This window comes from Phaethon lepturus, unplaced genomic scaffold, assembly GCF_000687285.1.
Source record: "Phaethon lepturus isolate BGI_N335 unplaced genomic scaffold, ASM68728v1 scaffold13397, whole genome shotgun sequence".
Taxonomy (NCBI): Eukaryota; Metazoa; Chordata; class Aves; order Phaethontiformes; family Phaethontidae; genus Phaethon; species Phaethon lepturus.
In genome coordinates this window covers 1-60,915 of record NW_010552587.1, presented here as the reverse complement: position 1 = coordinate 60,915, position 60,915 = coordinate 1, and the positions used below count along the sequence as shown (strand labels likewise).

The window sequence follows — 60,915 nt, the reverse complement described above, 5'->3', positions numbered from 1 at the left end:
AACCACGCCTTTTTTTTTCAGAGTATTTTTTAAAATTTATTATTAATTGCACTAGTCTTCATCAGGATGACATTTGGGCGTAGCCACCTTCCAGGTATACCTGAAAAGCATACTTTTAACCACCGCAACCAAAACAGAAGAGTTAATATGCAGGAAGGTTTAAACCTACCTACCCAGATATTTCATTTTCATATATAATGGGGATTTTTTTTTTTTCAAGATGGGTTCCAGCTATATTATTTACTGCAAGCTAAATTTAACATTTTTCAATTTGGCACAAAGTCTGTTGCTATGCATCACACACACAAACGGACACACACAGGAGGACACACATATAGAAGAAGCAGTAGCAATACTGTGACTGTGACAATGAATTTGTTATTAAATGATAATTTGCTGTTTTTTTTTTTTATTATTTTGTTGTTGTTGTTGTTGTTAATGAAGATGAGAAATACCCATGCAGGAAAAGATACTGACCTTGCATTGCATTTTCTTTTTTCTTTTTCATTATTAAATTGTCTTAATTCTCCTTTCCAGAGACAAAGAATGATCTCAAAGCTTCAGATACTCAGGTGTCAATAGAAGTACATACCCTGAACACATAGGAAGCAGGCGGTTTGAGGCTCTTTACCCATCACTAATTCATGACAAGTTTAGTTTCATTTGAGTCATTTCACCAGGAGATTCTGTACTAGCTTTTGTCTCTACTTGTGTCATCATCTCTCTCTCACCAGAAAATTAGATGAGCCTGAAAAAGACAGCAAGCTTTAACACCAGGGGCTTATAGACCCTATTGTGTTATTTAGGTGGAATGGCAGAGTCGCTGCAGCCCTTCCTTGCTCTCTTCCCCAGCCTGGTCCCTCCCAGTAGTCAGGTTTCATGCTCCACGCTGAATTCTGTGAAAGGAGCAAACAGTGTCACTGTGACAATCGATCAATTAAGGTATCAGAGGAAAGCTCGCATTCAGGTAGTCCTCACTGTGCCCTGGACAATGAGTTGTACAGGCATTTCCTTTTAATAAATACTTCTCTGTAATATTGCCAATTTTTAACAGGAGCACAGATAAACCGTACTTTTTTCACCCAGGTCTGAAGAATCCCCTTGTGTGTATCAAATGAGGTTAAAATGCAGCAAAGATCTCAGTTTGAAGGTGTATTTTAATACTTTATAATAAAACAAAAAATCCCATTTGCCAATATAAATTACAGCTGCATAATTAAATATAAAAAGGATTAAGATGATGCAAAATATAAAAATAAAATCTAGAAGAGTCACACTTTTTGAACTAGTTGCCTTTACAGTTCGGGCGAGGATTTAAATCTCTAAGCAGCTTGGTTTGGTTGGGTTGGTGTTTTTTTGTGTAATAGAGAACAGTGCTATTCCACGTGCACATCAAGACCTTTGTCAGATACAGTAAGAATAATTCATGGTGATGCAAGTTTTATCCGGTTAGATAGTAAAATGCTGGTTTACTGTTTATACTAAACCATGCATAAATGCTAAACTAAGTTTGGATCCTGCTGTAGTGGGCACGGCACAACGAACAACCTTACCTGAGCCACAGAGTTTGCAGATGAAGATCCCGAACCTGCCTTCTGTCATGACAGCGACCTTGCTACACCCTTCACACTAAAGACCTACAGAACACAGCGTAGGTGAAATAAAAGTGACCCGAGTAAGAAGTTAATTACCGATTACAACTGGGGGGGTTTGTACCGATTCTTTGTGAGGAGTTAATGACAACTGCCATGGCAATCACCACCAGTGCCACCCCGGCTGTTGCATATTTTTCCATTACAGAATTGTGAGTATGTTTATGTCTACATCATGTACAATGTGCGTTATGTACGTGCAGGTAATATTCCGGATTTGTAGCATCATGTCAGAACAAGCAGAAAAAATCATCAAATTCTGTGGCCATATTCTACTGTTGGTGTGCCAGAGAAAAATAAAAGACTTCAACTGAGATGAGTACGTACAAGAAGACGGCATGGGCTAGTGAATCGGCAAGAAAACAGTTTAATCAGAATTTAATAACAGGGAAAAATGCTGATAATAAAATAAGGCCTTCTTCAACTCTCTATTTTTTCATAACAGTCCTATGCTAATCGAAAAGATGCAAGCAGGCAAAGGAGGAAAAAGAAATTTATAGGTGATAGTAATTTATGACCGTGTAACTAAGAATAGACATACTCATTAACACTGTGCATAGAAAAAATCAGACTACATTTCTGGGAATTACATTCAATACTTTTTGCACAAGAAAAGGAAAAGAATCTTGCAGGAGGTAAGTAAGGTTTGCAATCTTAAAACCAGAAGATTATATTCTTACACGCGTTCTTCTAAATCCATGATAAAAGCTCATATAAAAATGCATTAGTTCAGAATCTGAACAAAGCGTCAGCAGGGGCACTGTTAATAATAAGCATCAATCACTTGTTGAAAGGAACATAGCAGTGCAATAATAATGAAAACAATGACAGATGACAGAAGGCCAGATATCAAATAATAGATATCAAACCCCTAAAAAGGCTAAGTGCTTAATCCCGATTCTATAGAAGTCCAGAAGGGATTTGCTATTAATTGCAAAGAATGCAGGATTCGATCATGGCTACGTTAGATTTAATAGGTTCTAATGGATGATATTCTGAACGTAAGGTAGAAGTTGGTGAGGAAGCTAGGAAGGGCTAATATACGTGCTAATCAGAAATAAATACGAGTTTATCAGGAATACATTTCCTCAGCCATTCATCCTGGCACGACCCTGGTTGAGACAGTGGCTGCAATTCATCCAAATGTTCATATGTTTCAGCAGGTGCCCAGGAGACATGGGAAGAAACTTGGAAATGACTGAAGAACTGGAAATTTTTGCCTCGCGCTCAGAAACACTTAGTGATCACTCCATATATTTGTCAAAAAGGTAGTTCAGGAATGACTTGACGACATGGAGTACATGCTTCAGGAAAGTAATTTTGATAATATAAAGCATTTGAGGAGATGGATGCAGTAAAAATGCAGTATTTGAAGGCTGATAGTAATCATATTCAGATTAGAAATAAAGTTTAACTTTTGTGTTGCTGTTTCAGTAGTGTGTCATTGACCGTGGAAATCACATGTTGAGCGTTGTAGTGAATTCCTCGGCTGTGGAAAATGCTCAGTTAAAATCAGATTCTTTTCTAAAAATCCTTGTTGAAAAAGTTAAATTCTGAGAAGGCCCTTGGCGAGAGCTCAGACTAAATGGCTATAGGGGTCCCTTCTGGCCTTGCATGGAATCAATATTTGGTTTTGTATTCAGAATTATTTGCATTTTTTTTATTAGAAAATTATAATATGCAGATTTTGTAGGATACAAGAATGTTGTACCAATGTATGTATCCTTTGATTCTATGGCCAGCCAAGAAATTCTTCCCTTCAAAAAAGATCATTGTCTCTGGATTTTTGAAATCCGCATAACTTTTGCAAATACCAATAAAGGTAAATAAAGAGAAAATACAAATGAAAGTTTCAAGTTTGAAAGATTTCTTAAATTGTTTAGTCCCATATGTTCATTCTGGATCTCAAGAGTCTTTTTAAAAATGAAAAGTACATCCTGATCTCCCGAGCTCATTCTGCTTCCTCTTCTGATTAGCAACCACATAGGGTTCCCATTAATAGTACATATACCCAGGGATGCTATGCACCAAGGAATAGCTTATGCTGCCTTCTGTTCTGTGAGTCTGATGGTGAAAAAAGCAACATTACTACCCTGTGGTATACCTAATGTAAAATAATCAGCGATAATCGTACATCTTTAAGTTCTTTTTGCTGTATAGTAGCTGTGACAGTGCAGTTTGTTACTAGCTTAGCTAACAGTTGTGAGAAATTTATAGTGAATTGGGATTTACTATATTTATGTGAGCTACTTGCATTCTTGCTATTTGCAAGAATTGTCATATTTGTTTTGCTGATAAAATCACTTAGGTATATGCTGTTACAGATTACTTCAATTTTTTCTACTGAGATTATAGCAAGTTACTTCATTAAGGCTCCAGAATGAGATAAAAGCAACACTTTCAAATTAGACTATGCATGCTAAATCAGTGATTCTTGTCTGGCAATGTTATATTCTTCCATGCATTCTTCTAAACTCTTTTCTTCCAACAGCATACACAACTTGCATTGCTTTGTCTCAGTCCCAACGAATACGTTTCTTATCCCTGTCCTAATTTTTTCCTGCCTACCTGCTACCTCTTTTCTTCTTTGCTGTCTCCTTCCTTGCCTGATTTCCATCTGCTTTTCCAAAGCATCGCCATCAGAATCTCCCTTTTCTGTCCTCTTATTCTGATTTTACCATCCCCATTCCCCCTGCAGAGCACAGATAATTCAAATGTGTTGGTTTTTTGCTTTAGACTGTAACAGCCAGCCTTGATCCTCTCTCTTTTCATCTGCCACCTCTCCCATCTGTTCCACGAGCAATGCCAGCCTTGACTCCAGCGTTGGTTTTTATTCTCATCATAGTCTTATTCCTTTTTCCATGCCGACGTCTATGTTTGAAATATGAGCCCTACACTCATTTTTCAGGTCAGTTCTTATTCATTGAAATTCCTCCTTAGCCTTGCATCTTTTCCGTCACCTGTGAGAAATGTGTTACTCGTTATTCGTAACGAAAAGCCCTTTGGAGATGATGAAGGCGTCGGATTTCATATACTGTTGGACTGTACTCCGCTGAGGTACGGCATGTGTCGGATCGCCTCTCCACCTCGGTCCCCTGCCTTCATAAACAACACGCTAAAACGTTGAAAGGCAAATGCAAGCTGAAAAGAATGATATAGTCCGCGCTCTGTTGACGTATCTGGGGTTCACTTTCATTGTTACTCATTCTCCCTTGTGACTCTGCACAACAGAAGCCATTTCCCGAGGGCGAGGCACTTTCTCCCCCAGCAGCCACAGCACCATGAGGCGATCTCGCACCTCCAGGATCCCAAGCGACAACACTGAGGGACAGCTCTAGATCCACAAATTACAGATAGATTGAAACCCAAGGCCGACATGTGCCAATGACCATAAAAACGTTGTATGTGCTTGCTCAGACATTCCTTATTGCTGCACTTAACTTTACGAACAGTAGGAAGTTGTTTCCGTCATTGCAGTGAGCGAGCTGAGACAGTATTTTGAACAAGGGCACTGGACAAATACCAGCTCGTGGGAAATGGACCGTGTAATGATCATTCTTGGCATGGAGAAGGCATGTTCTGGGCTCAATGTTTCATTCATAAAAACTATCCATAAAATACATGCCTACTCCACCTACCTTAGAAGCCTGGAGAAATCAGCTGATCTTTTCCGAATTTGAACCTGTTGCAAATCCGGTACCTTGACAAGGCCAAAGAGCATCAGAGAGTTGACTTCTTTTTGTATCCCAACAAGGTAAAATTAGTTCATGAACACTGAGCTCCTATGGAGAATGGAAGTTCTGACAGCAGCATTGCACTGCTAGTCAATACTGTAAGTCGTTTCGTGACCTCGCACAGGACTGAGGATAGCGTTCACGTGGGCTTTGCAAAGATGCTTTCCACCACAGCATAGCTAATGGATCCCTAACTTTTACGCTAAATTCCTTGATCCAAGCCAGACAGCTTCTCATAACACCCCACCGCGCAGGACTGAGTCTCTCCTACTTAGCTTCTTCTCTGAAACCATATCAGTACCATCTTGTCCACATCCTTCACACAAGGCTTCGAGGCCAAGAGCCCTTTGAACACGCAGGACAGCTGCAGTGACAACCGCCAGCGTTGTCCCTGCTTTTGCCCTGGAGACCCAACTGGCCAGGAGCCAACCCAGGGGAGGGGGGCAAGGGCGGTGTGTCACCTCCGTCCCTCGGGGCTGGGACGCCCCGTTCCAGGCTGCTCACCGCAGCACGGGCAGCTTGGCTGGCTGTCAACCTGGTGAGATATGTGATGGCGACAGACTGCTTTGCTGCTCCCTCTACAGTAAAGTGGAACAAAATTCGCTGCCGTCACCAAGGGAGTGAATGAAACCTCCATTTTTCTTCTTCTGTAGGGGTGTTCCCCTTCTGAACCCCACAGAAGTGCCACGGGCATCAGGTCCCACTCACACCAGCATCACTGGTCACAGCCGGAACCACTTCACGCTGAACTGGCAGCGTAACGCGGTTTCCTGTGTCTGCAGGTAACTGAGAATTAGGTCATAGATTCATTTATAAGAAAATTGCATAAAGGTGCATTTTAAATTTTATTTATTTATTTATTTCAGAAAGTAAAAAGCCACAACCGAACAACCCTTCTTTTAACAAGACAGATGTTCACGTTATGGATTTAGTTTAAAAAATGGTTATGTTATTACATGCATTTTATTTAGATCGCTTTCATAGTTTTATAATTTTGTCAGGGCTTCTGCCACTAGGAAAATAAAGGGAAATTTAAGCTATAGTGAGATTAAACATCGATCAGTCAAATGTTCCCTGTTAAGTTTGTCATTAAAATAATAGAAAAATTATATCAATCGTGGAAAAAACGCTTGAGCAAATGTTAAAATAATGTATTTTATGACACAAATAAGTAAGAGACAAATTGTGCTGTTGCAGAAATTATACTATGAAGCTCAAGCAGTTAGCAACATTAAAAATAAATTAAGTTGGAGGAATAGATAGAATTGCACGAGACAAGATAATAATTCCTTTCTTCAGGAAATAACCAAAAGATATAAAGTTTTGTTTTGTTTTGTTCAATTACCCACTGCAGGCATTTTACACTATGCTTTGTAAAATCCTATCAAAAATAGGGTATAAGATTAAAAGGCCTGTTGTGATTTGAAAGATCAGCTCTGTTATCATTATGATCTTTCAGCAAGAGAAATATATTTTGGGTTCATTGTTTACTTGTTTGGCATCAATAATTTTTATTTTGAGAAAATCATCTTGTCAAGAAGCAGCTCACTCGAGTTATTATGGAAATGTACAGAGCTGTGCTCAACAGAAGTTTATTTTTACTCCTGAAAAAACCACTTCAGTGCTTCAGTCCCAGAACTAGTTCACAGCACAGATTAAGAGATATTTTTACTTTCACCTCTGCATATGCATATCTTGCCAGAGATTAATTGTGATAAAGTGTGGTGTTAATGGCAAGCTTTTACAGAAGAAAAAACGACAAACCAGAAATGTCAGAAAAAAGAAACAATTCTTACGAGGCACTTAATTACATACTTTGGAATAGAAATGCATCTACATCATAGTAAATGCACAGAAAATAATGTTCTTCTAATCACATAATTGCTTTAAATATAGGCTTTAATTGCAGAGTTTATAGTAGGAAAAATTCTGCTTATGGTATTTGTGACAACCTAAATGATGCTGCTTGTCTTTATTGAAACGTCGTTCGTGTTACAACGGAAAGTTACCTTATACAAATTAACTGCCAGCCATTATTAGAATTGATGGAGCTGCCATATAACCTGAGACTTACCTTATTCCTTGCTAATTGCATTGCCCTGATATGACGTACGCACAGAGATGATGCGCGCAGGTAGCTGCCTTCAGAACAACTTTAAATTTACGGTTTCCTTTCATCACAGGTCAGCCTCCACAGCGCAATACCTCCAGGGCTTAGAACAAAGAGTCAAGCTGATGGGGTCCCAAGGGTGGTTCAAAGACGGTAGCTGAGAGTGCACACAACAACAACCCAACCTTGAACTTGGAAACATCACTGTCCTGAGGCTAAAACAACCATAAAGAAAAACAACCTACGGATGGAGAAAGGATTCATGCCACAGCAAGGAATACATGGACCGACGAGAGGCACCCTCCTACAGGGATCCACCCTCTCTCCCAAAGCCTGGTTGTCCCCAACTTGTCACTACCAGCCGTAGCTGCTGTGAATACAGCATCTATGCCCCTTAAATCAAACAGATCTGCTAATGGCATCTAATGAACTCGCTCTCTACAACTAGAACTATAAAAAGTCTTCACTGATGATATTGGTGAGATCTGAAGTAAGTATGAGTACTGAAAGGCAATTGCTGGAGGAGAACCCTCCTGGTGGTTGCCTGTATTCTGCTGGGCTCCCTGTGGTTTTCGTAGTACTAACAAAATAGGACCGAAATTTTAGAGGTTTGTCAGCTGTAGCAAATAAATGTCAAAGTCAATGTAATGAGCTTACCCAAACCACACACGAGCTCCTTTAGAAAAAACAAAGGAAATAGAAATAGATCAGAAATTTCTAGCCTCAAACGTGTATCCAGAATCATCCGGTTCTTACTGATGTTTTCATACCAGAATAGTAGCAATAGTTCAGATTTTCACAGAATCATAGAATCACTGAGGTTGGAAAGGAGCTGTAAGATCGTCAGGTCCAATCGTCAACCTAACAGCACCATGCCCAATTTTCTTTACAGCGAGAAGAGTTCAGTTTTCTGAGGCAGTTAGGGAAAAATCACAAATCTCGCAAGCAGCCTGAGTGCTGCTGCAGAATGCAACATTACTTCTTCTCAGCTATTGCAGCGCTGCACATAAAAATACATCTGTAGTATAGATGGTATGCTTCGGAGTGGAATTTTCTCCATTCATCATCTGATTATTTTATAATTTTATTAATTATAACTCATCTCAATACAGTGCCAGATTAGAAGAACAGACAGTCTGGGGTTATTGACAAATGACTGTGTGATACACAGGGATAATCAATTACAGTAACGTTCCATGAAATGACAGTGAAGTTAAATGGATTGAAAATACCACCCTTCATGGGCTCCCGCAACCTCTTGCTTTTGAATGCCAACCATGAAAGGAAACCCTGCTTTCTGACGAGAGCGGTGCTGGAGGAGGCGGTGAGCCATCCGCGAGTCAGACAGATGGGTGGCATTCACTTTGACCTTTCTGTGTATAAACCAGCCCCCGGGTGATTATATCCAGACTGCTGTTGGGTTATTGTCCTATAAATGAGAGACTCTGTTGCCTAATGTGAGTTTCCCACCACAAGGACTTAGCTAACAAACCTCAGGAAACTTACCCATACTTTTCAGTATCCCTTTTATTAATTTATTTACTAGCAATTAACTTAATATACTGATTAGTTACTATATAGCGTTACTAATATCAGCAATCTAGAAAAAAAATTAGATACCAATTAATCACAGTTTTTCTTAAAAAAAAAGTACTTATTGATTACATTATATGTGACAAAACTTGTTCTGAGCTTGCAGTTGAAGGCGCCACTCCAGCATGTGATTTAATATCCCACGGCCCACACAGCTCACTCTGTGCTATGGCAGAGGATGATTTATTTCACAGGGAACTGAAAAAATACAGGGTATGATACTGATGTACTTTGAAAATACCTGCAAAACAAAATAATAATAATGGAAGGGGAAAATACCAGTAAGTTATTAAATCCTGACCAGCTGTTTTCATGAAGGCTTAGTCCTAAGAATGCCGTTGTATTAAATATGAATATTTATGCATATGTACATTACATTATAAATGAACCATTTAAAAAGATACGACTTCTTCCTTTCTTATTCTGCAGATCCTCCTGCGGAATTGGGATCCAGAGAAGGAACTGTGAGGTTATTTTAAGAATCCTTTTTAGAGATCAGAAAGGAGTAATATTAAAGGGAAGAATGTATACCTGTAGTGGGTTTGATCCTCCTCGGAGAGTAAATCAGAAAGAACCACTGCGTAAAGCCAATGCAAATGAGGGGGAATATCAGGCACTTGAAACCAGAGCCGGATGCCTTCCAGAAATGTTGAGACCGGGGGAAGACAAATACAGACATCACTGCTGTATGCCACTGAATCTTTTATTAATAACGACTGCAGTGATTTTTATTATTTGTGTGCATTACAGTGGTGCCGTAAGGCAGCATACAACAGACAGCAACAGATTATTGTTCGCCCCAGCCACGTCCGATCTAAACAAAAGGCCCGTAGCGCAACGGCAAGTAGCGTTGGCATCGTCTGTCATTCCATGCAGAGGAACATAAGAAAACAGAGGAAATCGTTCGCCGGGCTTGCACAGGAGATCTGGGGAAGGGACCCCTGGTCCTCTTCAGTTCCCGCGCGCTGTGCTCGGCTGCAGACCACCACTTAGTGTGATGCTCGAGCTTACGCTGTGTCCGGGGCCGTGCCTTCAGCCATGCGCCGTGCGCCAGTCAGCCAACAGCAGTCGTTTTACTGCTTGGTCAGGGAAGAAATAATTTCATCGATTAAATTCTTGCATCATGAACTGGCAGAAAGACCTTATTGCAGGAGAGCATGCTGGCCGAGCGCAGATATGAGGTCAGCATGGGCAAGACTACCTGGTCTTTTCTATAAGCTGTATTTTTCTTTTCAGCTGGGAATGAAAACTCCTGAAAGATTCAATGTTGTCCTGTCTTTTAAGGCTGGAATGTCCTTTCAGCCAAAATCATTTATTCCAATTGTCAAAGCTCATCAGACTCTCAGCGTGAGTCTTGCATAAATGGATTTATTCCTGGCTGTTTCATTTGCACACCCCATGAAATTTTTTTCCACCTATTTAATTTCATCAAGACTTTCTTCATAGAGACTAGTAAAGTTGCAGCAAGAGCACTGTAATGTAAAAGAAGCTATCTTTTTCTTATATTCCCATGCAAAAACAATAGGATAAATCACAATACGCTTTAATAATTCATATATTTAGAAAAGTTCCCATTTTAAGATGCCGTTCCTAAAATGGAAACAATATGGAAGCATATGATGAATAAAGCAATAAAGCCATGCTTATGGGTAACAGATAATAAAGTGCTGCCAACTCGGATACGCATTTTCTGTTTAAAATCTCCCATGGTGAAATTCATAATATTCCGTATTCTGCGGTAGTGGTGTAAAATCCTCCCATGAAACCTCAGTGTCTGGGAATATTACTGTGGCATCGTCGTTACTTTTCTAAATAAAGTGCCTCTCTGCTGCAAGAAAACTCATCAGGAGGAGAATGTGATGAACACGTTCCTGCACAGGCACAGGGCTTGGGAAACCCAGCCGTGTTTTCCTTTCCTAGTTTCCGCTGAACGCAGCCGCATGGGGCAGGTCCTTGGCAGGGGTCTTGTCTTCGTCCACGCTTCTGTAGGGCGGCCACAACAGCTCACGCAGCCGCAGATTCTCCGAGGCCTTCCTGGCTTTAAGGCCACAGCAGGGGAAGAGCTTTAAGTCCAGAGAACACAAGCAGGGCCGATGCGATCCTCTCCTGCAGTTACGCACGTTTGTTTAGTCATTTAAGAAATTTATTTATTTGAGAAGTTTTCACCTCGGGGAAGCAACCAGCTAGAAAATATGACGAATTAATAAAGACTAACGCTTAAGTCCACGGAGTAGATTATAACTCACGGTGGATCCTGTATACCGTCTGTATTTGCTTGAAAAAAGAAGATTGTTCCAGTAATAGCCCGATCCCGAAGCACATCCAGGAGGGAAATGGAAGCAGAGCTGCCTCAAAAGCTGACACAATCAGACAGATATTTTAAAAAGCCTGCGAAGACGCAGACCCTCCAGTAGGCTGAAGCTAAACAAGATTTGTCAGGAGCGGGAGCAGGTGGCAAGACAGGCTTTGTCAAAAGCAGAAACTGATGCTGGAGTGGTATTGGTCAAAAACATTAGTCTTTACAGTCAGTTCCTGTCAGTATTGCACCTTTGAAATAGCCAGTCTTCAAATTAATGTTCTCCAATGAGCTGGCCTTTGGGAGTCAAAGAAACAAACAAATTAATCTGGAAGAACGAGCCTGCCTGAGACACTGATAAATCTGTTATGACAGTGTAAGGCTTATTAAACACTGGGAAATTTATTTCCCTAGCCTCTGGGTCAAATGCAAGTTTTAAGGTTAATAGAGAAAATCAACATTTAAAAAAATGTCACATGAAGCACTCTCTTCATATTCTGCCTTCGACAATAAATTAATGATTCAGTACACTTAACTAAACGATTTGATGCATGTAGTGAGGTGTTGTCCAAATAACACGATATTCTGAGTTATAGGGACGTAACTGAAATGGGACAACATAGATGACGTTAAAATTTGAGAAACAAGGGAGTCCCAGGTCTTCTCATATATTACCGTTCACCTGTTCTTGAGCATCGGCACTGTCTTGCCTTCATGAACGCCGTCAGTCACACGCACGATCTTTGCTCTGACTGTCGGGAGATGAAAGGTAGGAGAGCTGAAGCGTACTGCCGAGGAAATAACTCAGTCTTGATAAAAGGGGTGCTTTGCAGAACAGAAAAACTAAACAGTGCGATTGATTATCATGACGTATGCCACAGCAGAAGAAGGTAGAAGCACCGGGGCTGCCTACACACAGCTTTTCCTCTCAGCGGCAGTCGCAGTTTCAGCAGGGATTTTTCTTGCAATTTGTGGCATTAGAGAAGGATTCCTCTGAGTTGAAAGGTTTTTGCAGGGCGCAGTGGTACAGCAACTTGACCTGCTATACTCAGGAGGGTTTCTTGGGCCCAAAAAGCTCTTCAGTTCACTTCCTCAAGTGAAAAATGCCTCCCACTGTGGCTATTCATAGAAAGAAACAGACATAGATACATATGAAAAAACTCACGCTATCCACCGCCACAGCCTGAAGAACTCCTCAGGTGGAGAACAGTTAGCCAAAACTTTATCCTTTCTACTCCACGGTCCCCATACTTCTTCCTTTCAAAGCACATTATGTGGCTTAAGCAACTGCATGGTGGGATAGAAACTCTTAGTAACCCACATTGCCTTACTGGTTGTTTTTTGTCACTGTAAACCATACTTTCCGGCAGTAAGGGGAAAGACCGTTGATTTTCTCGTATGTGCTTGTATCTTGACACGTGCTTAATGTACCTGCTGTCTCTGCGTGATAACTAATCGTGTCAGGCAGAATTTAGATTTACCTCAACACTCCAAAGAAGAATTGACTGAAGAGCTTCAAGGCCCTTCAAATACATTCCCTGTATGGAGGGAGTCGGTCAACGCCCTTCTCCAGACTTGTGATAGGCGCTGACATGTTGAGAAACACCACGCTGGAAAGCAATCGGTGCCACCCAAAACCGGGGTTGACCTCCATAGATAACCTAGAAGCCAACCTAGAAACAAAAGAATACTTCTATAGACTTAGTCTCATTAGTCTCACTAGCATGTTTAGCCTCCTTATTCATTTAAAAGGTTACGACCCAGTATCCGCTGTTAGAGCTAGGGACTCTGAACAGAATGGGCTCTTTAACGTGTACAAGGGATAGTCTTATGACCTAGACTCAGTAGGCAACCTCATTCATGCTCAGGTGGGCGAACCCAGCTCATTCTTTTACACGTGCATCAGTTTGCGAAAATTAGTTTCATTTTTGTCACTACCGATGAACGCTCTTGTCAGTACACAAAACTAAACAAGGCATAAATCCTGTATGTCATCAAGACCCATGGAAAGAATATTTTACAGTGGCCCCTTTCACATCACCAGTGGGGAAAAAGAATCCCGTTCTAGCACACAGTGCGTCATACAGCGTACATCTACATCTCGCAGACGCGGGCTGAGAAACACCCACGCGAGCTAACTTTAAACCAACCGTTCGAGCGTAATAGCCACGGCAGCACAAAGCTTGGTGGGGGTTAACACCAAAGCGTTATTTTTTCATCCCCTACCCCAGCAGGTAGACTTCCCAGCCGGAGCTCACCGTTACCATGGCTACGTTGCCAGCCGTCCCCAAGCCAGCTAGTTTAAAGCTAATTTGGATGATCCTGCATTAGCTGCAGACATTTCAGTGACTGCGGTGTTGACATATTCACAGCAGTGGAGGGTTTGCAGTCAGATTTCAAAACAGCCATGTAATTCTTTTTTAAAATGTCTGCGGGCACTGTCACCACCGATGGAATGAGGACGGGTGCTGGGAGCTGGCGGGGTGGGCAACTTTCCTCGGTAAGTCAAAATGCAAGGGAGTGCTGCAAGCCGCCCAGACTGATTGTGGTTCATTTGATACAATGGTATAGACAAAACCACGACAACGAGAATTTTGTGTCTTTAAAACTGCATTTTGTTTTCTGTATGTTCCATTGTTTATTCGAGTCTAGAGCTTCCTGTGAAAAGAACTAGTTTCTGTATCTTTCCGGCAACACATATGAGCTTAATTTTTCTTTTCTTTAGTAATTCTTTACATCTATATAAAAAGAAGGTAACTGCGATAGCATATTATTACCATACAGAGCAATTAAACTGTTAGACACAATTACATTGAATAGACACAAACAAAACTATTATTCAATCCCTCTGTAGCTGAATTTCTTTTTCTTTTCACATTATCTTCCCTAATCCCAGAATTAGTACACCAAAGCATCAAGTAATCGTGTCCTATCATTCCCTTATCTGCTACACACCACGTTTATACTCACTTCAGCGCTAAGCTACCTCTATAACCTGTAAAATCACTCGACGTTGCATATATTCAGGCTGCACTCCCTTGGAAATAAATAATTTATTGTTATCTATCCTACGGATATCAGCACAAGTCATACCATAACCATCATGGTAAGCTGCTTTAATTGAAGAAGAGACCAATGGTCTCAGCTGTATTCTCTCTTAATAGGTTACCTTAACAGCTATGACAGGCTGCTTAAGTAAATTACTGTCTCTCTTCAGAGTGAAATATTTTGAAATAAAAATTACTTGCAAGTGCATTTCCTTCAAAATGATTATACAGCCAGATCAGTCTCTGTGGGTCATGCTCACTGAAACCACCCCAAAAGGCAGCGTTACTACTTTCTCTTTAATAGGTAATAAGGCACTGAAGATGCTCTCCTTTTGCCCACACATTTCCTGTTACCAAGTCCAAATTAAGTTGAAGACTTTGAAGAATGAAAGCTGCTTGGCAATGTTTCCAAGGGGCCAATCTTCTGCACATTGCGCTTGCACAGAAATAAACTCCCTTCCTCGTGCAAAAGCCAGACTGCTCACGTGCGCCATCTCAGCTAGAATTAGCGTGAGACTGAAAAAAGGTGCCAAGAAACACTACAGAGCTGCTCCTAAAAACCGAGTGTCAAATATGAGTCGGACCCGCACCAGAAAGTAAGGCGTGGATTCCTCCACAGGGTCCATTTCGCACACCCGAAGAGGGAATTAGCGCATAGCAGCTGTTACACATTTCGAGTCACATCCTTTCTTATTGTGTAGCTTAAATTTGTGGGTGCAGTTAAGCAATGAATTAATTCATCTCTATGGAAATTCCTGATGCAGTGTCTGAATGTGTTCTAAAACCCTGAAATAGAAAGATATCTAAGGGGCCGTAACACTTTGAAAGAAAGGAATGAACTACTTGGATGCTACCCCTCGATGCTCAAGGGCCAAGAAAATGCTGAGGGTTTTTTGAGGGTAGAATAAAAATTTGTAACCCTCCTACCAGTAAACAGGAGGACTTAATGCCAGCTAAAACACTGATGGTCTCCCCCTCAAAAACAGATTTTGCTGTCATGCAGTTTGTTCAGACATCATGACTAGTTAATCTAGTTACTAATGTGGACTTCATGAGCCTCACCTTTGCTACTACTTGAATGTCTTAATTTCTACAGTTTTAAATTCATACTGCATGACAGGCTTTGATAGCTGTCCATTAATTTTTATGTCCATTTATTTTTAATTTATTAATATTTTTTCCCCTTCATGTTATCACTATCAAGTAACATCATATACTGCCTATACAGCTTTATATTTGCACCTTGTTCGGGAAATAAGTCAACAGGCAGAATTTTACAACTAGAGGGTGCTGGAGGACCATAATGTGATACGGTATGCAAAACTCTCAATGACCTTTAGTGGAAAGAAGAAAAATAAAATAAATCAATTATTACTGCTCTGTAGGACAAGTTAATATATTCCGAGGTAATACAAATATTGCAATATTATCTAGTGTAAATAAAAAGAAAATTAATACTTTATAGCTGATACCGTTTCATTTTAAAATTGTTTCCAATTTGCTGTTAAACTTTGCTTCTGTCCTTAGTTTTTGTGCTGTAATGAATGAAAAGCCTTTATCTTAACAATACACATTCTTTTTGCTTCCTTCTGTGTGAGTTGGAAAGCAATTACAGTGTATTATTGATTACATGTTTTATGATAAAGCACAAAAGCCATCAAGTAAGCAGCAAAGCAAGAAGGAACAAAGATTAATTTAACAATAAAATCTATAATTGAGATTATACAGATAGAATGTGGACATTAATTACAGATAAATCATTTAATAAGAGTTCTAACAAGAAAATTATCTTCCAAAATTCATATAAATTCCAACATGGTAATTATTTTCTTGCCTTCCAGTACCATAAGAAAAAATACAAGTATGAGAATAAATAATGTCTATAAATACAGCACTCTGATTGTATGTAGAAAAATCACCCCTCCCTTCCTTCCTTCCTCTCTTTGACTTATCCGTATTGCTTCTTGGCGTCTCTGACAATACTGTAAATAACTTCAACAGACAGAAATACCAAAACTTTGAACTCGACCTTAAAGGTATCATTTTCCGCCCCCTCGGTTCAACACGGTTCAGTAACATCCGGGATTTCCCTTCCATTTCCTCGGATCAGAAAGGAATCCAACGGACAAGCTGCGGCCACCTGGTAAAGTGGGTCCTTGAAATCCCCGCAAGAAAGAGGCCAGGAAGCCGGCGGAAAGCGCGTGACCGTATTCTGAAGAACATGGTCATGAATATGGCTCCGAATATGGTCAGAATATGGTGCTCTCCAACCCCAACGGGTATTGTAGCAACCAGGCTGTCGATCGCAAAGTGGCAGGGGTCAGAAAGCAAGCCCTGGGCGTACTGCAGATTGGCGAGATGCCCAGCGAAGCCAGCGTGGCAGGCTTCGGGGGTTTGGTTTTTTTTATATTCCCATTTTTCACCTTCTGGTTGTTCAGGCTGGACGTACGTGGACAACATTCATGTGGTGGGCAATACCCAAGTGATCTGACAGTCCACTTGTGGCCTGCATTGGCCCAACGTATTCTGGATGAGCTAGACATGTAGCACAAGCGGGATTGTGTCTGTGTCCACGCTACAGAATTTTCACATATTTAATTCAGTCCCTACCTAGCCTATGAGGAGCCAATAATTCATATTTTTATGAATTTTATGAATTGCCACGTTAGCGAGAACTGTCTTGTTTTCCTATTTTAACTAACTGTGGTGCCCCAGCTTTACAAGCGGAGACATGTTTCTCCACGGCACGCTCTCAAGGGCCGAGGCCCAGTCCCTATGCGTTCCCAGGGAACACACTACTCGGATGCCTACGTACGGGCAGCTTTCTTTTGGCTGCGTTTCACCTCATGACTTGCCCTTACGAAGGGACGTACCCTGGCACCCACAGGAGACTACAGGTCCTGCCCTGGGCACCCCGAGGAGATGTTTAGGTAGTCTCCACGTCATAGGGTTTCCTCTGGAAAATGGAGAGCAGTTTCCTATCAGAACTGTTTCACGCATAGGACCTTACTCTCTAAAAAGTGACAGCCAAATTAACGAGTTGGTGAGGGCAGCCATTAATGAACACATAGGCAACAAGGGCTCATGATATATTTAAGACTCTCAGCCCCTTAGACCTTTGGACATGTCTACACTTCTACTGGTGGCTGTGTGCTAGCTTTGGTCATCTGTGCTACAACAGGCAAACAAAAAAAGTATAACTAGTGGTGAAAATGGGATTTCATCTTGCCAACAACTGGTTTGTTTAAACTGAAAGCTTTCAAGGGGATAACAAATCAAGTAAGATATATTTGATGCAAAAACAAAAAAATTGTGACTTATGTACTGCAGTCTTGCCAAACGCTACAGAAGGTGAGCCAGAGGACAGAGAAATGGAAAAAAGTATAACACAACCTGATACTGAACTGCACCTTGTGCTGTTTCTCCAAAAACCCTGGTAATTTTAATCTAGAAAGTGACCTGTTTGTTTTTGTCATATTGTATCTAGATTGTGCCTAAGGAAACAGCAGTCAAAATTTGGCCCAATGTTTTATTGTCAGCATATTCTCACACACTTAAGTGTGCCTGCTTGATGGATACAATTGTTATTTTTCTAAATGAGCTGATTTTACAAAATTAGTAGTTCTCTGATCTTTATTGTTCCACATAGACAAGATCAGCTTATTCAATGCTGCCTTCACTTACAACGTCTAAATAATATGAATTACATCTTACGTTTTTCTTCGACAGTGCCATCTAAGATGATACAAGAACAAGATGTTTGGGTTTCTTTTCCCCTCTGGAAGTCAGCAGAAAAGCTGTTAAATACTACATATACTAGAATATTGATTTTAATAATACTCAACGTGCACATCAGTTTCATTGTCAGAAACACTTTAAATCTCTGTATGTTACTACTAACTGAAGAGCGTTATTCAGCTTTATAATGTAGTATGCATTGTCCTTCATATATATTCCTGAAGCAGGATGTATGCTGTACATTTATATACAACGTTGGTCAGAGCACAGACATTGCAGTGTCATGCTTTCATTCAAATTTCAGATGCCATATGTTCAGTACAATCGCATGGCATCAAAATGCAACATATTGCTTTGCAAATGCAAATAATTTCACACAGTGGCCTTCATGACTGGGAAGGGGTAATGAAATGGGATATATTTTACACATATGAAAAAAATAAATAAAAGATGTATCATAAATATATGGACCAGTATATGACGTTGAAGAACAAGAAGCAAAAAGGGAACAGTGCTCTTGCATAAAGATCGATTCTCTTTGCTGCTGATGGAATGACAGGCTTGGGAGGAGGAGGCTTCTTGTTGTTCTTGGCTTGAGATTTCCCGAGCCCATTGTTGACTTCAATGGGCTTCCCATAACAGTCATAATTCGATAATTCAAAATCCCTTGGCAAGCTTCCAACGATGCTGAAATCGTTGGATCTCAGATCAGATTTCGAAGTGCAAACTTTTTTGCATCTGGTCTCACCAACCTATGAAATAAAGAGTGAGGGGAATCATGATCTACTCACCGTATTTCATTAACAAACTTAATGCAGCTGCTAGAGAACACCGCAAACAAACATATAGGAAATTACTTGTTGATAGGGATACATTACATTAGCCTAATTTGCTGAATGGTTGCATTATAAAGTACTTAAGGATGATCAGTCAATCATATAAACTAATCCAAACATTCGTAATTGTGTAATTTTTCATGCACAAGGTGCCTCACGCTGTGCAACCTGCTATAGTTAGACTCCTTCATTTTGAGATGATAGAAGGGGAAAGAATATTTCTGTAGAGGGTATCATGGCTCGGATCAGACCCAATGACACGGGTAGTAAAAATGTAAAGCAGACCCTTGTGCAATGAATGAGTAACTTGCAGGACTGGGGTGCATGTTAACTGAAGAGTTAGGAATATTAAATATCAGGAATATTAATCTTTTTCCATGGTCCAAACTAGTAAGATTTAGTAAGGCTATTACAAGAAATAGAAGCATGTATGAAATTATAAGCCTCCCTTTGGATTTGCAAACTTGTAGTCCATTCCTCATACTACCAGTGATATATTGTAAAGCTCATTGACACTAGTTGTAGCCTAAGCGCTCTCATTGACAGTACAGAATATTCCAACTGCAGTATCTAGAGAGCGCTCCCCTAAAGGCTGTTACAAGTCAGTTCTCATTCACTTGTGGGACAGAGAACTGAGGGAACGGCCTCTAGGTCACCTCTCCCTTACAAGCAGAAGACTGTTCGCAGCATCTTCACACAGAGCTCTGCCTAGTTTACTGTCAGCTGGCGTACTGATTTATCAGGGTGACACAATTTCCCTTGTAAGAGCAACCTGGCCCAAATTTTTCTTTAGTAAGTATATGTTACTTTTAAAAATAGGTTTCTTCATTTCCCTGGGTTTACAAATCTAACATGCTTCTATTTTCTATATTCAGTCACTGCCTAGAACTGTTTTTAAATTTCTTCTCATACGTCTCTCTATTTCTCCAGTATTTCTGTGGTTTTAATCTAAATTAGCTTCAGTTGAGCTACAGCTTTCCTGAAACAAAGTGAGATAATATATATCAAAAGTAGTTTATCTGCTTTTTATCCACCCTGTCTTGGTTTGTGCTAGAAGCGTAACGATATTCCTGACACTAACTAAAGGCTACAGGAACCATTTCTGTGGAAAAGGATACCGCAGGACTGGATTTGAGAGCACTACACTGAAGACTTGTAAAGAAAGTAAAATATTGTTTAAATGTCATATCCTTTTGACTTCATCCTGACACACAGGTTGGCCCTGGAAAATATTTTATATCATTTGCCTTGTCCTGCCCCAGCATCATGACCCGTGGGCCAGACCCAGCCCGCCAGGGTGCTTCCACCAGAGCTATGGCTTTTCCCCTGCAGGGGATGGGGAGCAGCTGTTTGGGAAGGGAAGGCTGCTGGAAGAGGGCAGGGCCTCCCCACATCCCCGATGGAACTGGGCAGCTGCCCCTTGTCCCTCTGGCGCGGAGCAGGGGGGCTGAGGAGAGCACAGGACGGCGACGTGGCTCTGAGGGCTTGGCCCACAACACAGACCTAGTTCCTGCTTCTCCAGGACTGGGCCAGCTTGTCTAGCTTTGGCGTGTTGGGCAGGACACCTGCCTTCTGATGAACAGCTCAGAAATACCTAAAAATGACTCCCAGAAGGCAGACGGCCCCTTGCGATGATCCTTTCTCACCTTTTACAAAATTCAGGCGGAGTGGTGCTTGCTGCCAAGCTCAGCACCTGCTGCTGCCGCCGCTGCAGCGGGGCCCGACCCGGCTCAGAAAGCCTTTGTTTGCAGCGTTAGGGGAATAACGTGATGAGAAAATGGGGAAAGGGAAGAAGAAAGACGCGCTGCCTGAGCATGCAGACTGGCAGAGCGGGGGAAATAACTCCCCATCACTGCCGCTGCCGCTTCTGGTGCTCCTCATCAACTCTCCACATTCACTACCCCAACGAGTTACACTAGATTTAACTTTAAAAACATCCAGGATGCAGAATTTTCTTCCATGACCTTGTTCCCCACAAACACACGTACCTTATTTCTAACCTGAGTTTATTTGGCTTCAATCTTCAGTCATGAGGCATGACTACAGTTAGTCTAACTAACTGCTGGTACTTACAGACGGTAACGAATCTAACCTTCATTTTGCATAATTCAGATGACGTAACCAGACTGACATATAAAGCCAAGTCAAATGTTCTTAAGAGTTTCTTACCTCCACATCATTACCTCTGTCAACTTAATTGATAATCTTTTAAAAAATTATATATAGTTTGACTAAATCAATAACCACACAGATCAGCTTTGATTTCACTGACCCATTTAAATTTATTAGCTAATATGGGGCTGAATTATGAATAATGATAATGATAATTAATACTTATGAATAATAATTACTAGTCAGCCCCCTGCTAGCTATGCAGTATTTTCCACCAACTGATGTCAGGCTTATCATTATTCATGTTATGCCACTTAAAAGCCTTTAAAAGTATTGGCACAAAGTTAGCTTCTTGCTGTCTTTTGGAACCCTCCCAGTTTTAACGGATTTATTAACAAATCAACATTAATGTTCCACAGCACTCATGGACCAGCTCTTTAAAAAATCCTAGATGCAACTTAAGCTGAAATCTCAATTGCAAAATGTCTAACTTTAATAGCTACTGTTTAACATCCTTGTTAGCTACTGACAATGAAAGCTATTTCTTCATCTGATTGAATGTATCTGGCTTTTCCCCAAACACAGAGCAGACTATTTGTTCAACTTGCCAATTCTTGATACTTACAGCATCTCTATCTAGTATTGAACAAATAGTCTCATTACTGGGTTTTGTATTCTTGCTGTACGTGCAAAGTAACTTCCTATTGCCCTCAATTACACTAACCATATATCCTTTTTGTTACCTACACATATTATCTACACCTATTTTCTGGATTTCAACTTATATTAATTGCTATCAACCCCTCCATTTGCCAGTGAGAAGAAAACAGAAATGCTTAAATCTGAGCTAGTTTTCAATCTTTGGGAAGTTTGTTTTCAATTGTGCTGTTTGTTGGGTTTTTTAAAATTAGTATAGCTGCCCTTCTGGTCTGTAGCTGTTTTGAACATTGTTAGATAGCTCACCAGCATCATTCATTTTTTTTATTTAACTTCTTCCACCCAGGTGAGAAAAAATAGTTTTCACATTTGTGAAATGTCCTTTCACAGCACCAAAAATACCAGGACCCGACTAAATTTGTTTTGTGCAAATAGAATAAAGATCCTTTTCAATTGACTGTTCATCCTGTGATCAAGTCCTCTTTATCCATCAGGATGAAGTGTAATATAAAATGTCATCATTTTGGAGCAGAAATGCATTACCTGTAATTTCTAGTGAAGTTTCAAACATGCTATAGCACTGGCAGCCTCTCAAACTCAGCACGGGTCCCTCAGGCTGAAGTGCCTCCCTACTGTAGTGCAGCATTCTCTGCCCTACACAGCACCTCTTCTCTGCCATAAAATCATCTCTTCCATTGCACCCAACCTCTTTTTGGCACGCAGAGCTGTCACAAGTGCTGCCAGTTGTGTAAGAGCCTTCTATATAAGATGGAGTGTTCTAACAAATTCTGTCATTAATCTTTCTTGCACTCGTTTTGTGCTCTTCTCTTGCTATAATGATGGATGTAGATCATTAATAAAGTAATGATGGTTCAGCATTAGTGTGCATTCAGACTGAGTATATTTTCTGGTGCAGCTCAGCAGGAACTTGCTATCACATTCCAAATATTCTTTGCAAAAAAATATTTCTACATAAAATATCACAGAATCACAGCATAACTGAGGTTGGCAGGGACCTCTGGAGATCATCTAGTCCAAACCCCTGCTCAAAGCAGATTGCTTGGGGCCTTTTTACAGTCATGTTCTGAATTATCTCTAAGGATGGTCACGTGAGTCACTAGAGCAGAAAGTACCTACTCTGTACCTGAAATGCTGTCAGAAACTATTAAAATAGACTGCAGCCTGTGGTTTTGTGTACAAGATAAAATGTAAACTGGGTTTCTGGTAGTTCTACAAGAAAGATCCGAGTCTGAAGTGCCACTCGAGGCGAAAAGACAATATGGGAAGATCAGGTGACCACAGGTCACCACCAGTGGTCAGGTATATTATAACCCAGTAGAGGTGAGCATAACCCTTATCAGGTTTCAGAGCCTAGATGTGTCTCTGACAAGGTAAGGCAAGCTATAGCACTACTTCTTTTTAAAAATAACTGGGTTTACAGCTATTACCACCACTTGCATAGCACTATTCATCATCTGCCAGAGCCATTCTTTTAGCAAATGTTCTCTCCAGTCATCAGCACATTATCTGTGGGGGACAGTTTCTATAAATGGGCTTGATGAAAATGTGACTTTTCAAATTGAGGGGTGTTGTTATAGTTAACAGTGCAATCTCTCCCTGTAATAACGCCACCAGTGAAAGCAAAAAGAAACTGATTCATCTTCATAACATTTCCCTTTTTGCTTGTTAATCTCGTTGTATGATGCTGTATTGCTAGGAAACACACACAGACTCCTACTGAGGATTCCCAATAAAAAGCCAGGACCAGCAGTTGCCACCAGGTTGCATAATTTTCTCCTCTGCTTAGAACAGCATCTACTTGTAGCCACTATGAGCTAAGGGAGCCAAACTGTACCTTCTCATGGCTTTTCGCTTGTAAACACATAGCCATTGCTGCTCCTAGAAAAACACATCAGAAGAGCTTATGTTGAATTTTCTCTTTTTTTCTACAGATTCAGGGTGATCTTGCCAGATGGCCCACTTTATTCAGACAGTCACACTGATAAACCTCTGGGCTTAAAATGGCACTTGACATTTCAAGGGTTTTTCTTGGAGGGGGCATGAGTCATAAAGCATGGACTCAGGGGTTTGGCGTACACTGGCAACATACAGCTTTTACGTCAGCCAGTACCCAGGATTTGGTGGAGAGGAGAAGCAGCTGTGCATCCATGGAAGTTTGTCTCCATCTTAGGGTGATTGTCAAATTGTGAGCACTGTTTTCATCCTGCCATCTTCACTGTCACTGTTGGTGACCATCGGTCACAATCACTGACTCTACTGACACAGTGACAAAAGTGCTTTCTGCTGAAGACTTCCAGGTGGACCCTTACAGGTTCTGTTACAGGAGATCCCTCCTCCTCACCTTCAATTATGAATGGCATGAAGCTTTTAATGTTTAGGATAAGCTGAAAAGTTTATGCCTTCACTCAATTTCTTGTCATAAAATAGGAACAATAGCTGCTTGTATTTTTAAGCATGATCATGTGTTTTTGTTATGGCTTGTTTTTTACTAATATCAAACATGCCAAGTCTCCAGACCAGATACTGTTTTTATCTTTCACAAATGGAGCAAGCACATGAAAACAAGTTGTTCCATGAGGGTTGGAACCAGGGACATCTGACTGCCCCACTTGTTCCCCTCTGCTCCCTCTGATCCTTCCCACGCCTGGGACCTTCCCACTCCAACAATCTCCCCGTACCTTACATACCAGTCCCTTCCCCAGTTCTCCTGCAGAGACATCACTGATGCAATGCTGCACGGATGCAAGAGGCAGCAAGAGCGCAACTTGCTGCTTGGGGAATGCTGGCAAACTGGCCTGGCATCGAGATCAGGGGCATTTTAAAGTGAAATAATTTATCTTTTTAAACTTGATTCCCCTCTAATCACTTACAGATATGTATCAGCACCATTCAGTTAATGTCTCATAATAAATATGTACTTCATTTAAGCTGGAGAAACACCTATAAATGCAATTATTCATGCTCTCCATTTTTCCCTGCTTGGAGTTTTCTGCTTCTAGGTCTTTCCTGTTGGCTTTACCTTCGAGGCCCATCTGGTCTATTCGCTGTTTCAAGCCTAGCTATGGTGAGATTTCCAGCTACACCTGCAGTCACTTCTGCCTTAGTATCACCTCCTATGTGGAAAGAGAACATCCTCAAACATTTCTACAGGATGCACACTCGTTTCAGGGATGCAGTTCCAAGTTGTCCTTTTCTCCTAAATCTATCCTTTGGTTTGCCTAAGTCTTTCCAGACATTTAGCACAGTATTTGCTCTCTCCTCACACACAAACCTACACAACCCTGATGAGAAACAGCTCCTGAAGTTCTGGGACAGCACTCTGGCCTCTTTTTGTTTCATATTCTTTATGCCTTTCAACATACATTTTTTTTCCATTACTGTTTCTTTAATGTTTCCCTCCCTTGCATATTTGCCCTATGACAAATGCATTCTCTACTTGATCATTACTAGGTCTGTATGGGAGCAATCCAAGTTTTGTGGAGCAGGCCTAGTTTTGGATTAGGAGTCAGAGCTACCGACAGATTTAGACCTGTTCTGATTTAGGAGTTTAGTACAGGCTTCTCCAAGGTTGAGAACTTTAAAAGTACTCCTACGCAGTAGCTGGTTCAGAGAGGGAGTTTTCAGCTAGGCAGATTTATAGCATTCAAATATATAATATCTAGCATCACTGTCCTACCATATGCTGATGTCAAATGCTTCATAGGTCTGGGACCTTTTTCTATCTCAGCCTGGTGATATTCCCAGAAATTACCAGCCCAGGACATCCTTTCTCAGGTAGGCTGTATTTCAAAGCAGGTGGCTGGACACAAGCTGGATCACTAGCCATAAGAGGAGGAGACCACTCAGCCGTATGTCCAGCTTTTACAGCAGTGAATACGTATTTCCAATATGTCTCAGTAAACAAATGTACTGTAACTCTCTGTATAAAGATCATCAGAAGCTACGCATGCCCAAGACTCCATATAAATCCAACACAGATTATTGTTGCAGAGATTAAAGGTATTGGAGTGTTAAAGGTCTCTGATAACAAATTGGGAAGACCCTGAAAAGTGCAGGTCAAACATGAGATGCTGGAGCCAACATTGCAAGATTGTGGAGGGGAGACACTGCAAGATCTTGGAGGGCACACTGAGGTCTGAATCCTAAAAACCTTCAGCCTACTGCTAGACACCATTCATGAGGAATGTTGCTTAATTTTTGTGGACAATGACTCCCTTCCTCTAAGTCTTAAAATGCACTGTACATCCAACCGCACCTTCTTGGCAAAATTATTAAAACATGAAAGGATAGCATAGGTAATAAAAGGTGCCATTTGATTCTCCTCATGGCTAAGACAATGGCAAGCACTTTAAAGGGTGTACACACTGAGGACAGTCAGTAACTTAGCAATTTGGGTTTTTTGTTAATCTTGTCATTGATGAAGCTGAACACTTACACTTAAGTACTTGAAATAGGAATAAACAGAATTTATGCTGCTCTGCTGGACTGTTGCAACTATTTTGTCACAAGAAACAGCTGAATTTGGGACCTGCAAGCTGCTAAACACAAAAATATCACATTCAGTTCAGAGGAAGCAAAACTGTAGCGGAGCCATCTTTCTTTCTATCCAGTTCCCATGTTGCCTGGGCTTGGGGAATTCCTTGTGACACAAGTCAAAGCAGTCACGGGGTTGCTCTAAGCTGAGCCTAGTTACCTGCCAAAACAGTTCCGAGGAGACTCTCCTACCAGATGAGAATTATGGTAGTTAAGTGCACTGCTCTGCGATATCTGCAGCTCCTCTGATTATGGGGCAATGCCAGCCTCATACTAGGACAGGGCTTCCATCATTCTGGCATAAACTACTCCCTCCTTAAAGAAATGTTAAAGTCATATTGTATGCTACCAATATTATCACTTGGATGTGGCCCAAGAGCTTTATTTTGTACATCAAAATTGATGAGTCATTTAAAACTATAAGCCAAATCCATATTCCACATATGCATAAAAAAATTTCTTCTGTAGAACAAATGTCAACTAAATACCACTCCGGACTGAGGACAGTTGGCCTGAGATGTCTGATAACTCTTGGAGCACAAACAGATTTTTACGACACCAGGAATTTAGCAACATGATGGAAAACTTTGGCCTGAGTGAAGATGTACATCTCGCCTTTATCCGTATCATGAGATTGGACTGATTTACCCATGAACTCTACCTGCCAACACAAGAAATGCAGGAACTGTTTGACAGACAAACAGACCTGTCTTTTGTTTACAAATGCCAAGACTTCTGGATCCCTGGCTCCAGAGACGCTTGACATGCAATGCAGTGCAGCTGTGGCCATCCCCGGGAAAGCAATGAGACGGGTGTTATTTGAGTACGCTCTCAGCAAATACTGACTGAAAGTCCTGTCCTCTGATTAGTTACTGTTTGACAGCTGCTATTTATTATGAGAAAAATAGCAACTATAAAGCTGCTTGCTACTTTATTTTCCTGAAGCTCAGCAGCAACCATGGCGCTAGGATATTAAAAGACAAATTTTTCACTTAGTACATCTGACCCCAAATCACTAGGGACCAACTGGTCAGATTGCTAGCCATTAATTACCAGCATGTTTTTAATGTCTCGACCACTTCTAAGATTAAGCACTATCCAAAACTATTATGACAGTATATTCCTAGAATTGTGTTAATAGAGGATAATGCTGATTTTGCATACACAACTTTGCAGCTCCTACCTGTAAAGTGCTGATGTGGACAGGAGTCCCTGTGCCATTCACAGTGTTCTTCTTGGCAGCATTTCCACCCTTCCCCTCTGCTTGCTCTGCCTTGGCAATCTTTGCTTTTTCAGCTTCAATTCTTTTTGGATTGTTTAGCATTACCTGAACCACTGCATACTCCACCAGGGATGCAAACCCAAAGAGAAGGCAAACGATCAGCCAGACATCTAAGGCCTTCACGTAAGACACTTTGGGAAGTTCAGCGGCAAGAGTGGTACATTCAGATGCCAAGCTGAGCACTGAGAAAATACCTACAAAAAGAAAAACAATATACTGATTAAAGAAAACTTACCCTTATTGGCACTGGCTGTGCTTTTCCTCTGAAACAGACAATACGGAATGATGTTTTGTAACAGTGACTGGGACTTCACAATGTGGTCGGTGCAGCAGGTAGACAAAGTACACATCCCTCCAGTTAATGAACAAGTTAAACTGAATACTTAGGTAGGATATTGCAATTAATGATGAATTATTAATAATGAGTACCTTCATTTTATAAACAGAGAAACAAATAAGTAAGGCTAAACTGCTTGCTGTGGTCTTCCTGCCCCATCACACATCACACAGTTAGGAAATGGGCTTTTCAAAGGTTTATCTTAGAATGTGCATTTAAGTCTGGGAAGACGGAAGAGAAATAAATGATACTTAAACCAAAATACTCCAAGTCCTTTAAATTAGACTACTGTTGTCCCAGAAATCTGAACTGTGCTACAGCAGAAGCAATTCTCTGAATGACCTGTCCACAAGTGTCACATGCAAACCTTACATGAAAGGGAAGTTTTTGCTGAAGAGCAAAGCTGTACTGGCACATTAAAAAGTCTGTGTTCCCGATTTGCTGTGAAGATGAAAACACTGAGGTGACTGAGGGTCTACAATCATTCCCTATTTGAGCTTCCAGGATCTAGAGGAAGCTTTCTAGATAAAGGGCATTTCAGGAATCCTTTATCATGAACACCGCCGCCCCCCCACCATCTGCAAAGGCCGTTGAAAGGTTACACTCATCATCAAACTGGGCTTCAACAAGCATTTCTCCTAACACGGCTTCCAAATGTCATCATCAACACAGGGCTCACATCACAAGAGACAAAATACAAGCTTGAAAGATTTCCCACAGGCTCCTGTGAAACAGAAATAGTAGCATGAACAGCTACATTTGGAAAAAGCTTGGGAAAACTTAGTTCAGCCTCCCAGCTCAGAATGTCCCATTTTAGTTTCGTGAACACTAATGATAAAAATATTTAGTTACAAGTGGGTGGCTTCATAGAATGTCATTGATGTCTATAGAAAATGTTGGCCAAAAGGAGATGCTCAGTTAGTCACAACTTCATTTCTTATACTGGTCACATGTGCTACCCAAAGCATGAAAAATTTTGTAATTCATAGAGAGATCATTTTCTTCAGGTTCATTTTAAGTAACTGAGGATGTGAAATGTTAATAAAACTGAAAGTATCTGTATTGGCTTATGAAAGTATTCAATTCTAGTTGACCATAAGTAACGCATCATTCTTTTGTTACTGTTCCCACCTAGATTTCAATAAGATTGATATGATACTTTATTTGGTATTAATCTCAAATGGGCAATGTACTAGCTGCTAAAACACTGAAGAGAAAGTATAAATAAATTATTACAGTCATATGATTTTAAAATATAAAATTTTATGATATTTAGAAATGTGTAAATCAATGTATCATTGCAAAGCTGGATTTTTTTGTCCATTGGGATAATACAGAATGGCCAGATGTGCTATCTCAGATCAGAATGACATGGCACATACCAATCAGACAATCCTCAGTGCCCACTCTGGCTTCTTTTCCATCTACTGTATCTGAAGCATTCAAGTACAAACATTCACATAAGGACAGACAGTGAGCATAGAATAGTCCCCTTTTTAAAAAAAAAATATTTTCACTGACCGCTACCAGCTGTTTGGGGATGAACACTAACTATGGATCATCAGGAACCGCAACAAGTACAAATAAGGCTGTACTGCCTCTTAACATATATAGGACACCTCTACCTAGCAAGCCCAGCTTGCTGTTCGTTTTCTAAGAGTGTACTGTATGAAGTACCATGCATATCTATGCTAGACTTTTGAAAGACAGCCTCTACTGTTACCCTGAATGACCGAATTAGCCAGTGATATGGACTAGCTCAACATCTTGGATATTGTACATTTTTTTCCTACTAACTTTAAAAGTGTTTACTATCTTAATATGCCAGTATTGTTATCACGCCTGGTGCTGAAAATATTTGTACAACCACTTCGTAGAGCTTAAAATACTAGATCTTAAAATCCTGGATTTAATTCTACAAAATTAACTTACAAATTCTACTAGCTGAAAATATTTTAGTAGAGCTTTCATTAACTTGTTCCATGGAGCAACTGAGGTCACGGTGACCTGCTGCTAATTTCCATTTGTCTGAATTCCTAGGATGAAAAGTTCATTCTCAGAGTCTGAGAAACTTCTAGGTTTTCAAGGTAACAATAAAGTGAGATAGAAGCACAGAAATAGTCTATCCAGCATGCATTTTCTGCCAGAGCAGAGTTGGAATGGCCTTGGAGACCCTAGTACCAGGGTTCTAAGTTGCACCTCTGGCAGCAGCTGTGCTAGGTACCTATCTAACACAGACCAAAGCTCAAGGCTCGAATGTGAGTGAGGAGAATGAACAAATACACTGCAAGATTACTTATTTAAAAAAAAAAAAAAGGAAACAAAAAAATCCCCCTTTTCTTCTCAGTAAGCACTAAAGAGAAGGGACAGAGCTCCTTCTTCACATTTGCAAGTAAAGGGAAAGTTGGTCTTTCTAGGAAATACCTCTGCTTTTTTGCCCTGGCATCCCTCTTGATGGCAAAGTTGAGCTTATCAATAAGGTTATCAGTAAGGTTAGTTAGCTCTCAACCTAAAGCATGATTGTACAGAGCTACTATTTTAAAAATACTACCTATGGTTACATGTAGATAGTATCTGAAAGTGCCAGTCCAGCAAAGCACTTCAGCACATGCTGCCGGATAAAAAAATCTCCCATTTTTGAATCCATCAAACTTACTGGCCTCAGCACTATCACCTGGCAGTGAATTCCACAGACTAATTATGTGCTGTATAAAATAGTATTTTCTGCTTTATATTACTGCTTTAAAAAGCCTGGCTTCATCTCACTAATGTTCTTGGAAAAGGTAATATTCTGTCTTGCCTTCCTTATAATTTGACATCTCTAATAGATTCTCTTCTCTCATTAAACTTCATACACTAAAAGACATAATCTTGCCAATCTTTCTTCATACTACAGTTTTAACATGCAGCTTTATGTTTTTCTTATGAGACTCTACATTTGTTACAATTTTATAAAATGAAACGACTAGAACTAAGACAGATCTGAGGACAGGAGTGACGGGGGCCATGCCTGGCTGCAGACTTAGCTGTCCTTTGTATGTGGGGAATATATCATTGATCACCACTCCAAGTTTTTAGTCACCCTGTTGTACCACCGCCTGCACTCTGGACTGATGCTCCATGCTGTCAGGCTGCTGCGGGCAGAGAGAAGTCCGACATCCCTCAGATCCCTACAACTTTGGCAAGATCTTACTCCCGTTGGGGATGGCACAGAGGTGAAGGAAAGAAAGGAATTTTTTCAGCAGATGCTGGCATGCTTTCCACCTGTAAAGAACTGGAGAGTCCTCTGTCAGGCTCATTAAAAGGGGAAACACCATCGTCTAATGAGACAGAAGCATTCAGAGACGTCAGCCTTTACATCTCTTAGCCACAGCTGTCCAGAGATTAGTCCTTTTTGGACTTCCCTACCACCAGATGACCTAGTTGGGTGAAATGCTACAGGTAAAAATAGGGCTTGCAACTTTTTTAGTTCCTACACGGACACAGGCTTTTTCTTCAAACACACACACATCCTTTTCCCAGAACATTAGTAGCAGTAGCCCACTATACTTATTTCTAGGGCAGTTACAATGCATGCTACATTTTCCCACACTTTTTTTCTTAAAATGTCTTATGTTTCACATTATGGAATGCATCCTTGCTACTTCTCAAGGTAAGAGATTATATTTGTTACTTGCTATCAAACTAATACAGGTTGTGACTCCTCCCCAAGTAACTATTAATATTTTTAAAGGTCAAAAGAAATAAAAGCTGATTTGTATTCTGAAATAGACCCCTAGAAAAAAGATACAATAAATATAATGAAATAGTGTTTTTGTTACATTTAATTAGAGCAAGGTAGCCAACTGTGGCTCATAAGCCAAAAGTAGCACTCCAGTCATGGTTCTCCAGATTTTAGAATAGACTATTTCAGTTGGAAGGGACCTACAATGTTCATCTAGTCCAACTGCCCGACCAATTCAGGGCTGACCAAAAGCTAAAGCATGTTGTTAAGGGCATTTTCCCAATGCCTCTTAAACACTGACAGGATTGGGGTATCAACCACCTCTCTAGGAAGCCTATGCCAGTGCTTGACCATCCTCTCGGTAAAGAAATGCTTCCTGAAGTCCAGTCTAACCCATCCCTGAGGCAGTTTTGAACCATTCCCACTCATCCTGTCACTAAATCCCATGGAGAAGAGATCAGCACTTCCCTCTCCACTTCCCCTCCTCAGGAAGCTGTTGAGAGCAATGAGGTTGCCCCTCAACCTCTTTTTCTCCAAACTAGACAAGCCCAAAGTCCTTAGCTGTTCCTCACAGGACATTCCTTCCAGCCCTTTCACCAGCCTTGTTGCCCTCCTCTGGAAGCATTCAAGGAGCTGAACACCTTTCTTAAATTGTGGGCTTTTTGTGGCTCTTATTTTGCCTGTCACACCACTGGAGGAGGAAGAGGCATGGTGGATGACCTGAGATGGGAGAAAATGGGGCTCTGGCCAGGGGATATGTGGATGCTTTTCCACCTAACAAAACTCGGCACCACTCCTGCTCCAGCTGGCTCTTAACACAGGGAGTTCAACTACCCACTGCTGCAAGACTCTGCAGATCACAGCCACAGACTGGTAAGGTGATGTGGCAGGTCCTGACTCCAAGGGTCTCCAGTGCTTATCAACACACATTCATGCACCTGAGGCTGCACAGGAATCCCATCCTCTGGGGGTGTGGAGGTTCAAGTGTGGGTGAGAGGTTTCTGAAGAAGGCAGGCAGCTGGAGGGATTCTGCAACTTCATCCTTGGGGTCTTGAGAACAGGGGCGCTGAACTTCCTGGGACATGGAAAATATTTGGGGAGGTGGAAGTGCCAGGGAAAAGAGGAGCATGGGGATGCCAGGGCATGGGGAAGGAGAGGTCATGGCATGGGGAAGGGAATCCAAAGAGGAAAGTGTCAGAATGCAAGAGCCTGACTCTACATTTCATTGAGCTGTTGGGGTCAGCAGGTTTGGCCACTCCAGAGCTGCAGTCCCACGTACATTCCAATTAATTAAGATAATATTGTTTTGATTAACTCCATGTCCTACTAGTTCATAATAAATGAAGGGCCTGCCTACCGCATTCTGCTGAGCAGCGTGAATGCACGAGCCTGAAGTACTCTCATGAACTGAGTCTCTAATTAAATAAAATCAGGTAACAAGGATGCTAATTCTCTTCCAGACATCATTCTGTTTTCATTAGTCTTCAGAAAAACTGCTCCTAGAGGTAGCTATTTAGAGCCTTACGCATCATCCTGCTTTTTACTGATTATTCAAATGTTCAAATTCCTATAAACTGCATATTGCCACAGTGTCTGCAGAACCACCCATACAGGGATAAGATCAGATTTGTCAGGGTTGAGAGGGGCAGAGAAAGTGTGCTTTATCGCACAAATGCTGGAACCATTATCAAGCGAAGTCTTAATGTGGAGATGGATTTTACAGGACTAGGAATGAGGAGGTTTTAGTGAAAATGATGAGCGGATAATGGAAGTGAAGTTGCTTTCCGTGTCCAGTGTCATGTTGTCAAAGCAACTGAGAATGGCTCGATGGCGTTAAAGTGGATTGTGACAGTATGTGTAAACGCAGGTTACCCAGTGGGACTCTTGCAGCACTTGCATCAGGATTGATCCAAAATGACAGCCAGGATAGAACAACAATTAGCAGTGTAGGAGCATAAACACCCATCATGTAAAATCCAACTTGTCTTCTTAAAGTGAAGATTACTTCTACACAAGTGTAATAACCTTTAAAGAAATAAATGCATTAAAGTTTAATGTCCTTTGCACGTCAACCTCTTCCAATCTGTATCTTCCAGGCCTCTTTCTATTTAAGTTAAGAGCAAAAGTTCAATGATTTGATTTTCTTCATACAGGTAAAGAGTTCAATTTGAAAAAAAAAGTGTTCAAAACACAGATCTATATAACCACCAAGTGTGGCCAGGCATGTGGTACTCTCTGTGCTCTACAAGGCACCCTCCATCTTTCCACAGCACGTTAGTAACAGGCAGTTAAAAGTGACTCATCTTGATGTTGGCTTCAGGATGCAGTCCAGATAAAACCAATGGGGTCTAGCTTAAGCTAGCTAGCTTAGCTAATACTAGTTTAAGCTCATCTGAAAATCCTACTTAGCATTAATTTGTGCAAAAGACGGAGGAATTAAGAAATATTAATGTAGAAATTTCAGAATGGAAAGGAGTGATCTGAATGTGAATCCAAGCAAAGATTCCCCCAGTACTGAAAGCTGGTACAGGTGGCTTCTGAAATTTATACAGACTTTTTAAAAAATACTCTAAAAATACTGTAAATTTTGAGAACAAGGAATACTGCCTCAAATCTTTTAAAATTAGCATATAAAGTACAAAAACGTTTACACGTTCTGATATAAACGTGTAAAGATTAATTCAATAAAAAATAAAGCTGCAGATACTAGCGTCTTTGCTGGAAATAATCAGTCAGGTAACCAGAAAACAATATTCTATCACAAGAAAAAGGCATTCCTATGCTATATTACAACAATTTCAAAATTCAGATCAGTCTATATCAATGAAGTTGGTGCAAAGCTGATTTAGATAGAAGATAGAATATGTCAAAAATAAATCTATCTATCTGTCTACCTATCTTCCTTCTATATTTTATCAATTAAGTGCCGTAGAATGATAAGTCATCTTAAAAGTGCTGTTTGGGCTTACAATAAACAAAACAACAAAAGAATAAAACATTAGGGAATAATTTCCTTTTGTAGAAGACGTTATACGATATTTTATAGTTCATTCTATCCTCTTCAATGATCTGTTGTCTGATAAATTTCCCCTCTAGTATTTCTGAAGAGCTTCCATTTACTTTTAGGATTTATTTTCAAATGAAGGATGATCTTCAAAATCATTATTGGTTTCCTTTATGCCAGAATGCATTCTGCATGCCTTTGACTCATCTTTCATCAGGCAGAGAATAGTATCTATTGCCCTCACCATTCAGCTCGCAAGAACCTATTTGGATCTGTCATACATATTGATAGACAAAGAATAGGCAATTTGCAAATTTAAATAGTCATTTATTAAAGTAAATACATAAATATAAATAAATTTTATTGCCACAAAAAGTCACTCCAAATTTGTTGACCCTCTTTCTACTTAGGTAGGTATGATAAAATGCCAGTTGATGTAAATTGGTAGTAAAGATTAAGTTCTTTGCAACTGGCAGGGATCTCCTATATAAGATGTAATTTGGAAAATTTGCTTCTACATGCAACACTGCATCTTGATTACCTGACAAAATCCTTGACTGAATTACTTTTAACTATGTGTGCAAAATCTGCTTTTTTAAATGCCTTCAATATAAGAATTTAAAGTAAAACAAACAACTACTGATTACTGAAAAGACCCTTTAAAAATACTTCAGAGTACTAAAATATTCCATTCACTTTAATGAAGTATTAACTCCAGTCTTGATTATGGGACTAACACGAACGTTCTTAATTTTTAAACAAAAAGGATTTGCAATAAAAGAATTAGGAAAGCTTTTAAAAATTTCATGTCATCAATCCACCCACTCTGATGGTTCTCTCATGTTCTTTCTTTAATGCTCAAATCACATACAAACACAGAAAATGCGACCATTTTACAAACCATTTTGTACGGTGTCATTTCAACTTGTGGTCACAAGGTGCTGAAACTGGAGAGAACACTAATGATTTTCTTTCTTGTGTAATGGCAAAGTTGTACAATTCTCAGATTTTTATTTAAGGTTCCTAAAAATACCTAAAATATCTAAAGATTTTTTAGGTGTTTAATTTTAGATTTAGGACAAAACACAAAATGATTGTGATAACTTCAATAATAAGATAGAAATCTTAAGTATCTCCTTTTTCCCTCAAATAGAATCCAAGTTTTCCAATTCTCCCACTTTTATGAATTTTATTTGGGATTTGCAAGATCAATTCGTTCAATTTTTCACTACTTTATAGCCTATTTTTTCAGTAAATTCATTGTTTAATTAAGGGTAAAATATTTTTCTCACTGCTAAGTAAGCTTCTACCATATCCCAACTTAGATTTGAATGAAATCACTGCCAGTTGTTGGTTGTGCTTTCACAAATGCAGAATTTTCCTAAGGAGAGCTAATTTCATTTTATTTAGAAATGGTAAATCACCCGAGATGCTGAATGATGTAATTAGGCTAAGAACTCACTCAATTTGCAGTTAAAAAACAAACCTCATTTCGATTTTCATTATCTTTTTCAAGTTAAATTCCTTAACTTTCAGATCTACTAAGGTTACTTGCGATCTCTTCAGACTTGGGATCTAGCTCAGGAGCAACTGCAAGTAACAGACCCTTGAATTCAGCTGAGTAGTCAGCAAGAAACTTGCAGAGGGTCCTCAGAAGCTGCAGCACCACAGCTGTCCTTGAGTTTTAATGGGAGATTTATGCATATGATGCAAGAGCACTGACTAAAATACACCCTGCTGACTTCTGTTATTGTAGAAAGTCTTGCAGTTGCCACAGTATGAGAGTAGTTTGGATATAATTATAGGCTAGTTTGGATATAATTATAGGCAGGAATCAATCAAGGTAGAAAAGATAAATCATTAGAAGCCAGAGTACAGAAACTATTGGATAAATTCGTGCCCACACTCAGAAAATAATCATAGGATTAAATAAATACAGGGCTGAGGATTGTAAGCAGCTTTCTATAATGACAGATTTTCCAGAACACTTAGAGAAAGGAAGAACCTGCAGGGCGAAGCATTTGAAGTTACACTCTAATACTACTTCTGGAACAAAAGTCAAACCAGGAAACCAAAATTAGCCTACTTTGCTGCAACTTGCATAGTTCTACATGAACATCCTTTCAGAAAAGTTAGACACAAGAATAAATGGGTATTAGGACTATAGAAACAAAATGGTGATAGTGAGAGCACAAGACATGTAAGCAAAACCAAGACAAACATTTGATCTCATCTTCAGCCTGGATGTTTCTATATTTGAATTAAATTGCATTAATCATATATGATAGTTACTGTTACATGGACTACTTGTTAGTTAGAAGTAATCTATTTTATCCCATGAAATGCTAGAAATAAACTGGAATATTAACAATTAACTATAAACAGTAATTGAAGGAAGCTTAAAGTTTTTTACCAAGGAAATCGCTTATATTACCTACCTGTGCCTTTGTAATACTTGGTACAGTTACCATATTCAATATCCTCCTTTTTAATATCAAACTGAGGCAGAGCAATTTTCTCTAGCTGTACAGGATCTCCAGACTGCCAGATAAACCGTAAGTCATCAGTTGTGTAACCAACTACAAGAACAAGACAATAATAATAAAGAATCATCTCAGAGTAAACTCTGCAAGAAAATCTAGCTTTGAAGCCTCCATATTCATTCATGCTCTACTTCAGCAAAGCATGAAAAATCTACTGAACTTTAACAGCATTCACAAGTCCTAGTAACTTCAAAAGAATTTAACAACTCAATTACTGTGATGAATCTTGGGTTTTGTGTAAAACAAACTTTCTGCTTAGTTGTTCAGATTAAAGGCCCTGATTCATGAAAGCATTGCCATCCAGGAAATACTTGACCAGCAATTTAAGTAGATATATAATCCTACTGAAATCAATTCAGTGCCTTCATGATCACCTGAGTATGGACAGATGTCAGCATACATCTGAGTGTCTAAATCATGATACATACAACACCACCAAGTGAGATGCAGTGAAAGTTAGGGTCACAGTATTAAAGCATAAAGCAATATTGATTAAATATGCATAATCATAATTATAATTTTACACGCCATATTTCTGCTATCTTCTATTTATTAAGGATTAACTTAATTCAAACAGTGATAATGTGTGTTAAATAGGAACAGAGATGGGGAAACATAAAAAAGATGGGAGTTGGAATGTAGCATTTTGCAATTCAAAGCCTCTGAAAAATGTTTAAAGAACCATTCTTTTTCTGGAGGCATTAAGACAGGGGTTTTTTTCTTTGAAAAACAGCTGGGTGGGGGTTTTTTTTGATTTTTTTTTTAAAGCTGAAAAACATCTTTGCTAAGATTCACAACAACTTAATAAAAATAACAATCTCTCAAAGCTCCATGATGGAAGATAATATTAAAAACTGTTGCTTTAATGCTTCATTCATGAAATCAGTCTCATCCCTTAAAACATACAGCAAATCACAAAACCACCAAGATCCTTTATGATAACAATTACTGGACAGTGAAAATTTTGTCTATAGGGAATGTGTAGAACCGGGGATCATAACTGCAGATACAAGAACAGCTTAGGAAAAACTCGTGGCCTGTTTGTTTTGGAAATCTAGCAACTAGAAACAAAAAATTGATTTGAAAATAACTTAAGTAGAATTAAAACAGCCAATGGCTAACAGGGAGAGCAAGCCCACTGTTGGAACTGGAGGGACAGACAGGAGGTCATGGGTACCATTCTTACTTTTGACAACTGAATTAAAAAGTATAACAAAGTTTAGTGCACACTGTCTTTCGAAAGGACCACATTCCTCCTGAATTTCCATACATCAACTTAGCATGGAGAGAGACAATAAGGTTTTTTAAATAAAGTTATTGACAATTTTTTTTATGAGTAGTTCTTCCTTTCCTAACTACACCTTGCAATGCTTGTAAAGCAACACAGACTGAGAAAGCTTGAGCAAATTTCCATTAATATTGCTGTCTAATTCCAGTTTAACCCCAAATTGATTAGGGTTTACCATAAGAGTTCATTTCAGCTAATGTATATACATATTAGTGATGGTCAAAACTACTACAGGCATACTACAATTCTAAAGGTAAATGCTGGCAATCAAAAACTAAATTGTAAAGTTCTGATATCATTATTACTATTATTACCCTTGTCCCCACTGGGATGACCTGCTCAGCTTTGATTAACCTTACACTTTCTTCACTTTTGTCTTCCCTTCCCCAACCTCACCTCCTCACCAGACCTGGTGGAGTAACAACTGAACAAAGTTTTTGTATTATAGCAGGAACTGGCTGGAGCAAGACACCTACCTTCTCTCTGCTTTACACTTGTCCTTACTCAGGAAAACATAATTACCATGAAAGTGGGATCACCAGGGATCGGAGTGTTGGGAAAAGGCTGTACTTGAGTAGGCACCCTTGTACTTGGGGAGCAGGAAAGAAGATGAGTTTCAGAAACATTTTGGCTGCAACCTCCAGCATGGCATGAAGCCCTTCAGAGATGAGACATAGCTGCCCCTTCATAAAATCAAAACACCTACAGACCAGGGAAGGATTGGTAAAGGAGATGCCTGACTACATCCACAACACATTTTGAAACCACCTTCAAAAGGTTTCATACTAAATGCTCTCAATGTATTGGCATCAAATATCTTTATTTTAGTACCGTAACAAAAGAGTTTCAAACAATACCATGCATCATCAATGCAAGGGGATAAATTGGACCCCAACAACCTACAAAGCAGCACAGGCTATGGAAGTTAAACTACGGGGGGGGAAACCGTGAATTCTTTTTTGCAAATGATACGTGTTTCCATTTTCCATTTTACTAACTCTATTGTAAATCTTTTTATAAAACTCATCAGTTGTCATTACATTTGATAGCAAAAGCTAAAAGAGTGCATGGTGCCATAACTGTAAGAAACATTTTTGATAGGGAAATGTACGTTGGTAGGAACAAGTGAACATTAATTTCAAGATCCATTAAAAATGTTGACATGAATAATACAGAATTGATCATTTTTTGTTTGATTCTCAGACACGCTTAGAAGGCAACCGTTTTTATGCACAGACTGATTTACATACAGCTTTCCAATTGCATCTTGCAGCGCTGTGTATCCATAGGAAACAAGGTCAAGTCCAAAGGGCATGACAGCGTAATAGACAATCTGAAAACACAGAAATGGAATTTAAAAACAGTGTGAGCTGCCATGTAAGCAGTAGACAGCAGTAAGAATAAAAATCACTTGTATTTCATTTTCAGCTTCTAAAACTGCAGAAAAATTTAAAGTTATAATAAGTAGCAGTTTGCAATTGAGCTCTCTCTAGTAGCCTAAAAATAAAATATTATAGAGAGCTTTAAACATATAGTAGTTCACAAATTAGAGACCTACTAATACATGACAAAATACACGTAAGTCATAAGAATAACCAAACCAAAGGTCCATACAGAACAGAGTCCTGGCTCCAGCAGCGGCCAATGGCAGACTCCTGAAGAAGAATATGAGACTACAGCAATCAGGAGATGATATTTCACCAGATATCCAGCAGCATCCCAAAAGCTGCACCTCAGGGACTTCCTAAACCAGAAGTGATGCTTCAAGGGACCTCGACAGATTTTTTTTCCCTCCAGGAAACTGCTTTGCTTCCAGTTGCTCTCTAGAATCTGTGTAAACTTTAATCATGCACAGCATCCTGCAGCAAGGAATGCTATAGCTAAGCTGCACACATCAGGATCACTAATCATCTCCTTTTATCTATCTTGAGGCTGTCTTATAGTTCTTTTCCTGGAAAATAAGGTGAAAAATCAATGTCCACCCATTCTCTCTGTGCCATTCATGGTTTAGAGACCTCTATGCCGCCACCTCAATTATCGTGTTTTTTCCAGCATGAAAAGTTCTGCCTTGCCTGGCTGTTCTGTACCTTTGAACATCCTTGCCTTCCTTCTTGCAGTGGGTAGACCAGAACTGCACTTTGTATTAAAGGTGCAAGTATAGCATAAGTTCATACAGTGGCATGACGTTCTCTCTAACCCCTAACACTTCCTAGAATTCAGTTCACTTTCTCAACCAGTACTGAGCCTTAGCTGACATTTTCAGCGAACTAGCCGTTATTACCCAAAAGTCGTTTTCATAGCTGGTAATAACCACCTCAAAACCAATCTGGTTTTATGTAAAGTTAAAATATTTTTTTCCTATGCGCATCATTTTCAGTTATTTACACTGAATTTCATCTCATACTTTGTTGCCTAGTCATTAGATTAATTAGTAATTCTCACTGTTGACTCTTTATCTTTACTACCCTGTATATTTTGGCCTCATCAAAAGTGTCTGCCAATTCACAGTTTTCCAGACAATTTATGTTGAACAGCACAGGACCCAGAAGAGATTTTTCTGTCGGACTCTACCACTTACTTCTCCTCATGTGAGCACTAGCTGTTTATTCCTACATTCAGTTTCCTAACTGTAACTATATTAACTATATATTCAGGTAATAATTTTTTCCTCCATCAGGGCAATATGTTCCCGTTCACACCAGAAGAAAATTCACTCACTGTTTGGAAATTGAGCCTAATCTCTAAAAAACACTGTGTCTATAAACTCTGCCGATGTGTAATTCATTATGAGATCCTTCTTAATCAACCAATGATCTATTTTCAGTGGATGATTTTTTTCATTGCATGGTGTATACCGTTGATAAACCAAGTCAAGTCACAAAAAAGTATGCAATAATTGCAATGAAATTAAACAATATTTTGGGGTCTTCTGAACAAATCTATATCCAGTAAACCATAGAACTTAATCAGGATTATGTCCCAGTACTTTTACAAAACATTTATATCCACAAATTTTGTAATTTCTGCCTTTATATCATTAGTAAGTAATCATTATTTTCTTTAGTTGATGTAGAAATTCAAGTGGTGTGCAAATTATATTGTTTTGTTGAAGGCTTTACTTCGGATATCTTATCCACTTCATTATGTTTCCAGGAATCTAAGCAATTATCAAAACGGTTTAAATTTTGTTTCCAATAATATTAGTTTACTTAATGTGTTAGCTTAACATGACATACAAACATGCATACACTTCAAATTTCTAGTACCTACTGTGCTATCAATTGAGATGCCTTAAAATATCTTAATTTTATTTCTTTACACACATTTAATTTATTGTAGTATTGTTTACAAACTGTCGTATAAATTTAGTCATAAATTGTATTATGTTACTAAGTCTAACACAGCATATATATCTCAGATCAGGTAAATTAAAAAAAGAGTAGAAATATATCATTAAAATACCTCATGCTGACTAGGACATCTCCATCCCGAAATATAAAAAGAAGGATATTTTCTTGTGTGACATCATGGAAGTTAGCATTTTTTTCATTTGCAAAGAATAAGTCCGGCTTCCAAAGACATTTAAACATAGTTGGGTCCACTGTCAGTGTATCTGAACCTCTCCAGTCATTGGGAAGTTTGAGTCTAGGGTCATTCCACTTCTGTCTTAGAAAGATGTTGACTCTATAATCCTGATGGGAGGAATACATAAATATTAGACTAACCAAAAGTCTAGCCAAAAACCCACAGAGAAAGAAAACTGTTCCATCAGACTCTGAAGAGAAAAACAATTTGTGCCCTCATTTTTCTACCACAAAGATAGTAATCACTATTCAAATGACATTAATCTGTTAAATTTAGTAGACTTTACTACAAATAGCTAGATTATGTCTCACTCATGTTTTGAATATTGTAACTTTCTTTTAAAAAAGGACCAAATTAATCCCCCACAGAATCTTTTTTGCATCCCCTTGATAGTAGCCCCTGTTTTCTAGGCATAGAGAAAAGCATGCAGCAGGGCAGAGGGAGGCCATAGCTTGACTACACTAAATTGCTGCAGGCAACAGGCATGGTATCACTTCTACCAGGATATCCTGCGAGTGTAAATTCCAGCTTATTTGCCATTTGCTTGTGGCACACAGATGGCAAAATAATCAGACTATAAAAGCAGGAAACAGACCAGGTAGATAATAGGTTTTACACTACACACCCAGAACACAGCCCCAGACATTGCAACAGTGACTTGGGACTATTTTGGCAACTGAGAAAAAGTGATGCCAGCTTGCAACACAAGTGCTGAGGTAGCACGTATGAAAGCAGAAACAGAAGAGGTCTCAAAGAGACAATATCAAGGGTTTACACAATCAGGACTCTTGCTCAAGGATGGACAGTAGTAGAGCCATGCTCAATGAGAACCTAATTTCGCCTTTGGGAATTGGAGTTGCACGTGTCTCAGGGCAAAACAATACCTCCACATGTTCTGTCCTTAGAGAAAGCTGTGTGCATCCAAAGGAAAAATCTGACCCAGTATGTCAGATTTATGATTTTTCAGTCTTACCTCTGAGTCTTTCGGCTTTTTACATTTACATTTAAGTGAGTGCCTCTTTTTTAAGTGTATGTCAACTAGGCAGATCACATACAGAAAAAGAATAAAGGTATTGCTGAAACAAAGCAAAAAAATTCAACCAAATAAACCAAAACTCTAAATATAAGATAACTTCTATCTCCAGTCTTTCTAGTTATCTTCTATGGTGTGTTTTGTTTTTTCATAATTGTCTATTAGGTGCAAAGTATCCTGAGATAAGGGCTGTGTCTTTTAGAGCAGTGAAAACACTGCTACTACTTTACAATTAAAGCAAATTGATAGAAATCTGTGAGTGAAGGTTCTCAACATATTTTTGGTTTGTTAATGTATTCTGCATAACAAACTAATTTTATGAAGTTGTTTATATATTAATGCCCTCTTGCACTTTTTTCTGTTGATATAATGCGAGTTCTCTTCTGTTGTACTTACTACAATGTGTACATTTACAGTCCAAAGCAAGTGCCATGTGGAGACATGGTAACTCCAACAGGAAGGAGTTCACTTGGCTAAGACCTCATGCAGAATAATTTACCCTGTTGATTTACCCTGTTAACTGGAATATGGTGCCTACTTCCCCATGTCAAGCCCCCCAGTCAGATCAGCCCAGGTATTTCTTTGTTACACTATACTGTGTAATATTTTTTCTTTGCATTGTAAGGAAAAGCAAAGCATCAAAACTAAGTAGAAAGAACTGAGGCACTATTTATTAATATGCATAGTTCTGAGAGACATGTTACTTGTTGGCAGTCCTTTTTTTAAAAAATATATGTAGTCTGACTCTTATTTATACAAAGACCTATATTATCTTGTCAAAGTAAAGAAGAAGTATAAAATAATAGTTAATATGAAGTGATTTTGTACTGGAAGGCTCTCATAGAGAAGCTGCAGTACAGAAGGGAATTCAGGTCATTATCTCAGAAAAGATCTTTTCAATTATATGTATATAATTGAAAATTTACTTTACTTGCTTCTCGCTGAAGTTTCCATTCCATATGCACTTCTTGTCTCAGTGAAAACAATTACTTTAAACCATATCAGATAAATACTGCATGCTCACAAACATTACACTATTCATTACACCAAAACTAATTTCCTCATAAATGAGTGCATCACCCTAATTTTAACAAAATAAGATGCCTTCTCAAAGCCATAGGCAAATGATAAGCAGTGTCCAACACTTGCCTTCAGCTTACCCATTCAGAAGGAGGAGATGTTTACATCACTGAAAAGCAGAATGCACTGGCAAAATAAGAATTGGAACTAGTAAGATCAGGTGGATACTATTTTATTTCCTTCCTTGCTCTATTACAAATGAGCTTAAATATACCAAAGAACAGGATGTTGTGACACTTCAAGAACTTGCTTCTGTTCCCATTTAAGTCAATGGAAGAAAAATCCCATTAACCTAAAATAGGTAGGTTGAGACCTACCTAAATGACGAGAAACTTGTGACAGGGAGTACTTGGACAGGAAGGCCACCACATACTTGAGGCAAGGCATGTAGAAGGAAGCAAAGAGATGTCAGGACACAAAACTGTGGCTAGCCAGACAATGATGTGCAGAAGGGCTTCTTCTTAGAAGAACATGAACTATTAGAGAATCTGGCAGGAGTATAGACTATGATCTGGTATAAATCTATTTTGAAAGAAGTCTGCAACCAGTCCTCTCAAATTAGGGCAATGAATTTTAGGATGCAGTATGTGCACTACAATTAGGTTCAATAGAGGCTGAAGAAGTGGTCTGCATGAAGCACATGGTCTTCCTCCTATACATTTTCCAAACATGCTTTGAATATTGCAGAATGATGGGCATTTTATAACAAAAGGGGGCCAAACAGCAACTAAAAAGCTTGAAACTAGGGGTGGGGAGTGGAAGAGGTACTCATCAGCATTGGAGCTAGGAGGACCTAACAGATAAAGGAAACAGTTAAGGAAACTGAATTTTCCTTTATATACATAAATATTTAAAAGACCTTTCTGCAAGGATGTAAAGTAAAGGAGAAGGAGGAAGTGGTGTTTTGCCATTTGAGTCAGTGAAGAAGAAAGGTTACACTGCAAGTACAAACCTTATATATAGATTCTGTAGACAGAGGGTCAGATCATCAGCACAGCTAAAATATTATAGCCCTATGGGTATTTATAACAGAAATGATCTATCCCTAGGAATTCTTGACAAGTCATCCAGTCTATAGCCATTTTTAAATGTGACATAATCACTACATTATCCCACAAATCTGCAGTCTAAAAAAACAGCTGCAAAATCAGAAGCAGAGTTAGCATGGGGATCCTAAACCAGTAGTCTAATGAGCTAGAAGGAACCAAGTTACAAATTTCAAGATAAAGGGAACTTACTGGAAGGTAGCAGCTCTGGTATAAGCTCTTCTCCATTTTAGCTGTACAAATTCTTATTCTCTCTGTAGTTAACTCATTTTTTGTTTACTTTTTCCAGGTAACTTGTTTGATACGTGTGTGAAAACATCACAATTCTCTTGAGTATTCAACAACACAACACGAACATTACCCTTTCTAGACACAGAGCAAACATTTGCCCTTCAGTTTCTTCATAAGGGTTGATTAAACAAATAAAAGCTTCTGGACATAGGATCCACACTATGGGTCCTATCTTGCTTCAAACCAGTATTACTTCAAACCTGTCAATGCCCTTCTATAAAGAAATTTCCTTCTCTCTTAAAACTAAGTAGACACTACTTTTGTGGGAGGTAATCTCTACTCTTTTTTGTTGAGGACGAGCCAACTGCATAGCTAAGAATGCAATCATCATGGGACCAGAAGGACAGCAAGCAAAAAATAATAAAAAAAAAAAAAAAATCAAATTTGTGAGATTTCTGAAATACATGAGGAACCATCAAAACCAGCCACCATGGTGTCAAGGCAAGAGACAGTCAACAACAGCCTGTTGACTAGTTAGAAGTTCCAGATATTAAGCCCAGAGTTAGCTATTTCGGAGGCGGGTCTAAGATATTTACTTCTGCATCTCTTTTAACATCCTCATGAACAAAAAGAGATCAACAAGCCGAATGGCCTTTTCTCACTGGCACTCTACACATTTGTTTGTTGGGCCTTCTACCACCACCTCACTTCCAATCACCTGGCACCCATACTTATTTTTCACCACCCTTCCATCACACAAAAGAAGGAATCATTCCTTTAGCATGGCTAAAAAAGGATGCTTTGCCCCTACATAGATTTTGTGAAAAGCTATGAATTCAGCTGTTACAGCCAAGAGTGGCTACAGAGCCAAGAATTGTCATGATATTTCATTGACTGAAATCCTTGGAAATACATTATTTCACGGATTTTGGTATCAGTAATGGTATCACTGCAACCAGTTTAGAAGCTTCTGGTAACTTTAGAGACAGTCAAGAAATTGCTATTACTCATGATTCACACCAGTGCCTGAGACAGTAGAGATGCAGACAGCCACCCTCTTTTCCAACACTGAGAAACCTTTTTCAGCAGTTCTGTTACTGCCTGCAAATGTCTCTCCTTTCTGAATGCAAGAGGTCTATCCGGTCCTTCATAGGCTTAGAGGCTCAGCTTCAGGAAACATTTTTCCTGTGATTCTGGAGGTACAAGTTTTTTCCTAGTCTAAGGGACTTGCTTCTACTGTCTGGTGCCATCTGGAGACCAGCCTATCCCCAAGAGAGCAGTGGTTCCTGAATGTCCACAGGACCCAATGCTCACTGCAGCAGGAAGAGCTTCCCAAGTGATATATATGGAAGAACAGATTGACCATTTCTTTTGTCAGTCCTTCCTGTGAATACATTAAGGCAACCAAGAAGTAACCCAAACTTCACATAAACATGCTTAGCTATCATGGTGATCGACTGGATACGGAAATCTAAATAAAAGCATAAATTAAAGTAAGGATGGTGTCTGAAGTTCTGAAATATGGAGGAGAGCATGACATCTTACAGAACATCCTGGTAAATTTGTGAGTGACCATATCAGGAATTCACAGACAGGCATACATGCATTGCTGTAAAGAGCATACTTAATTGGGGCAGGGGGGAAGCACACCCCTTAAATTCATGTTTTGTTACTATTTGGATCTGGGTGAATTGTAAAAAAGCCTCTGTAAAAGGCACTTTTTAAAGCATGCAATAAATTTCAGAAACTTGAAAGGGCCATCTGGCCTAATATACCTGCCATCTTAGACACTTATCTCACTCCTACTTTCCTGCTCTTCCTCCCTGTCCCTCTTTAAACTTCATTCCCCTTTTTGTTTTCAGAAATAAAACTCTAGATATCTTCAGCATACTTACATTCTTTGTTTTAATATCACTTCCCACTAATGCCATTAGTTGAGTTATTATCATCTGCAATCAAATCTAAATCTTTATTTACTCCTAGTTAGAGAAACAGAAATTTCTGGCCAAGCTGTTCAAAAGCTGTTTCAGCCATCACATATGTTTAACTTTGAGCGGTTCTGCAGTCCTTCTGAAATGTCATTAGGGTATCACGTAAGCTGGTTCCGAAGGGGGTACTTACTTCCACCGATAACAAAAGGTGTTTTATTATTTATTAGCCATATTATGGTTTATTGCTTCTGTGCCATTACGAGTAGGAATGCTGCCTTAGTCACAGCATTAAAAAAAGAAGCCTGATTTTGGGAACAGTCTCAATGCTTTGGATGCAGCAGATCATCAAAGTTATTTCTAAATGGGATGCTCAGGGAGCACCTCAAAACTCCACTCTGAGTGCATGCCCCGGCTGTGGCTGTCCACGTACTGGCAAGACATGGTGTACACCCTCTTTTTTACACAAAAGAAAAACCCCGATCAGGTCAGAACACCTTCAACAATTAAATGTAATCTTCTGGCAATATTTTTGACAGTATTTATTGGAAATGCCAGTGCAAAAAAGATCTTCAAACCCCAAAATATTGGAAAGGGTTTTGCTGAAATGACTTCTTATTTTGAATTAGATTTTATTTCCTAAAGGAAAAAAAAAAAGTCAAAATTGTAATGAGGATTATTTGGTGCTGTTATTAACATGTTGAAATTTTATGACTGAACTGGAAACACATTTTTAGAAATGTCACTCCTCAGTTTATCTCTCTCACACAGTAAATAAACAGGAGTAAGAGTATGGTCATTGATAGTCTACTCCTCTACTCCTCCTCCTTCTATTGCTCCACGATTTACTCCTATCCTCAGATATACATAAAACAGAGAACCTGTATGCTTCAGCCTTATGCATGTGTGTTCTTTTTCTCTCATATACAGTCCTAGTATTTTCTTCAGTGATACATCAAGCAACCTGTGTATTAACTCTCAGGAAGATTTCTTAATTCATGCTAACAAATGTGTTCTTCCCCTGAACTTAATAACTTACGGAATAAGTGTATTTCTTGCATCTTAAAAACCATGGATTTCCTTTCATGTACATCAGATTCTAAAAGCTACAACAATCTGCAGACAAATTAATAGGTTTATGGCATAAAGCATGGTCAGCCTATCACTAACTACTAACCCCATTAACTCAGTTCTCAGTGTCTACAATTATAACAATCGTTTCTACTTTATAGTTCATAATCCTTAGCCTGAATTGTAATTTAATAAGAAAATCTCCATGTGTGCTATATTAATTTAATTTCAGTCTTACCATAGTTGTCTCTTGAATTGACCCAAAGCTGTTAATGAAGATGTTGACTGCAACATCAACTGGAATTCCTTTAAAAAAAGAATAAAATTTCTAGTGAACTGCACAATCCAGTAAACGTTCATTTAAAGCTCCTTTATACTGGTATCACAATGTGAAATGATTTTTATAGGGTCATACAACTTTATCTTTTCAAGTTAGTATATAAAGTTTTCAAAAGGTGTGGATTAATCTATTTCCATTGAAAGCCAATAGAAATCATAAAAACTCTTCAACCTAGCGATAAGAAAATTGAAAAAAATAATACTCTTAGTCCAGAGTGCTGAGCTTAAAGCATTTCACAGATCATAAATTTGAGCAATTTTCAAATTCCATGATTTTCTGTTATCACAGAAAGCACAATCCAGTATTACTTTTTCACACAATGTAATGGATAGAGGCAATTCACATTTCTAGTAGCAGACACATTTAACGGTCAAGGTCATAATGATGATCTATCATCCCAAATTACCTGTTTATTACTTATGATGAGACATTTACTTATATTGTAAGAGTACACTTCTTTGTGCAAGTCAAGTACATAACTGTAAAGTATGAATACAGGCAGCTAAAAATTGTTGCATGCATTTTTCACAACTATCTAGCGTAGCTGCTGCAAGAGAGCTGGTAAGCTGCTCCCTTTTGCAATGGTTACTAATTTGCCAAGAAAAACTTCTAGAAGCCAGCAGCTGGGAAGATATTAAGATGACCTGGATTTTTTCCTCTTTTCCACAGCCAGGATTCCCGTAGCTGAAGAGGGATGGTGTGACAGCTGCTACATCTGCCCTCTGTCACCCTGCGGGAACTGACTGGCAATCATTTAATCTGGTGTTAGCAGAGAGTTATCACGACGCAGGGAGAAGTGGCCTGGTGGTTGTGAGAACTAATTATGGTCCACTAGTTTTATTCCAGCACCTGTATGTTGAGAGTGCCAGTATACACCCTAGATGCATGTATCTGATCTCATTTACACTGTTACAAATACTTAATTCAGTGGGTTTATTCCTATTTTCAGCAATAAAAGAGATATACAAATATATGAAGACTATTTTGACAGAGTAAGCAAATACAGTACAAAGTAATGTATGCCGCAGCTAATAGTTTGCTTGTCTGCATAAAATATTTCAGTGTACATTTAAGACATAAATTTAAACTCTTTTTCTTGGTTCACCAGAAAATCACAAAGATAAAGTTTCACTTTTTTCAGTTAGAACAGTTTGTGGGGTTTTTCTTAAACTAGATCAGTTAAGTGTGATGCTTTTGGTTATGCAATAAGCATAATACTTTCTTTAGTGCCTGATGCATGTGACAGCACCCACCACATCACTAATAGACAAGAGTGTGCTGTCTCTTCCAGATTTGAATAGCAAGTGCTGTCCAAGAAAATCACTCATGTGTGATGAACATTTTAACATGAGCAAACCACTTGTCAGAAAATGTTCTTTTTCTTCCACCTCCCTGTGAGTTAACATTACATGTCCTCCCTTTTCCTTCTGTCTTGATTCTTACCAGACTGCCAGCAGGGTCTGGTAAATATAAAGAAATCTGCAACATGCTTTGCGATTACAAGCTGATCATGCTGAAGAACAGGTAGAGCAGAGGCTGGACGTTTATTCTTTGTGACAAAGCTCAGTGCTGAAAACATATAAATATGATTCTACAGAGAATAAGAAAGAAGCAGGACACTTGCTGAGAACTGAGTTTAACACATTCATAAAGCCTAGTTAAACAGAACATCTGAAAAAGCACAATAAAGATTATAGATTTCCAATTTTCTCATACTACTGATATGCATGTTAAAATATCTCTTAATGTACATATAATTAAATGTAAGTTTTAAAATGAAAGAACTGACTTATGTAAACGGCAGTGTCTGTAATGTAAGAAAATTGTCAATGCCTTTTTCCAGCAGGGAAATAGTCTAATTCCTGGAAAGTGTAATTTACAGCTGTATGAGTTGTTAGAGGTTTTGCAAAGAATATGTATTCCGTCCTTTTCTGCATATGTAAGGAAATCACATTTGCCTACATGGATTCCTACAACATTTGACTACCAGGGAGATGTTTCAAAGTCAGAGAATGCATTTAAATTTATTACCTATTTGAAATCCCAAAGTGTGTATGCTGTATTACTAACATACCCTTAAAGGATTTAAGAACTGCATGGTTTCCAAGTAGTGATACTATAGATCCCAATTTTTATAAAGTCATCTTAAAGGATGTCTATAGAGAATTTTGATGTTTTAAAATACTGTAAAGCAGAGATACTACTAAAGTCTAACTAAAATGTAGGGATAAAAGACATTTTAAAAATTTATTCCATAAAATCTAATTCTACTTTGAAAATTTTTTTAACAAAATAATTGTAGAAGTAGTAATAATAATAATAAAGCATCATATACTATTATGATCATGAAATCCTAACGTATTACCTTTCAGCTCAAAAGGGTAAATATCTTCTACAGTTTCAGACTATCTAGGGAAATTTCCATTTAAAAAAAAAACAAGCAGAAAGGTTGTGAATATTATCTCTATATAAATTTTCTGTGTGTGGAAAGAGCAAAAGTTAAATTCCAAACATTAAAAAAAAGGCTGAAATATCTGACAAACCTTTGAAATTAGGCCTTATCCTGGGATCATAACTGAGCAATAGCCTATTCAAGATATTGCTGGTAGAATTAACAGGCACTCTTGCAAGGTCTTCAGCTGATTGCTGGCTGTAAAAAAAAGTGCATTAGTTACTACAAAGACAGAAACAACTGTGTGCTTAAACTTAAGTCATTTTAAAGTAATGCCATAAATGCCATTTCATGAGCAAAATACATGCAGTATTTTCAGGTTCCACACTGTAAAGTCTTCCTTTCCCTGTGATGTTTCAGTATTTTTCAAGAAACTATAGTAAATGAAAAAGCTCTACTATATATTCTCAACTGTAAGCTTGGCAGTAAATAGACTGCAATTCACTAATTGTTCCCTTCTCTCCTAATATAAATATCCAGAGGAACATGACTTTTTCCTTTGCAGAAAGCAGCCACCTGAACTATTTTTAGCGTCTGTCAGATTAGGAACATAAGTAAACTGACAGGCACTTCGTAGGTGCCAACCATGTGGAGGCTTTTGGCAGTCTCCTGCTCTCACATGCCAGCGCCAGCTATTCCACCAAGAGCTGGAGCCATTGCATAATCTCATTGTCAAGTGCTCATAAAAGCTTTGTTACAGAAAATGAGGCCTTGGACCTTCCTCTGGTTCTACAGGGCGAATGTAAACATTTCCATTCACCTTCTTGCTGCTGCGTTGGGTGTAAATTAAAACTATTGCTTAAATTAAAAAGAACCCGCAACAGGTAAATGTAACTACAAGAGTAACATGAAATTGAGTGTAATAAGAAGCAGTGAGGGTGGATCAGCCCCCACCCCATGTACTTCAAGCACCTAGCAGGCTGATAATGTCATGTAAATTAATTTATATGTTGTCTGTAGAACCTGTCCAGTGATGTTTTCCAGTTTTAAATCCTGTCTTGTAAACACTTTTCCATCCATTTTATGATGACTACTTTGCTGACTTTCTGTCATTATAATTTAGTAACCAAGATACCGTGTAAAAATGACAAATGCCCTACAGAGGCATAAGTCATATGCATCAACACTTGCACCTTTAGCAAACAATTGTATGAACATATTTTAAAAAAGATCCAGTTTATTTCCTAAATGGTTTCCATAATCAGTATCAGCTGCCATTGCCTCCTTTACCCTGCTTAATTTCTTTTTTTCATTATTCTTTCCCATAGTAATGTCATCTTGACAGACCTATGAGTTATTCTTTATAACACTGCGGTTCACTGCTAGTTTTCTTGTCATCCTTCAGTTTCCTTCATGTCTTCTGGAACTTCTGCATTATTCAAACATTTGTTGAAGAAATTATTAACTCTGCAAAAGGGTTATGGACAATTTAAAAAAAAAAATTATATGAACGTATCAGAGCTCCTGACTTTAATCAGTCCAACTGTAGTAGCTCCTGTCCAGCACCTTCCTTATCGACTACTGGGAAATTAATTAATTAATAAATAACTGTCACCATTGCATGATATCACTATTTGATTAAAAACTGGAGACCAGATCCTAGCCCTTGCAGAGCTTTTATAAATAACCCCACCTTTAAAATCAACTGTTTTAACTCAAACCATAAAGGAAACAGGAGCAATTGAACAAGATCTGCTGACTTGGTAGCTCTTTCTATACCTTCACAATGAGATTTAATCTCCTCATTTAACATTTAACAGATAAAATGTTTATAAATAAAACTATGAAGGAGTTGCCTATTATTAAAAAACCCATCAACCATTTACGATAACATAACTGCATTTTATTCTATCATAGTCTCCTTGATAGCCTTTGAGCAGGTTATCCTTCAGAAACAAAATAATCAGATTTCTGTTTTCTGTATTGCATTCAGGATATTTCTGAAATCTAAAGCTGCATACCTGTTTAACCACTTGCTTGTATTCCCTTGACATCATTAATGAGGGAGAAAAGTATGTCTAAACTCCGCTACAACAGCAAAAAAATACTCAACCCTCAGACTACTCACCAGACATTATCAGGATTACTATGAATTCTCAAGGCTACACAAAGATGTAGCTACTAAAAAGTGTGTATCTATGAGTGTAGCTTAAACAGTAACAAACAAGATGAGAAAAAATTGAGGAGTAGTATTAAATGGCTGGCTGCAGTATATAATTCCCCACCCGCCTCTTGCAAACCCACTAAAATCTCTGTGACATTTAATGACCACATAAGTGAACTACTTGTTCTATCAGAACTTATCCAGAGATAAATGGTCCACTAATAACACAAGGCATTTTTAACTTTTAGTAACATATGTTAACTTCCACTAGTATGTCCTCATTCCTCTGCTAATATAATATTAGAGTGATTAAATAGCAATAGGTGTTCTAACCCTTTTGAATAATTGATAAATTCACCTTCAAACAATTCTCCCAGGATTGTGTTTATAGCTTTTATATTTGACTTGGTTTGGATCATTATGCAAAAGAACTAATTTATTTCTGTAATTTTGAGATTTGTGTTCAGATTTCAGCAATGATCTTTACCAATGAACAGGTTGCCACAGAAATACCATAAACTGGCTTTGTATGCTTTTTTTTGCAGTTACCACTAACTGGACAATAGGAAAACATGAAGTTAAATGTTAAGATTCTTTTCCATTTTGTAGCAGGAACAAGAGAGAAAAGAATATTCATTTAACTATTAAAAAGGCAAGCAACACTCTGAACACCATACTGTATCTGATACAAAAAGACTGAAGGCACTGCTTCCTTGCAAGTCACACAACTTCTGAAACATCTGCATCAGATGCCTACAGAAATTATATATGTAAAAGGAGGGTTTCCTTAACACAACCAATAGGGTTTCCTTCTAAATCATATATGGCCAGTATTAATGGAGTATCAAAACAAGACCAAAAAACAACCAATGAGCAAACTTATATCCTATTTTTTTAACTTTCTGCTATGGATTATACAAAGAAGTTCATTAACTAGTGATGATGATAATCTGAACCACACAGGATAACATCGACACATAAGTTAAATACAGATGCTCATAAAATGCAATGACAAAAAGAGGCAATAAAGTCTGAGAAATTAAATGAGTGAGCATCAAACAGCAAAAGAAAGCCAAATACAGCTGATGGGTTTATTTGTCTCTTCAAGTAAGAGGAATAAGACAGTTTTGTGAGATCTGAGTTGCACTGCAGAAGTATGTTAATATAAACATCTGTTCAGGCTGTTTGTTCAGAAGTCATCATGAATTAGGCAAAGAAGATTCACTGCACTGGGAAGACTGTGATGGGATGAAGAACAGGTGGCAGCACTGCTTTCTGGTAAAGAACATCTTGATCACATCTTCCGTAAGTTGTTGGGTAGTGTTTTGAACTTATACAACTGTATACACACATTTATCCTCATGTATATAAAAAGTGAAATACAACAACATTGGCTGTTTTGAGTTGGGAGAAGCAGCACAGAGTCAGTAACTGCTATTTTTTAAAGGTGACTTTGAATTAAGTGTTTGGAATAGATACTGGAGAAAAACCTCTGCTGAGTATCAGTTATATTTTCACTGTGGTCTTTTGCACCATGCTGTCATTGAACTACCGTCATTGAATAGCACTCGTGGGACTAAACATCATCACAAGGACTGGATTTCTTTCAGAGAGCCTTGCTGATCAAAATGCCTAAATTTCACCTGCAAATCAATAAATCATATTTGTAGGTTTTGATGAGTTAAGAGGTTATGCCACTTTCAGAGTGATAGATGAGCAGAATGACTTAACAAAACAGTGAATGGGATGGGTTAGGTGCTTGGAGAAACAAGCTGGGACCATTAAGATATTTACCTAAAGCCACTATCTCCCCTGCTTAATTGGCCATTCTGGAATGAACTAATGACAGGAAAATGTGTAGACTACATAAGAGAAAAAAGATGAGATCCCGCTTCCTAAAAGAAGCAGTACTTCAATTTGCTAAAGGCTGTCTGATTCCCATGTAACAACACCCACATCAAGTGAGGCATTACCACTTCCTCTTATTCAACCTACAATTTTCACATTTGTGAAAAGCTGATAACTAGCCTCAGATTTCCCTTAGATCTCCACCAGCTGTAGCATGCATCATAATTTTAATACACTTATTAACTTACGTTGAATGTACGTTGAGCTGCTGGAAAGCATTAGGAAATGGAAATGCAGCAGCATTCTTCACAGTAATTGCTGAGTTCTAATCAAGAAATGGTGAATACTAAGCAAAGGGTAAAGAAACAAAAGTCTCACAGTTGCTATAAAGGGAATTTAAAAGCAAGTAATAGTAAAGCTAGAAATTGCCTTAACAAGAACTTTGTCTAAATAAATTTTGAAAAAAAAACCCACAAAAAACCCAAACCCAAAGTATGTTTTCTCTTTTTCTGAAAAAAGACAAAAACCCCAGCATTCTCAAAAGTGTCCTCACTTCTACAAACAGTATCCTCAAAAGCCAGAAAGAAAACAAAGTACAGTTAATTTTTTGGCATAACATCTCTGTGTGATATGACTGGCCCCTCTCCAGTCTTTGGGAGGTTACTTCTGGTATCATTGGTGAATAAAAGCATGACTTGAAATACTGTACTTCACAAGATATGCAGTAAGGTGTCCATCTCCTCTTCTACTACAGCTCTACACATTTTACCACTGCCTTTGAAGAACATCATAAACATTTTCAATTGATGGCAATGGATAATTATTTTCGTAATTCACTAATCAAAACCCAGAAGCTTAGATAAGCAGATATAGATGGCAAAAGGAAGAATGTATTACACTCGGTGAAATTTATTTAACTTCCTTAGGTTTGTGTTAAGCAAATGTGTCAGAAGAGATTATATCTCTATGGGTTACCATGACATTTAGTCTCTCAGAGCTCACTGAAGTTACATGGAGTCCTTATCACATGCAGTGCTACAGGAGGATGACTGGAGACAAGAATATAAACAATATTCTACACAAGTGGGAATGAGAAATTTTGCTGTTGTATTAATTCACCTATTACCCTGATCCCTAGTCTTAAGATCCCATTATGCTGAAGAATCTCTAATTTTAGAAGAGAACATGAATACACTTTTTACTTACGGCATGACAATCAGGAAAAAAAAAAGGCACATCACAGGGACGTATTCACACGCTGTTTTATAATACACTGCAGTCCAGAGAGTAAAGGTAGCATGCTTATTCTGTTGTTGGTGCTTGCTTAGAGTGCATAGCTTGGATAATCTAGCATCAAGCTTTGCCTTTGCATAGTTTAGATTACTGTCTGACAGATAAAAATATATATTCCAACTCACACTGTTCAGTTATCTCCAGTGAAATTTCCTATATAATGTTGAAAAAACAGATTTTAGTACAGTGTATCTAATCTATGTAATGGAAACTGATATTTTAGTCATGTATCACAGCAGTGTATATCTGAGAATGATAAAAAATAAATTTTGGGAAACACAGTATCTGTCATCTCACCATATATTGCACATACTATTTCCCTGATATAAACTATCAGTGTTCTGATTTGCAGCCATTTGATTTTCTGAGTGCAATAACTCAAAACATACGAACAGGTTAATACAAATCAACTAGATACTATATAATTCTTCTGAGCTCTCTCTATGATCTCTCGTATGCCTAATAGCTACATTTTCAGACTGTACCGGGTGACATCTCTATTACTAGGAAGAATAATTAAGATGCCCCCAATGCAAAGTGATATCACTCAAATTACATTAAAACTATGGAACTCCGAGTAACTGTTTATGTGTCCTCACAAAGGCAGTTAATTGCTAAACACCTAAAATTAGATATGTAACTTCAGTGCCTAATTTTGGAGGTAATGCAGTGTGGTGAACAAAGAGAAAGGTTCCTTCATAACAGAATTTGAAACCCAGATTGGGCACCCTGAATTGTGGTGATGAAATAAATCATCTTTCATCTCCTACTGTAGACAGACCAAAGAGCATAGTCTCCTAATGTGGGCATGTAAGTAATCTTCCTGAAGTTGGGTGGTGTGAATAACTCAGCTAGTGTCACTACTTCAGACCTTGTCGATCAGAAACCTCTAAGTCTCGCTTTGGCTTCACATTCAACATTGCCAGGGTTGGACACCTTAGGGATTGTTTATATGGTAATCTGAAGTGCCTTCTTATTATTCCCTAAGCTTGAGAAAAGCAAACTGATTCATCTGCCCACCACAGAGACGACAGCCCCCAAACCAGTAGAACCAGGTTAGTGTGGTACTTCATGCAGCCTGACTAGTACTGCTCACAGCAAGCTAACCGCGCTGCCATGTCTTAAAATTAGCTTGTTTGCTCCTAGATGAGGCATGGCTGTGGCCTACTGAAGTCACCACTTAAGTAACCCTTGCGCATAATGAGCATCCTGTTGTGTCCTGGTATCATGCACAGACATGAAAGATGATCAGCATCCAGATGTTTAAGCAGAACTACAGACATTTTGAAAATAATTTATCTACGTCAATTCCTTGTCCCAGTCCTTTTTGCAAATGCAAATTGCAAAAGTACTGAGACAATACATGGATCTTAGAAAATTCTAACCACCTTGTATGGTGGTATAAGTGGAGGTATAAGTGGAGATACATTCTATATAATTTGTCTTTCAAAGATCCATTTAGTGGAGCTGAGAACAGAATTTAGTCCTATGGTTCTCCTTGCGCTTAGATTTAGGGGGTGTAATTTTCTCAGTCTGGAGGTTGCATATGAAATACAAAGTCTGTAACTTTACTGCACAAGTGTAGTGTCTCATCACTAGTGTTCAGAATGGAGTAAACAGTGCCAACTCAGAGGGAGAATTACTGAACAAGAACCAGCTTACCATGCTTAATTACTGTTTTACAAGAGAACTTAGGTTTCGCTTATACACCTTTATCTTTTACTCCCCAGCACATCTATCCACTCTGAAAACAAATTCCCAAACCTCCTGGAATGTGTCCCTATCTGTCCAGGATCACAGCTTTCCATGAGAGTTACATGCTACAGAATAATTAAACTAAATGCTGTTACTATGGGGCAAAAGAATTTTTATAGGAACCAGACCTGGCCTCTGCAATGTACTTATCTTCAGGATGACTGTGAGATGTAACTGCCTCCACAACCAAATTCAGGCTTTTCTTTCAACTCCATTCCATCTTCTCCCACAAACTGTATCAACCCTCCCATCATACCTACAAATGAAAACATTCACAAACTATCAACAGTGTCTTCTAAAAGATGGGAATGAAGAGCTGATTCCACTTTCCTACCATGTACGTTTTGGGCATGATCACATACTACAGCTAGAGATGCCATGTATACCCAAACACTTTAAAAAGTCCTTGTCCATGGGAAGGTGGAGAGATTCCAAAATACAACATACACTTGGAACTTCTACTTTAATCATATATAAGAAGAGCATATCAGAAGCTGACAGTTAACCAAAAGAAATTTTAGGACAGGCTTTCATACAACTCCCCGTTTTAAACACTTCAAAGGTTTTTTTCCCTAGTTACACTGCCTTTTGTTGTTATTTTTAAAAGAAGCTGTTTATTGAACCTTGGCATCTGTGACCTTTCTAAGCTTCTGCCCTGGCAGATGGCACAAGCCATGTTTTCTGGAGGGCTTAGAGGGCCATTTCACAGTTTCCGACGTAGCTGATATGCTTTACTGAATACAAGCCAAAATATGAATTGTATTCCTGCTTTGTGGGTAAAAAAAGTCTCTATTGATATTATACAGCATTTAGTTAATCATCTACATGGACATAAATCTCCATGTGGAAAAATGCATAAAAGTGAGAAAGGACACTCTTTTAGAAGCACAGTCTTGATATCCAGACAAAAGAATTAGATTTGGTGATTGAGGTTACACCCTTAGCATTGCCATAGCATTAGAGATGCTGTGGGATCTTCAGAAATGAACATTGTGCAAGTGAACAGCTGTGTCATACTAAAACTATAATTAACAGGCTTAGTTGTGATCACGAGCACAGTTGTAACTGATTTTGTCAGCTGCTGTCTGACACTCTTACATCTCACTGCCTTCTATAACACTGTCATAACCAAACTTCCCTTTCCTTATCATTTCCTTTATCTAGAGATCTTGCAAATAGTTTTGAGTAGAGACCTTCTGGGCTACTATGAATTGCAGGGATAATAGAAGCTCACACATAAAATAAATAACTGAAGTATTTATCATGATGTAACATAAGGAAAAACATTTTTCATCAGTGGTCTTAGAAAAAGTCACAGCTAAGTCTCCAACACGTTTCCCAGAAACAGGTATTACGAGGAATTGCAAAGAAGTTAATAAGAAGTAACAGAGGTAATATAGCTGATGGGTAGTCTACAATCAAGAAAGAGATCAAGTGACTAAATCCATCTGAAGCTATATCGAAATCACCTGTGTTCAGTACAGCAAATTTCAAAATAAGCTTTGTAAACAGAAGACTATAATTCACAAAACTGAATTTTTTTCTTGAAAAGTTGGACCTGTTCGGGGAGGGGGGTATATTTTCTATGGAGACAAAAGGCAAGAGTTTTGTTACACTAAAGCTTTATATTTTATTGCACTATCTTATTGCATCTGTCAAAGCCAGCTTCTCAGATTTATGCTGCAATACTCCCTATTATAGGATTTTAGGCCTAATATATCTATTTTGTTGTTAATCAACAAACATTCAGGAATCAGACACAAGTATAACTTACTCTATGTTTCATTTGGAAAGCCTGAGGTTAGAAAGAAAATGATCTAAATGTAAGATGTGTAATCTTACATCTGTTCTGAGCAAGCATTAAATCAAAACAAGAACCAAGTGATTAAGCATCAGCTTCATGAAATCCCTTGATAAAAAAGCTGGGAAAACCGGTTTCAGTAATAAATGAAAATAAGATGGTCAATCAAGCCACTATGACACAATGAACTTAGAAATACAGCATTATGAATAATCACAAGTGAGAGGTTTTGCTCTAAGATACGAAATAGAATTTTCCTAATTGAAGGTAGCAAATATCTGTTTATGAGACAATAATGAACTTTTTACGGGGTTCCTAATCAGCTTGTTTTCAGCTTATTCTACTAGTAGTTAATTTCATGCCAGAGGGGCACATTTGGATAAAGGTTTGTATTCTGGAGAGCCGTAAAAGGAAAAGTTCAAGTATGCTCAGTTTTCATGCAAACAAATTCATGCTAAAGTTCCAAACCAGTCTTATAACCATCCATTTCTTAACATCAAACTAAGGAACTCAAGCAGTAACATCAGATTCAGCATAAATCTTTACCTGGAAAATTATTTGCATACATTTGAATTTCATTATAAAGTTTGTAAAGAGAAGACTGTTCCTCACATAATTTCTAGTAGGGTTTTTTTTGTTCTCATGAGGAGGTAAAATCTGGCTTTTCACATGTTGTAAGGAAACAAAAGACAATAATTTGTTACAATTAAGCTTTAAATTTTATTGCACCAGTAACCAATGCAAATTAAAGACAGATTAGGATTTTAACTTATAAATGTATGTTTTCATTAGGAATTTGTACCATTCAATTTTATAAATCACAGAATCACAGAATCACAGA

The 60,915-nt window shown here is 38.6% G+C and overlaps 1 protein-coding gene across 1 annotated transcript; it reads right to left on the bottom strand.

The window, feature by feature from the left end:
• Positions 1-18,051: 18,051 nt before the first annotated feature.
• GLRB (glycine receptor, beta) lies at positions 18,052-51,476 on the bottom strand. The gene is made up of 8 exons (XM_010291261.1): positions 51,365-51,476; positions 48,720-48,787; positions 41,970-42,199; positions 39,758-39,840; positions 37,115-37,255; positions 33,545-33,697; positions 27,513-27,805; positions 18,052-18,922 (listed from the first exon to the last, which is right to left on the bottom strand). Exons 2-8 carry the CDS (start codon positions 48,720-48,722, stop codon positions 18,626-18,628), a joined length of 1,200 nt encoding a protein of 399 aa, XP_010289563.1. The 5' UTR covers positions 48,723-48,787; positions 51,365-51,476; the 3' UTR covers positions 18,052-18,625.
• Positions 51,477-60,915: the final 9,439 nt, after the last annotated feature.

What these genes read in the sequence shown, in the direction of transcription:
- GLRB (XM_010291261.1), bottom strand. An exon ending in CAAGATGCAATTGGAAAGCT is followed by an intron (nt 37,256 to 39,757) that starts GTATGTAAATCA and finishes TTGTTCTTGTAG; the next exon opens with TTGGTTACACAACTGATGAC. An exon ending in TGCTGCAAGAGTCCCACTGG is followed by an intron (nt 27,806 to 33,544) that starts GTAACCTGCGTT and finishes TTCTTTTTGTAG; the next exon opens with GTATTTTCTCAGTGCTCAGC.